Source organism: Tiliqua scincoides, chromosome 2 (genome assembly GCF_035046505.1).
Source record: "Tiliqua scincoides isolate rTilSci1 chromosome 2, rTilSci1.hap2, whole genome shotgun sequence".
In the NCBI taxonomy this organism is placed as follows: domain Eukaryota; kingdom Metazoa; phylum Chordata; class Lepidosauria; order Squamata; family Scincidae; genus Tiliqua; species Tiliqua scincoides.
In genome coordinates this window covers 194415782-194483757 of record NC_089822.1, presented here as the reverse complement: position 1 = coordinate 194483757, position 67976 = coordinate 194415782, and the positions used below count along the sequence as shown (strand labels likewise).

The 67976-nt window shown below is 45.2% G+C and overlaps 1 protein-coding gene across 1 annotated transcript; it reads left to right on the top strand.

Annotated features, from left to right (window-relative positions):
• Positions 1-25125: 25125 nt before the first annotated feature.
• On the top strand, positions 25126-55261 carry SPARC (secreted protein acidic and cysteine rich). Its single transcript, XM_066616622.1, has 10 exons — positions 25126-25301; positions 43145-43214; positions 45559-45609; positions 46223-46304; positions 47082-47203; positions 48511-48631; positions 51938-52071; positions 53236-53384; positions 53985-54133; positions 54504-55261. The coding sequence occupies exons 2-10, from the start codon at positions 43158-43160 to the stop codon at positions 54530-54532; spliced, it is 894 nt and encodes a 297-aa protein (XP_066472719.1). The 5' UTR covers positions 25126-25301; positions 43145-43157; the 3' UTR covers positions 54533-55261.
• The last annotated feature ends 12715 nt before the right edge of the window (positions 55262-67976 follow it).

Sequence of the window (67976 nt, the reverse complement as noted above, 5' to 3'; positions counted from 1 at the left end):
CCACACCTCTGGGGTGGCATCACCCCCACCACCATCCACGCCCACTGCTGCTGCATTCAGCTGCCCTCAGGAGGTCTTCTGAGAGCTGGAGTGGCTGCAAGTGGCCTTCAAAGGCCTTCAGAGGACCTTTAAAGGTCACTGTCAGAAAACTAGAAGTGACATTTAAAACTTCTGTGGCCAGAGGCCTCCAGAGGCCTCAGTGACGTTTTTGTCAGATGGTTTTGTCCATTTTGCCCAGTGAGGTTTTTGTCAGAAAACTGGAAGTAACAAGTAAAAGACCTCTGTAGGGCTGGAGGAGGCTGTGCAGAGCCACCCCAGACACCAAGGTAAGGTGGGCAACTGGGGAGGTGACATTCTGCTATTCTGGCCCTGGGTGGCAAAGGGGCCAGGATCGCAAGTGGTTCTGTGTTGCAACCTGGAGACTGAAACTTGTCCAATGTCAGAATCCTCCTCTGTCCTCATCAGCCAAATACCTAAAGAGTTTGATTGCTCTTTAGACAGTTTCAAACCTACATGGTGGGCTCCGGGTGACAGCAGCTCACTTGCACCTGGGATAGCATTTTAAATGACTCGGGCACATGGGCAGGGCTAGATTGCTTGGGCCTTTCCCACTGAACTAGCACCTGTTCACCTGGTGTGGGTGCAATTCCATGAGAATGTGTGTTTGGGTCAGTTAAGTGTTTTGCCAGCTGCAGCTTGCTGATAAGTAATTGCCACCTGGTTGAGAGCTGTGGACACCTCTGCCATTTATACAATTGTACCAAGCTTGGCTGCTTGGGTTTGCCAGAAGAGGTATGATTGATCTACCTACCACCTGATTGATCTACCTATCCTCACTCCCATGTTGGACTGAGCTGTAGTCCCATAGTCTTCTCTCCACCGAGATTAGGCCACACAGCAGTGAACGTATTTATGGCAGCCTTCACTCACCATGTCAAGGTGCCGTAGTGGGTTTATATAACAGAGCCTCCCAGCTTAACTTCATCACATGCATTTGTGAAGGTGGTTGTGGCTGCTCTTCCATTGAGCCTCATCTGATGTCAGTCATATTGAAAAAATATGACTGACATTAGAAACAGGACACCGAATCTGGAAAAGCAACAACATCCTTCTTCATACTGGAAGAACGACAACCCGACATGCCACAGTGTTGAAATGTACAACTACGTGAGGCTTGTACAACAGTGACTAGTTGGCTCTGAGAGCTTGGGAACTGGAAACCTTGCAGGTTAATATCTATTGGGGCAACTCCAGCCTGGCAAGTCTCAGTAGGCTGCTCACACATCAAGTGGGGTTTCCCATAGAGCTCAAGTATCTCACTGAGACTCCAAAGGAGCTGGAACCTTGACAAGGTGCCCTGGCTCTGGTTCCAAAGCTCAAATGCTATTAATCTGCCTTTGTCTCTCTTGAAAGGAACCCTGCACCCTTCTCCCCACCTTCATCCTCAAAGACACTTCCTGCTGCAGCTGCTCACCCTGACACGGAGATGCTAATCAACCTGCTTGAATCAAATAAATTACAACTCCCAAAGAGGGACCAAAGGATCACAGGGTTTTGCTTGGCGTTTTGCAAAAAATACTCAGCCACAAAAACTGCATATCTGCATCTCATTTTGGCTTGTTTTCTTCCTTGCCTGCTTTTAGGGGGGGGGGGGAGTTTTGAATGCCTTCTCTTTCTGCAGTGGGAACTTGAAGCGAAGCCTGGAGCCAACTCAGACCACTTGCTGAAGTAAAGGAAGCAGCACAAGAGATTTTCGTGGTGCTTCTGCATTCCACAGTAGCTGAGGATTGAGCATTCTGCCCTTTATTTTTAACTTTAACCTGACCAGTTTTCCTGAGCTTTTTTATAGTATTCCTCCAAAATTAAATTAAAAAAAATATTGGCATACTTGCTAATGTGTTTTTCAGTGTGTCCTCATCAATTAACTCTATTTAGTTGATGCCGTCTAGCTGATTTTAGCTTCTGTATAAGGGGTGTCCAATAAAAGCATGGCTTTGGGTTCATGTGTCCTCCTGACCATCTTGGGCTGGCATGGTTAGCCACAGAGATATACTGTGATCGCTTGAAAACAGTGCCTGTGTGTTTGGGCAGGAAAGGATTTGGAAGCCACAGTCTAATTAAAGGATTTGCCAGGCTGGAAGGTACAGGGAGCAGCAGCCATAGAGCTGGTGAAGGCATGAAGTTGTTTATGTGTTTAGTCTAAAAAGGTTTGCGATGATAAAATAAAAGTCATTCTGGGCTAAAAACCCATTAATGCATATTAGCTAGTCACAGTAAACAAACGAACAAACAAAACAACTCCCAGCATCCATATATCCAGCCAGGCCAGTTCAGAGCACAAAAATGAACCTGTGTATCTACCGTGGGTAATGCCAGCTTTACAATGCAGCCCCGAGTCCTTGAAAAGCTATCAAGCTGTACGCAGCCAGGGCATATTTATCTGATGCCAAATTAGCCCTGAATACAAACGAGCCCAGTTTGAAGCACTGCATAGCCGGCCAAATGTGAAATCATCTCACTGCCTTGGCTCATGTTCATCGTGTGCTGCAAACCGATCTGACTGAGGTACAGACCAATCAGACAGCTGCTTTGAAACACGTCTGCTGCACCACGCATGACATCTGCCACGTGCTAAGAGTCACTCTGAGGTCATGAGAAGCCGCTCTTAGCTTTCTTATCAAGAACACAAAGTTTGTGCCTTCCACAGTCCAGCTAAGAAAACAAAAGCAGCTGGGAATGATTTGGTTTTGAGGCTTGGGAATAGGCAGATCAAAGCAAGGATACACGACTCTCTATAGGAAAGGGTGGGGTGGGGGTGGGGAATCTGCAATAAACAAAGTGTTGCTATAATGATTCCCAGCAATGGCCATCCACAGAAAGGGCAGGGCACCCTCCTTTCTGCATTGCACCGATTGGAAGATAGCATTGGAAGATTGGATTGGAAGATAGCAAAAAAAGAGCGCACATCACCCCCTGCCAACCACCCCACCCTCCCTAGCATGGACAGCCTGACTGTTTGAGAACCAGTGGCTCTTGGCATAGTTCAGGAAACAATGAGGTAGCCCACGGAATTTTAGTTTGAATCGGTTGGTTGATCCTTCTCCACACACGTGTGCCCCACCATACATTACACTGGCTCTCCAAATTAAGGACATCCAAGTTACAGACATGTGAGTTATAGATGGCTGCGTCGGCACTTTCACACCGGCATAGTCCGTCTGTTGTGGAGCTTTTGCACAGGCACAGAAGTGCTGGGCCCGCCAAGAGCCAGCTGTTTTGATTTATGTACATTCCAACTTCCAGATGCAATGTACGTCCCATCGCGTACATCCCAAGCCTCCAGAATGGAACCAGCACATTTTGGGGGGACTTAGTGCATTTCACAGACTGGTAAGATGTGGTTAAGTGCAGATGGGGGGGAAGGGAAATGTGTACGGGGAGGTAAGCAGGATAATACAGGGGATAAGCAACCTCTGCCAGTGGTGGAAAGAGCACACACTCTTGCATTTATTTGTTTGTTTGTTTCCTGCTCTTCCCCTCCCAGTAAAGAGACACTCAAGACAGCTAAGACAGTAAAAATAAACTAAAAACAGCCACCAGCAATGGAGGATAGGCGTCGTCAACAAAACCACCACAAAGCAATGTCAGACCAATACAACTAAGACAAAATACGGCAGTGTAGCCAAACCTGCAACCAACCCAACAAGAAAACTGCCAGAGCTATTATGGATCTAGGTTAAAATACAAAGACAGATGCATACCAAAATCCCCTGATGGGTGGTGCCACTAGAAGCATGTATCTGGCCGAATTTATTAGAGACACCAAAAATGCTTAGATCTGAAAGTTTATTGAAGAAAGATGGGCAATTAAAGACAGAAGAAGAACTGTTAAGACAGGGTGTGGAGATGGATTGGTGGACTCACTTGCAACTTGATTCAAAATTTGGGAAAGATAAACAAGAAGGATTCTATTCAGAACATTTGATAGAATACTCTTAGAAACAAAAGAAAAATATATCAAAAGAATGTATATGCTCCTATTGGATTTTGAGATGCATGAAGAAACAATAAAAGAATGTATGATAAAATAAAGAATGTATGATGTATGGGTGCAAAATATAGGCCATAATATTACATTAGAACAATGGAAACAGATTTGGAAATATAACATTTACTAGAGCAACAAATTTTAAAGAAAATATACATAAAATGTTTTATAGATGGTACATGACACCAGTAAAACTGGTAAAAATGAATCAGAATATATCAAAAAATTGTTGGAAGTGTAAATGTGAACAGTACATGACATCCTTCAGTCTTGGAAGACTATGGTATCGCGCTCTGAATGGTGGTTCTGGAACAGAGTGTCCTCTCCAGTGCGCAAAGCCTGGGTAAAGTAGATATGGAGGATAGACTGTTTCCCATGCAGCAAATCCCCCCTCTCCACGTCACTGAAATGGTCCAATGGAAAGGCAGAGGCCAATACGGTTGGTTCCAGCGGCGTCGCAGGAGTTGCCAGAACGTGACTGTGTTCAGCCATGAACTGCCTCAGGGACTCCAGCTCCGGATTTTGCCTTGAGGTTGACTCCTGAAGCCTTTTCCATAACTGGATGTAGCCACAAGGCAGTGGAGGTTTGGGATCAGAGTTTTCCTTCTCTTAGATGAGCTGCCTTCCCAGGCTGACGAGCTCGTCAAATGTGAAGAAGGGACGTTTTATCATATGTGGTGGACATGTAAAAAAATGCAAGTATATTGGAAAATGGTAAGGAATCTATTAGGCTATATTAGAAGGGGAACAAGATTAGAAGATATGTATTGATTGATTAGATATATGGATATATGATTGCCTGCACCCTCCAATGGTGTGTTTTGTGTTGTATATTGAGTTTGTGTTTGTTATGTGTTTGTTTATATTTGTTGTTTGCTTTTATTTTGGAAAATAATTTTTTAAAAAAACAAACTGCCAGAGCTAAACAGAACAAAAAAACCCTTAGCCATCACTGAAGCAGTGGCAGGGATGGAACTATCACTTGCTCTCCTCATGGGACAAGGAATTACATAAACAGAGTGCCACTGTGTAAAAGGCCCTCTCACAGAGATAAGCAACCTCTGCCAGTGGTGGAAAAAGCAAAAAGGTCCTCTCAGTTGACCACAAGGGATGACATTTTCATATTATCATCTTGATCAGGGCTTCTCAAACTCTCTGATGTGCTGGACCCACAGATTTTTTTCCTCAGTGTATCATATCCATGCCATGTTATTTGTTTCTTTCCTGGAAATTCACCAGGGACCCGCAACCAATTGCTCACAGACTGGCACCTGTCCACAGACCACCACTTTGAGTAGATTATCTACTCAAATCAGGCAATTTCTTGAGGTTGTTTCCACACTAGGACCCAGGAGCATCCCTAAAGCTTTCTTCTGCAGTGGAATTAAAACAGTGATTTCAATGAACCCATTTGGTTCACTTAGATTTACTGTCTAAGACAGCAGCCTTCGGTAGGCAAATGTCCCCCCAACTAAAATGGCTTCTGCTACTGGGCTCATTAATTCATAAATTCATCTTTCTTGCAGGCAGGATTTAATCACCAATTCCCTTATGCTCATTCTTTCTTTAAAAATTTTTTATTTTTATTATCACAGTTTCACAATTGCAGTAATAAAAGACAAAATAAAAGAATAAGCAATTGCTCTGACTGCAAAGAAGAAAAAAAGTGCAGGAACTAAATTGCTCCCATACAAGGAATAGAATCTGTCTGCTTCATAGACAATTCAGTGCAACAGAGGCTGGGAGTGAACAGGAAGCAACCAATTAAAGACACAGTAGCCTTCATAGATATCATGAAGGCTTTCGACCTGATCAGCAGAGAAGGCCTCTTCAAGATTCTCCCCATGATTGGATGTCCACCCAGGCTCCTCAGCATCATCAGATCTTTCCACAAGGACATGAAGGGCACTGTTGTCTTCGATGGCTCCATATCAGACCCCTTTGACATCAGAAGCGGAGTGAAGCAGGGCTGTGTTCTTGCGCCAACCTTGTTTGGGATTTTCTTCGCTGTCCTGCTGAAGCAGGCCTTTGGAACTGCAACAGAAGGCATTTATCTCCGGACCAGATCAGATGAAAAGCTCTTCAACCTCTCCAGACTGAGAGCAAAGTCCAAAGTCCAGCTGAAATGTCTGCGTGACTTCCTCTTTGCCGACGATGCAGCTATCACTACCCACTCTGCCAAAGATCTCCAGCAGCTCATGGATCGTTTTAGCAAGGCCTGCCAAGATTTTGGACTGACAATCAGCCTGAAGAAAACACAGGTCATGGTTCAGGATGTGGACTCACCTCCCTGCATTACAATCTCTGCGCATGAACTGGAGGTTGTCCATGACTTTGTGTACCTTGGCTCAACGATCTCTGACACTCTTTCTCTCGATATCGAGCTAAACAAGCGCATCGGTAAAGCAGCTACCACGTTTTCCAGACTCACAAAGAGAGTCTGGTCCAACAAGAAGCTGATGGAACATACCAAGATCCAGGTCTACAGAGCTTGTGTCCTGAGTACACTTCTATATTGCAGCGAGTCATGGACTCTTCGCTCACAACAGGAGAGGAAACTGAACGCTTTCCACATGCGCTGCCTCCGACGCATTCTCGGCATCACCTGGCAGGACAAAGTTCCAAACAGCACAGTCCTGGAATGTGCAGGAATCCCTAGCATGTATGCACTGCTGAAACAGAGACGCCTGCATTGGCCCGGTCATGTTGTGAGAATGGATGATGGCCGGATCCCAAAGGATCTCCTCTATGGTGAACTCATGCAAGGAAAGCGCCCTACAGGTAGACCACAGCTGCGATACAAGGACATCTGCAAGAGGGATCTGAAGGCCTTAGGAGTGGACCTCAACAGGTGGGAAACCCTGGCCTCTGAGCGGCCCGCTTGGAGGCAGGCTGTGCAGCATGGCCTTTCCCAGTTTGAAGAGACACTTGGCCAACAGTCTGAGGCTAAGAGGCAAAGAAGGAAGGCCCATAGCCAGGGAGACAGACCAGGGACAGACTGCACTTGCTCCCAGTGTGGAAGGGACTTTCACTCCTGAATTGGCCTTTTCAGCCACACTAGACGCTGTTCCAGAACCACCATTCAGAGTGCGATACCATAGTCTTTCGAGACTGAAGGTTGCCAACAGCCTGGAGAAGTCTCAATAACACTTTGACAGCACATGTGAGATGCTAGTGCTGTAATTGAGCTCTACGTAATAAAATAATCATAAATCAGGTCTTTGAAAAAAAACAAAAAACAGAAAACTGGCTGGCAACTGTTTGGCAACAACATCATCTGAATTTTCAATAAACTTTGAATAAAATGTAAATTCTGGAAAAGAGATCTAGGCTGGAAACAACCAGGCAATGCCAATTTTATATGCTATTGACTAACCAGATCTTACCGAATAAGGGCTACCACAAATACCCAGCTAAGAATGTGTTGAGGATAGTGTGCTAGTCTTTTGGCAAGTCTTTCGGAGGTATCAGGATAATAATTAAACACAACCGTGATCTGCTTCTATTACACTGTGTTGTATTGTTTTCAACATGGCTGCAGTCCAAGCATACTTACCCGAGAGTAAGCCCCATTAAACACAGTGGAACTTACTTCTGAGCAAACATGTATAGGAGTGTGTTGTAAGAAGTATAAATAGGAGATTTTTACAGGACAGTATTGAAAATTAAATTGTTAACAGCTCAGTCCTACCTAACTCCCCTCGTGGCAATGCAGCAGCACCAACATGGCTTCTGGTATACCCCACAGGGGAATTTTGTCATGTTGAGTCCTTCTTGTGGTAAGGGAACATTTGTTCCCCAGCAGCTGTAAGCCCCAGCAGCTACCATTGGGTCAACTTGTACCTGCACCAGCAATATCGCTGAAGCAAGTCCACACTGATCTGGGCAGGAAAATCAGGTCCAAGAAGGGGATTAAGTTTCAGTGGGAGCTGTTGCTGCTGAACCCATTCTCTTTCTGGGTCTGACGCACCTTCTCCCAGCTTCATCTCCTCCCCATTCTGCTCACTCCATGCTCCCATTCCACCCCCTGAATAGCCTTACCTGCAATGGTCGATGTCCCTGGTCTGTCAGAGCACAAATCTGGCCATTTGCCCATTACGGCAGCAGCCAGGCCCTGCTCACTAGCACAGTTACATTTACAACTGTAAAGCGTGTTATGCAGCGGACCACACGTTCTACTGACATAAAGCACCAATAGAATTGGACTGCAAGGAAGTGTTTTGAACTTTGAAGAATCTCTGGCCTTTTGTCACCAAAAAGAGACATATTTGTGCCTAGTTTTGCTGTAGCAATATTTTATTTATTAAAAAATGATGACTTTTGTACCTAGCAGATCATCCCTGTACACATCAATAGCTTCCTTTCCAAAGAATCCTGGACTTCAAAAACTTGGAATGGAATGATTAACCAGGACCAGAGTCGACAGTGTGTTCAGCAACCTAAGAATAAAGAAAACAAAACATTAGTCTTTAATAATCAGAATTCCTTATGAAGGACACCTGTAACAGAATTTGACTTACCGTATTTTTCGCTCCATAAGACGCACTTTTCCCCCCCAAAAAAGTGGGGGGGGGGAAGTGTGTGCGAATACTGCAAAAAAAAACAAACTCCGCCCCCAGCCCCACCCCCTGCCCGCTCTGCTCTGCTCACCTTCCCAGGAAAGTGTGGGTGGGATGGCAGTCTTGCTGAGCAAGCCCTCCTGTCTACTCAGAAGTAAGTCTCAGAGTCACTGGGGCTCACTCCCAGGAAAGCGTGGGTGGGGTGGCAGTCTTGCTGAGCAAGCCCCTAGAGCAGGGGTGCTCATTATGTCGACTGAGAGCTACCAGTCGATCTCCAGGCGAAATGAGTCAATCGCAGGCTTCTCTCCCGTCCAAGCATCCCTAGGAGTGAGCCCCTGGCAGGCTTGTGAGCCCAGGGAGGGAGCCTAGGGAGTGAGTCCAGGGAGCCCAGGGAGTGAGCACCTGACAGTTCTGTGTGGTTCTGTGTGCAAGGGGTTTTGCACTGGTCTTGCTGTGATGTCTATACAGAGATCTTCCCTCCCCCACAACCTTTCCCCTGTTTTTGCACTGGTCTGTATAGAGATCTGCTTCCCCCCCCCCCTTGTATTGGAATCCAGGAAGATCTAGTGAGGAGGTAGATGTGGTGTCAGCAGTGGCCCCTTTAAGGGTAAGGGCTGGGCATCCAGCAGAGTGTGCTGCACAGCTGCAGCCACTGGAAGTCAATAGGGCCCTCAGGGATATAAGGATTACCAGAGGCAGAAAGGGTTTGTGGGTTTTGAAGGAGTGCAGGTTGGAGGGGAGACTGACTGGGTTTATTGAATTTGGAATCTGACTGTGGATTGTGACTGGACTTGGATACCCTGATGGATTTGACTGACCTACCTGGAACCTGACCTTGGACTGTAATTTGGCTTATTGGCTCTGGACTCTGATTTGGTAACTCTGATTGATGGGACTGATTTACTTGGCATCTGTGGACTGGAACTGGACTCACTTTTGCTTGCTGCACTGGTGAGTTGCACAAGGGGGACTGATTAGCCTTAAGCGGGCATGAGGCCCAGTGGTTTGGAATTTGGCAGAACATCATTGTAGCAGAAAGATAATGTGATCCCCTATTTGTGTGCACCTGCTTTTGTGAGCTTCATAAATTCTGACTCTAGCGATAATGAGTTCTTGGGGTTTCCAGAAAACTAGAGTACTCAAACCTTTAAGTCTCTCCATTTGTTAATGACAGTGATAATGGTTCTTAATGCCACTGTTGACTGCTATTCACTTTACATGGTTCAAATGTTATTCTGTTATAGTTTATTAAATATTTTATTACACTATTTGGTTCAGAATATTTTTTCCTTGTTTTCCTCCTCTAAAAACCAGGTGCGTCCTATGGTCAGGTGCGTCTTATGGAGCGAAAAATACGGTAGCTATCCAGTACCTGTATTTTCTTTTTTCAGATATGCTAATTTTGTCTTGCAATGCACAGCTAAACATGAAGTCCATCAATTAAATACACAACTAAGTGGAGATTTAACATTGCTTTATAAGGTCATCAAGCTGGCCGCTATGTGGAATGGTTCCAGATTTTATCTTAACAGAACTAGCCAACAGTGGGCTGTCTGGTTGGCTTTGGAAGCTGAGCTATTCTTGAACGTCTGGTATGGCAGTTATTATTCCATGGTTTCCTCTTGGTTTCATTTCTTAAATTCAGCAGCAATTCTGCCAGGAGCAGCAAGAAAAACAGGGATGTAGCACTGGCAAAACTTCTGGCCAAGGTCTTCCTGTGCTAGGTATAGAAGTGACATACCTCAGAAGAAGGTGCTTAGATTTACACTCCCCACTCCCCACATGTCAAGAAGTTATTTGGGGCAGGGCTATCTGGATTTGGCTTTCTTTGGAAATTTATGGTATTTCTGTAAATGCACTTTAGGTGCGGATATACAAGTAGAGCAAAAGTGAGCTTATAGCAGACAATAGCCCCACTGCCCCATAACAGATACCCCAAGGCAATGGTTCCAAACTGTGAGCCGTGGCTCCCCAGGGAGCCACAGAAACCAGCCAGGGGAGCTGCAGAACTGCCCTATACAATGTATAGGATGGGGAGCCCTGATCGGGAGCCACGGCCAATAGCCCAGTAGGTCAAGGGAACCACCAGTTGAAAATGTTTGGGAACCATTGTCACAAGGGAAACCCAGAAGGTTAACTCTCACTCTCCCCAAACTCTGATTGGGGGAAATTTCCTGGATCCAAAAATTCGAGAGAGACCACCAAATCAAGAAATACAAATAGCTCTCATTTATGGAATCACAGCACAATCCTCTACATGTTTATGCAGACGTAAGTAGCATTATATTCAGTGGGGCTTCTTAGGTACATCTGCATAGGATTAACGGTTTGGGCTATTAACAATGATCTGTTTGAGGACAGAAGGATGGCCTGCAGCCATATCAGTATGGTTACTAGATAGCAAGTCCCACTGACCAATAGAGCAGAACTGCAGATTAAAATATAGGAAGGAAAACACCGTTTGAGGTGGTGATTTGGAGCAAAGAGGTTGTGGACAGGGAAAGGGTTAAGCATCCCATATCACCAAAACTTTCCCTGACTAAATTTTACTTTAACAATGTTTTTCTATAACAAAAATTAGAACTGGGGTATTTGCATACAGCATGCTGTTAGTCCCTCAAGCTTAACTACGTAGGTGCCAGAGGGTAATTACAGAGTGGCACAATTAGATCTTGTGAAGCAGGGGAAAAGGCAGGAAATGGCCCAGCTAGGATTGCAGAGTGAGTCATACAAGGGTTAAGAACATGTGGTTTCCAGGGCCAGTCTGTTCATGAGGTTAACAGCCCACAGGTGTACACATTTGGTCCCTGTTGTGTATATGCAACGTTGGCCAAAATGGCTTAACTCACAGCACAATCCTGAGCTGCCTGGTGCACGGGGCTGCTGCACTGCAAAAAATGGCTGGTGTGGTATCCTGCGCATACTGGGCAGCCAGTGACGGCTCCTCAGGAGAAGGGAACATTCGTCCCCTTCCCCCAGTAAGGGTAGTAGCCCCGCAATGGGGCTACTTGACTCTGCGGTGGCTCTTCAGCCAGAGAAGCAATAAGCTTTGTGTTGAGCCACAAGGGCTCTGGATCTGGTGGAACTGAGCTCCTCTGGTCCCACCCTGCTCCCTCCCCACTCCTTCTCCCAACCACACCTTCTCCCCACCCTCCCCTGAATGCCTTCTCCATGCCTTCCCCTATGCCCAGACTTACTTCTCTGCTGCCAGGCGCCTTGCATGGAGCAAGCCTCCAGCCTCTGACCGGCGCTGTCCCAGCATGGGCTCACGCTGGGCCAGCTCCAGTGCTGGGCCAATGCTATGCCTGCAAATGTGTCTTACAGTACATTTGTGACTGGGTCCTCAGGTAGCAGATTGGCAGGGGAGGGAGGCACCTGCCTCCATTTGCCCATCCATTCCTCCTCTCCCTATATTTGAAACTGAATGAAACAGTGCATGAGGAAGTGTGAAGGAGAATAGAGTAGTGGGCTAGAGTGTCATAGTGCAGCAGAGGTGGAACTGGTGCAAGGAGGGCATTTGGCACACTATCTCAGATGCTGGGAAGTCTGGGGCAAGCCTGAGAGATGGGTTCAGACGTCACCCTTGGTGCTCATGTGATGAAAGTAGTACTCATGTGTAAATATGTCAGTGTTTCTTACACAACATCACAGGAAAACCTTTAAAAAAAAAAAGCAACTGTAATTGAGAAGCCCAAGATTGCAAGACTACTGGATTGCTACAAAATGAATAGATTCCAAAGCACCTTGGTGTTAAAAAAAAAAAAATATGTTTAGCTTGATGGTATCACACCACAAATAAACAAATGATTCAGAACCCAAAAAGCATCCAAACACCCAGAACCTTCTCCAAAAACAGCATTGCCACTCAACCTCACTTTTGAACAGAAGTTTTGACAAATCAAGACTACTCTCTGGAACCTTGAAGAGGCCCAGCTATCAGCCAACCCCCTGACACGTCAGCTCATGAAGAAAGTGACCTGATTTCCATTCCAAATGCATGATATTACTTGGAAAAGGCTGTTGGAGGATGGCTGACATCTCTTCCCCTCTTCCCAGCAAGAGACTCAGCATCTCATTTGTGTGCCTCTTTTTTACTGAGTGCATTACTGTATAGAGAAATTGCATTTCTTTATTTGATCTCATTCCTGGCATGTACTGTTCTGTCTGCCGAAGCTGGAAGTGCAATTTCCAGATCTGCTCAATCCACTGAATTTTCAGCAATGGAATGACAATAAAATATACTTCCCACTCCCTTCAGGTTGCCAATGTTTGGACTGTCCCCTGCTCTTGTGTTTTTGGTAATGTTTATCTCCATGCCAGGGAAACGCATCACCTGCTAAATTCCCTCAGATCATACAGCATAAGAGCAGGCCAGGTCTAGTCAATTGGCAACCCCCTTTTCCCCAGTCCTCTATCTCAATTACTTCCTATCCAGCAACAGAACAGATTTTCACACATCTTGGGTCAGTCAATAACACTTTCTATTTTTACTCATTGGAGAGTGGCAGGCTGGAACGGTGAACCCGTTGAGTGGGCGAGAGCAAAAGCAAACACAGACATGCTTCAGGAAATTTGACAGAACCCTCTGCTTTGTACAAGTTACTTGGAAGATTGCAAACTGAAGAGCCTGATTTATGCAGGGCAGAAGCACAATTATCACCTCTTTTATGTTTGAAAAAGGGAAAAAACATTCAGGATCCTATTGCAAAAGAGGAGCCTTGGAAGAACTCCATGACTTCGACAGCAGGCCATAGAACAAAAAGAGAAGACCATAAAGCTCAGGGAAGCATATTAGTTGAAAACCAGGGAGCTGGTCATGTATGGTGGCTATTCAGTGAGAGTTGCCAGCCGAGATTCAGCTATATTTCTATACAAGAGCAGCAGGCATGTAGCCTGAGACAATGGTTGAAGATACACATTCTCACCTATATCACAATGCAGACGGAAATGTACATGCTTAACTACACTGTGAATGTGTGCATCACAGATGCAAATTCATGAATGGGGCCATGAACGTAAGAAGTTAAGAAATAGTGACTTACTTTGAACCACAATAACAGTACATGTGTGCACCACTTAATGACAGGGATATGTTCTCCAATCCCTGGTGTTATGCGATTAGGTAATTAAGCGAACTTTTAGTCCAATCAATAGATTGTGCCTTTTTTGTGTTACACAGACACTCCCTGCCAGATAGTAGGTGGCTGCACAGGCTACTGGAGATAGATTGCTTCTTCTTTGCATTAAGAGCCTCTCTGTTGTGTAAAAAGACACTCTGCTGCAGGCTATGGGAGACAAAATTGCCTCATTAAGAGCATCTTTATTGTGCTTTGACCACTGTCATATGTGCTACCTGTTGTTAAGCGAATGGTTGTTAAGTGGCGCACACCTGTACTGTATTGTGAAAGTTAAGTTACAAGCTCAAAATGTGCAAAAGAAAAAAAGCTTATACAAGGCATGGTTAATCTGTCGATTTCATTGTTGTGGGAAATTGTTAAGGGAAAATAAATATAACTATCTTCATAAAATGACCATCAGTAGTTACTAGTATCAGCCAAGGAATGCATCTTCTTTCAAATGTGTCCTTTCATCATGCCAAGACTGACGGTGGGTGAATGCAGGTAGGAGTTCTTTTAGCAGCCTGGTTTGCGAACTCTACGCAACAAATTATCAATACAAGCAACACACATGCAAGGGAAATGCTTACATACAATAATCTGGCCACAGTCCCAACACAGAGGAATAAGGTTAGCTCTAGTGAGACTAATACACTTGAGCGCACTTAACTCTGTATTGGATTGTGGCCTATATAGTATATATTCTGAGTACCCATTTGTCTGGGGATGAGTCACCATGAGCCTTCTAAACTTGAACTGGCTGCAGTTTCTGGCAAACAATAATGCTGTCTCTGTAAGAACTCCAGGCTGGGACGGGAGGGGACGTGGCCTTCCTTCCTGAGTAGATCTTCAGATTTGCAGAACCCTATCCACAACACCACACCCATTCTAAACCATGCGCACGGCCCCTGTTCTGTACAGCTGGCAGATGCAGAAGAAAGCGAGCTTGCTGTCTCTCTCTCTCTCTCTCTCTCTCTCCTCTCTCTCTCTCTCTCACACACACACACACACACACACACACACACACACACACACACCAGGCACTGAAATTTCAGTGCTGCAGTCACTAACTAATTACAAAACAAAAGAGGTGGAGATGGATACAGCCAGGGTTTTGAATGGATTCTTGTCATACCAAGCATTAATTAAAAGGCAGATAAAAGCTTGGTTGCTCAGCATCCTCAGGGGCATTGTAAACTTTTCTAGGCTTCTAGAAATTCCCTTGTTGAATTATCTTCCTTTGATCATCATAGACTATGCACACGTGCCCATTTAACAGTAAGACATACTACTGAGTAACCATGTATTATGTGGGATTGTGCTATTATCGCTCCTCAAAATGGTTGTGTATTCATCTGCAGTTTCAGTCACCACACACCTAAAACCAACAGTTTTGTTCCCTTTCATTTAAAGCACAGAATGATTTTGTTGCCACATTACTAAATCTAAAGTTGTGAGCCAGGTCACAAGGGATGAGTGAGAAAAAAAATGGCTTTGAGATATCACGTGAGTTTGGGGATTTCACAAAATATATTTTACAAGAGTCCAAATTGAAAAGAAAAACCTGAGCTTCCACACTCTGCAAAACAGGCCCCATTAACCTGTTCTTCTCTGGGTAGTGATGCAGTAGTTTTTCTTATACGGACTTTGCCCACATGGAACACTACTAGAATTATTAATAAGGCTGGTGCCTTATTGTTTGTTTGAAAACAAAATTAAGACATTTGAAGGTCAGGTAACAGAACTGATTAAGGGCGCAATCTAAACCTGCGCTGGAGCAGGCAAGCCGGGAGGCTTGCGCTGCTTCCAACGCAGGTTCGTTGGCTGCAGCGGCTCAGGCAGGGGCAAGGGGAAACTCTTCCCCTTCCTCTGGGTAAGGGCTGCATGCCCCAATGGGTCTCCTCGGATCTGTGCCACCTCTGGAGGTGGCGCAGTTCAGAGGAGAGCAGAGCAGCTGGAAGCTGCTCCGTTCTCTCCAGGGACGGGGGTTGGGATCCAGCATAACCGCAGGGTCCCAGCCCTGCCCTGGTTCCCTGTGTGCCTGCCCCGGGGCCGCCCATCACCCGCCCTCTCCCCGCCCAGAAATGTCCCCGCCCTCTCCCCGCCCCCCACACCTACCTTTGCCACTTGTGCTGGCACAAGTGTGCTGACACAAGTGGCAGCATGGGAGCCACCGCGGAGGCTTCTGCCTGCCTCTGTGCGTCAGCGCATCTGAATGCGCTGACGCAGCTCCTGCCCACAGAGGTGCAAACATGCCTTATGGCACGTTTGCGACACTCCAGGGCCTCCTATGTCGGCATAATTGCCGGTCAGGATTGCACCCTTAGGCTCCCATCTCTATCTGCCCACACTGCCACAGCCACTCCTCCTTCCACTTCCTGGATTAGGAGGGGAAGAAGACAGGAATGGAGTGGAAGAGGAAGTGTGAAGGCGCTCTATCCCACCAGGCTCATCCCCTCAACACTTTTCCAATACAAGGAGTAGGAGGAGCACAGAGGCCATAACAGCCTCTGTGATGGCTCCGCATGTTGGTGTTTCCAGTGTTTCATGAAGTCTGCCTCCTGCATCCCATAATTGGCACAGGTCTGCTCAAAGTTGGCCAAGAACATCTCAATGATGTCCCTGGAGCACATCCATTAGGACTGGGGCAGGAACAGACTAGAAGAGGGTACTAGCCTACGTTTAATCTGAACCCGGTCTGCCATGTATATGCGTCATGCAGGCTTTCTCTTCTTCCAGTATAAGTCTTCTTTCCTCCACTCCCTTTTGGCCACTAGCCTTTACCCCTCCAATTCCATATGCCTCATTTTGAGCTGATATTTCATTCTCTCAGCAGTCATGGATAAGGTTTGTCATGTACATATAAAATAATGGTCCCTTGGCATATATATATTGGTTGGATGGCCATGGAAAAAAATTGTGAGCTATCACAGCAGAGCCTGAGCTGTGTCTGCGGTTTTCTCCGGAGAGATCATGATTCACTGCAATGCGTTTCTGGATTCCTCTCTCCAGTCTCACAAACCCCTGACAGGTCAGTGCAAACTTCAGCAGTTACATCTGTTTACTTGTTTCGTCCTGCATCCAGAATGATGTGACAGGCCCATGTTTGTGTATAAAGCATAATAATGCACTGAAGGAATGTCAGCAAACTTTGCTTCTTTATTGCACAGCTTCTGTGATTTCACAGTTTAATGCACAATGTGGCATATCCTCCAAGTGCCTATTTTATAGTTAACATAGTAGCTCTATTTTCCCCCCTAACATGTACTGATTGTTGATATCTACTGCATTTGTACTACACATGGCAACATACCTTCCATCCATATTTACTTTTGGCTCAATATCACTGCCTTGCCAGTGTGTGCCAAATTTGGACATTCTGACCATTTTTATATCTGGAGAATGCAGAGATGAGACCATTAAAACATGCAGATTTTGTAACATTTCACAGAGCATAATGTGAGAACATGCAGCATCATGCACCCTAGTCTCATCAGGGTTTAGCAACAGAACCCACATCTGGTGCTGCAGCTGGAATAAATGATGTACTAACAGATTGTCATTAGGCATGTATAGAATGTCTATTGAGCAATGACACCCAGGTCCCTATAAGATTTCGGGGCAACATCCAAGCAAGATTCTGCTCCCCAGCACTTCTCTTTGAGAAACTGAGCACTGCATGAATCGCATTGTGATTTGGCCCACTTGTACAAGCTGATCACCATTACTGAAAACGAAAGCACCAGCTAGGAGCTTTCCATGTTAGGAAAAACAGTTATTACCTTCTGTCTGGTACAAGCAGCTCCATTATAATGCATTTTTGGGAAGGAGATTACTAACCTGTCATATCAGAAACACTCAAGTCATTTATAAGGTTTCATCATTAGTTCTGAGCCATGCAGAGTTTTCCAGTCTGTTAAAAGCCATGATGTTAGCCATAAGTATCTTACATTTGCGAGCAACGCAGTTCTTCCCAATGAAATACAGCCAACTTTGTGCCTAACAAGCATTATACTAAGTGGAATGGAAGGGTTGGAATCTAGACTTTGGAGCCACATTCTCTTAGAAGGCAGTATGGCCTCTTTTCTACAGTGGCTAATGATCGTCTGATGGGATGACAGATGTGAGTTTGAACCAGCAAATGACAGAATGGAATTGGGAGTCCATTTCTCATTTTCTGATGCAACTGTGGAGTCTGATATGTTGCCTTTTGCTTTTGTCAGTGATCTGTATTCAGCTGCCACGTATGTGAAGAAGTCCCTGCTATAATTATCTCACTAGCTCTGTCATTTGCTGCTCTTTACAGGAAGATATTACTGCAGGGCCGAATAGGGAAAGCTACCCAGTTGCCACGTTGCAAGTTTAAAGAGAGGTGGTTCCACTCTTTAAACTTTTCCAGATGTTTTTGTCTTCACAAGACAAGTCCCGGCAGCTGCATCATTCCAATGCCTTGACACACAAGGCATAACAAATCTACTGCAGAGAGCATTCAGCCCAGCTGGGGCAAAGCAACTGAAAAATGCAGCACAGGGACTATGAATACATCTACTTTGGTTGCCACATTTTTAAACCAATCCTGCTCCTCTACCTTTTAACAGCAGTCTAGGCCTTGAATAGCTTTTCAATCAGCCTGCATGCATTTGTTAATGCTTAGACCCTAGTTCTTTCAATGGTCTGTTCAGGACGGCTAGATTTAAAACACATTTTTATTCTATATAACTGGAGAAGACATTAAAAGATTTGTTGTGACTTTGGTCATTTGTTGTCAAGTCATTTGTTGATGACATTTGTTTATCTCTATAAGGGTTTGTATTTACTGTTGATCTTGTCTCAGGGCACAATCCTGAACTGCCCTTGGGCCCGCGCAAGTCCCTTGCAGCAGCCCTGAGGTGCTGTACGGGGTGAGGGTTGGGGCTGGTGCAAGGATGAAAGCCAGCCTTAGGAGGCCAAATCCAGTGCTGTTGCATTGGGAGAGCAGTGAGTTTGTGCTGGCTGACTTAGCTGTGCCGGCTGACTGGCAGGGGGTCTGGGGATGGCTGGGGGAGCAGAATAGGGGCGTTCTGAGATGGGGGAGGGGTGGTGGCAGACAGGTGCTGGGCGGCCCAGGGCCAGGCTGGGAATGGGGCCAGGTTCCGGCACTTAGTCTGAATCCTAACACCACTTCCAGGCAGCCCAGTATAGCACCGGGCTACTCAGATCTGCAAAACTTTCATATCTTATGCTTTCCAGAGATTTCTGCCTCTGCGTTCTGTAACTGCTGCAGTTACTGAATACCATCAACTAATCCACACCAAGCCAGGATGGTGTTGTGGTTTGGGAGTTGAGCTTAGACCCGGAGGATCCAGATTCAAATCCTTGCTCAGCCATGAAGCTTCCTGGGTGACTTCAGGCCAGTCACAATCTCTCTGCCTCACCTACCTCACAGGGTTGTTGTAAGGACAAAAGGAGGGGAGGAATTATGTACACCGCCCTGAGTTCCTTGGAGGAAGGGCAGTAAAATGTGAACAATAAATAAATAATGTATGTTGACCCAGTAGTTGGCGTCAGCTCAGTTACAGCAATATTATACATGATTAGTATCTGGTGTCATAGTTTTCCTACTTAGCTTTTCTTTCTTTGGCCTGGTAAAGTAACATGGTAAATACTGAGGAAAAGGCGCATTGGTTTGTTAGTGGGGGAAAACCCAGTGAACTCCCCACTCCATGTATTGCATCACTTAATATTTCTGAATTTATGGATGCTCAAAAGAGGTGAATCAGTAATAACAATCAGGAATTATCACTAGATAGAGTGGAGAGGTTTTGTCTATGACTTTGTTACATTCTACTAATATAGCATATGGAATCTAGTTTATACTGGAGCAGATGCTCAGTTAGTTATAGCAATCCAACAGAGAATAAGTGTGTCACTGAACGTAGTTAACTTAAGCCATAGTGGATTGTAAAGGCCAAGTTTGCAGGCATTTTTCCTAACACAACTATGCTAGATTACACTGCAGTCATCCCTTTGGTGCCAATAATTTCATTTCTGTTTCATATATTGGCACGTTCCCAGTCCAGTGCAGACACCTCCAGTTTTTATGCATGACCCTCCTTAAACTTCATCAAAACCTGTGCTCCACTCCTCCCTCTCTCTCTCTCTCTCTCTCTCTCACACACACACACACACACACACACACACACACACACACACACACACACACACACACATTTCCACGTATGTTTTCGCTCCTTTTACTTAAGATTCTTTGCCTATAGGTGGATGCTCAGGGGAAGGTATCTCCCAACCTGATGTCAGCTAGTGTGAAACAGTGATAGAAAACCAACCTGTGAAAAGACATGTATGGAGTTGCCTTCATCTGAATCACACATTAAGAGTGCAGTCCTAACCCAACTTTCCAGCACTGACATAAGGGCAATGCAGCTCCTAGGTAAGGGAACAAACATTGCGCTACCTTGAGGAGGCCTCCATGACTGCCCCCCAACTGCAGGATGCAGCACATGCCCCACTGCCACAGCTATATCAGTGCTGGAATGTTGGTTAGGATTGTGCCCTAAATTCAGTAAAGTCAGCAACATTGTCTCCGGGGTTTCAGAGCTGGGTTTCTCAAAGAAGATCCAGTAAAATGCCCTGTTTTAATCACTTCTAGGGAATGACAGGAAAGAAGACCTCAAAATATGTCCAGATGACAGTTTATTGCCCAATAAATACAACTTAAATGAAATACTGTAGTGTAAAAGACAGGACTCTCCTGGCTTCTCTTTGCCAGAAATGAAGCAGAGTCATCCCTGAGGAAGAGTTTTAATATTTGAAATGCATGGGTGATAAATTCTCTTCTGAGCTCTCCTCTCTCCTATTATTCCTGCATTTATTGCTTTCCCTTCTTTCCTCTGACAAATCTGAACAGAATGGGAAAAGCAATACTGTACAGGAGTGACTACTGCAATAATGATTGTAAAGCTTTCTTACGTCTCAGATGCAACAGAAATGTGACCTATTGCTACCTGTAATATGTATGGCTAACTAATAATACGTAGCAAATAATTCACAAAGAATATAGAACTCAGGTGAAAATAGAAGAACCATTGTCAAGATGACCTTGTGATGGGAGGACCTTGCAATGTTTTTGCTTCTGATTTCACAAGTCCTTTTATTTTGCACAGCAGTTTCACACCAACGATGACATGCATCTGAATTTAACGGATCTTCTGACAACAATATGTAACCTGTCCTTTAAACTGACCTTCTTTCCAAAGGACTAGACCTGAGGTATTCAATCTGTGAGTCCCGCCTCCCTAGTGAGGCGTAGCTGGCCTGCAGGGCCATCACCAGGCATCTCAGGGAGAGAGGTGGCTGCAGCTGCTCTGCTCTGCTCAGCTCAGCTGAGGGTGCTGCCTCCTGACTTGCTGCTTTTCTGAGGTGGGTGGGGCAGCATGGGGTGGGGGGGTTGGAGAGAAGGCTGGCTGGGCAGCTCAGAGGTGCTGCATCTCATCAGCACAGGGCGAACTCCTGGCAGGCTTCAAACTGGGAGGAAAGAATTAAGTGCAGGCAGCACAGCACTTTCCTCCACTTGGGAAAGAGGGAGCCCAGCTTGCTCTTGGGGGGGGGGGTGTCCAAATGCCCAGCCTGCATCCCTCTGTCTTGCCTGGGGGGAATAGGGGTGGCATCTGCATCTGCTGGGGTGTATGTGTGTGAGCAGCCCCCATCTACTTTGGGGGTGAGTTTTAAACTTGCTCTGTGTGGCTGCAATCCTTTCCACACTTTCCTGGGAGTAAGCCCCATTGACTCAAATGGGACTTACTTCTGAGTAGACCTACAAAGGCTTGGGGGTCTGTGTCAGCTTAACCAAGGATCCTCACCTTTCTCTTTTCCCTCCCCCTTCAAAAAAGACAAAAAAAGCCACTCTTGATGATTTTGTCTCCAAAAATTGATTAAAAAAAATAAAAATACCCATTCCTTTTCAGCCGCCACCCTTTTTCCTCCTGCCTTCTTTTGTGGGGGGCAGGGGGCGGGGCGGCGGTGTTACTTCCCATGTTAGCTGCTATTGTAAGACAAAAAACACAATCCTAGCTAGGTCTACTCAGAAGTAAGTTCTATTGTGTTCAATGGGACTTACTCCCAGGAAAGTGAGGTTAGGATTGCAGCCAAACAGTCTCTGGGTCTCAGTTTGCAATTAGCAGATACACACAAAACAAAGTCTTCCCCTCCCCCAGCAAATTCATCACTTCTTCCCCCCTCCCTCCAGCTGTGCTGCTAACAAACTCAGGGCACAATCCTAACCAGGTCTACTCAGAAGTAAATCCTATTTTGTTCAATGGGGCTTACTCTCAGGTAAGTGTGGTTAGGATTGCAGCCTCAGAGTGCTGGCAGCTGTTTTTTGGTTTCTAGTGTATAATTATAACACCTTCATCCCCATTTTGGGGGTAACTGAGGTGAGGTGATGTAATGGGGAGCCGTGGCCAATGGCCACAAGGATCAGGGGAGCTGCAGGCTGGAAAAGTTGGAGAACCACTGGACTAGACCAATAAAACACTGATATTTAAAGAAGGATCCAAGGAGGACCTGTAAAATTACAGGCCAGTCAGCTTAATATCTGTTCCAGGTAATTGGTGAAAAGCATAATTAAAGATAACAAATGAACCTTCCTGAAGGAGCAGCATAGTTTTTGCCAAGGTAAGTCCTGCCTCACTAAACTTTGGGAGTGTCAATAGGCATATTATCAATAGGCACATGGATAGAGGTGACCAGCTGAGATTGCATACTTGGACATCCAGAAAGCTTTCTGCAAAGACCACAAAAGGCTCTTGAGTAATTAGCAGTCATCGAATAAGAGGGCAGATCCTTTTATCCATTAGCAACTGGTCAAAGAACAGGAAATAGAGCATAGGAATAAATAGGCAATTTTCATACAGAGGGAAATAAAAAGTAGGTTCCTAAAGCAGCGATTCTCAAACTTTGCAGTCTCTGGAGTTCTTTACACTCCTAAACAGAGCCTTGGGGAGCATCACTGGTGCACGCACAAAGTCTTGGGGAGCTCCAGAGTGCTAGCGCATGCACAGAGTGGCACAGCTCTGAGCAGATGGCAGGCACTAATTGTGTGTTCATGGAGCCTCTGAAGGAGAGAGCCCCAGGGCCCTGAGGAGCACATTTTGGGAAACACTGCCCTTAAGGATCTGTCTCAGCACTGGTATTTTTTAACTTGTCCACAAATGATCTGGAGTTAGAGGTAAACAGTGAGGTGATCAAGTTTGCAGATGACATCAGGGTGGTAACCAAAACAGATTGTGGAGTGCTCCGAAAGGATCTCTTCAGATTGGGTGAATGGGCAACCAAATGGCTAATGTGGTTCAATGTCAACAAGTATACACACTGGAATAAAAACCAACTTCACATATACATACATTGGTTGGGTCAGTGACAAGCCAGGAAAGAGATCTTGGGGTCATGGTGCTCCAGCAGTGTGATACCCTTGATGTGCTTTATGTCTATTTTGCAGCAGCCAGTGCTAGCAGAACACATGTTCCACTGGTGGGGCCGCCCAATAGGAGTGCTCCCTGCGGCATTTGGTGGGCCACTGTGAGATACAGGAAGCTGGACTAAATGGGCCTTTGGCCTGATCCAGTGGGGCTCTTCATATGTTCTTACTGTAATATATGTAGTTAATTAAGCACATAATTAATCTCTGAAATGCTTAGCCCCAAGCTGTGGAGATGGTTACTTGCTTGAAAGGCTTTAAAGTGGTACTAGACAGATTCATGGAGGACACGTTTATTAATGGCTATTAGTCAGGATGGCTATGGGCCATCCAGGGCCAGTTGAAGCTATTGGGCTACCTGAGGCAGCACATAGCTCTCTCACCCCCTGCCAGCTCCACTGCCAACTCCACTGCCCCCCTCTTCTGCGCCCTTCTTCTATGGAGACTCCTGAATCAAGGTAGAAAATGTGAAGCATGCTAGGTTTGCCCCCCAGAGCACTCTACGTTTCCTCCTCAATCGTCCTACGTTTCCTCCTGACCTTGCTTCTTCCCCCACCAGACACTTTTAATGCACCCTGTGGAGGAAGGTTAGAGGGCCAGACCTCTGTAGTCTGAGGACTGCAATGCAGCAATTTCACTGCATCCTCACATAGGCTCTTTACGCAAAGCAGGCAAGGCATACTGGGTATGAATCCTTCGTTTCCTGCTTTAAGAGCTGAATGGAGGAAGGGGCTGGTAGGAGGCCCAGCCTAAACTTGTGGAGGAGGAGTTGGGGGAATATGGTGGGCATCAGTTCACTGCTCCTCCACTCAGGCCCCTAACTGCTGCCCAGTGTGAACAGATTCATTCATATAATGGATGGGTCAGTCCTGGTACCCCCCCCCCCCCCAGTTCCACTGGCAGTCTGCCTCTGAATGCCAGTTGCAGGGTAGCATTGGCAGGAGAGAAGTGAGCCTTTCTCTGCTGCTTGGGGGGCTTCCTAGTGAGCCACTGTGGGAAATAGTGACTGTTGCTCTAGATCAGGGGTGCCCAAACCCCGGCCTGGGGGCCACTTGCGGCCCTCGGGAGCTCCCAGTCAGGCCCTCGGGGAGCCCCCGGTCTCCATTGAGCCTCTGGCCCAATGCAGCTGCTCTCAGCATGAGGACAACTGTTTGATCTCTCACCAGAGCTGTGGGACAAAGGCTCCCTCCACTATTTGCTGTTTCATGTCTGTGATGCAGCAGTGGCAGCGAAGGAAAGGCTGGCCTTGTTTTGTGCAAGGCCTTTTATAGGCCTTGAGCTACTGCAAGACCTTCATTCATTCATATAAGTTCCATCTCTAATAAATTTATGTATGTAAATTTATTCAAATTTTTAATGTAAATTGATTCCTTTTTTTCCCCGGCCCCTGACACAGTGTCAAAGAGATGATATGGCCCTCCTGCCAAAAAGTTTGGACACCCCTGGTCTAGATGCTGCTGGGCTTGACAGCTGGAGGGTCATAAGAAAAACCCAACTGGATCAGGCCAAAAGCTAGAATGTCTCCTGTCCTCAATGGCAGTGGGCAGCCTTTGCAATAACTGAGGCCTGATCCAGCAGGGCTTTTCTTATGTTCTTATGATCCTCCAGTTCCCTTCTACATCAAAATACAAACTGCCTCCATACCTGCAAGAAAACTCTTAATCTGTATAAGAGAAGAGCAGCACAAAGCTGGTCAACCTTGTGGGGAAACCCAACAGCCTCACTGAGAAACGGAACCCACCACAACTATGGCAAGCCATTCCATTCTGTAGAGATAGTCTAAAAAGGCTCAGGAGTTTTTTTCCTTTGCCATGACTTGATTGCTCTGGCCTATCATTTCGCTTTTGGCAGTGGCTTCAGAATAAATTTTAGGAGAAAGGAGGACAGTGCAGGGAGGGGGCACAGAAGGGAAAGCCAGCCCACTTTAGTCAGAGAGGGAAAAAAAATTGGAAAATAGAGGAGGAGAAAGAAAGTCAGCCAAAGAGAAATACAGCCCAGCACCCCCTGAACGGTTTCCTGTTGCCTTCTCTGAAGACATTTAGATTCCTTCAGACCCTTGAGAGAGGCTGAAGTTTTCTCAGCTCTGCTGCCCTGTCCCTGAGGTATGGCATTAAATCCTTCTTTTCCATTCTTGCCTTTCAGTGATTTCTCATTCCTCAGATTCCTCCTTTTACTGCTAAAGCAACAAGGCATCTTTTGCAAAAGATCTTAGAAGAGGCACCCGAATGATAAAACTAGCAGAATCAAAGGGCAGCGCTGTTGATATGTGGGAATATTCTGGATGCTGTCCCTTTGCACTGTCCTGCAAATGTCGCTTGCTCTGTCCGATGGTGTTGCTGCAGGCTCATTGCCCTAAAGCTACTTTTCTGAAATAGCTGGCGCATGTTCACTGCCTTGGTATTAGGACATTCAGATGGTGCTGCTTATTTTCAGGTCCTCTGCTCACTGTGTATGTGCATTTGTTTGTCTGGAAGAGGCTGTTGCTCTTTTCAAGCACGTTGTTACTCTGAAGATGACAATTAATTCTTTCTAATTAATTAGGTTTGGCACATGGCGTACACCCTGACATTGGGCACCTCAGGGCACAGTATTCCTCAGGAACCAACACTTGCCAGCAGCACTTTGGTCTCAGCATAGTCGACCAATGATATTTTTCTTTCTAATAGAAATATTAATTTGAAAAAGTAACTGCTCTACTCTCTTCCTTTGTCCTGTCCTTATTTTGCAAACTGTTTTACTCTGAAAGTTTGACAACATGGCAGAGAATCTATTTCCACTAGACTATATTGTTCACTTATTACAAATTAAGAGTAGATGTTCATATTACCGATCCCTGTTGAAAACAACAACCTTGGCTGCGATCCCAGGCGCAATTACTAGGGAGTAAGGTCCATGGAAATCAGTGGGATTTCCATGCACAAAATTGCCATGTTTATTGCCTTTAAACATAGCAGTTTCCCCCCCCCCCACTCCTAACGTAGGGCGCTGTTCAATTGCCCCCTCCCCAATCTCGGAAGAATATTATATTTTCAAAAGCCTTGCCAAGGAGAAGACAGTGAATTTCAAAATTCAGGGTGAACATTGAGTGCCAGAACTTTAATCTGGCACTAGGAAGAAAAAAGGAAAAAAGTTTCATTGCTCTTTGACTTCTCTGTTCTCCTCAAATGACAAATCCAAAATGCAATCAATTGTTAGTGGTGGTGAAACTGAAGGGTCATATTTTATCTGTTGTTTTTTTAGGAATTTCAGTGACTGCACAGTTCCTGTGAAAGGGTTCAAACAAAGCCATTGTTTGCCACATAGGCAGAGGCAGGAGGTGGGGGGGGGGAGAGTGGAGAGATAGCAACTTTTCTAACTTTTGCCAAGCTCCGCCTCCTGGGAGAAACAAACCCACCTCTTCTTTTGTATGACTCTGCCACAATGGAATGTCGGCTCCCATGGAAACCCTTTCAGTGTCTTTGAGATCTAGGGCCTTTATGGCCTAAGCTGTGGCAAGGAAAGGATGTGTCCCATTGGAGAGTTTCATTTTTTTTGGGGGGGGGGGGAGCAGGAGGGGGACAAATGTAGATGTGAAAAAGTTCAAAGGTTTATTCTGAAAGACTTTTGGCTTGGTTCTGAATTGCCCCACAATGCTGCACTATGCATAAAAGGAATGAGAGAGAGAGAGAGAGAGAGAGAGAGTCTCTTGAGTTATCCCCCCCCCCATTCTATTCTTACTGACATCTCCCATTGTTGACCTTAGATACATTCTACACATTCTGCATTGCGAGGGTGATTTAATACCACGCGCAACTTTTTTTTAACATCAGTGTAAGATTCAGTTTTGCTCAATATCACTAAGTCTAGAGCTTAATTTGTTTCAGGGGTGACCAGGGCTCAGCCCCAGAAACTGTGTTCATACCCCAGGTTCAATCCTGAAATAGTAGTGAATTTAAAGATAAGCATCTCTGAGCATATACAAAGTGCCTTTGCCACAAACTACAGCCTGTCCCCTGCCACTCTGAATTAAGGACCCTGGCTTCTGGGCTTGCTTCCGACAGTTTCCTTTTCCTTTAGCTATCTGGATTAGAGCAACAGATCAGTCTCTTCCAAGCAGCTGTGGTTGAAATTGCATACTGAAAGAACTGCAATTAAGTACACAAAGATATTTATATTGGAGCTATTTATGTCTTGAACAAAGAACGATGATTACACAAACTTGCCTTTAATTATCCTTGACTGTGAAACAGGTATTTTAGTCCTTCTGCATAACTAAGAACATAACTGATATCTGTTTTGCAATCTGTGTGTGTGTGTGTGTGTGTGTGTGTGTGTGAGAGAGAGAGAGAGAGAGAGAGAGAGAGAGAGAGAGTTTCACAGGTGTGACCCATCTGGGCTTCCATCCAATCCAAATTTCCGGCCACTTTCCTCTTAGGACACAGTCCTGGGAGTTGACAAAATTACTGTTGAACAGCTGGGCTTGCTTATGTGGTGCCCCTGAATCCATAAAATGACATGACCAAAACGAGCTGGAAAAGTACAGTCAAAACAAGCATGACTTTCTATTTCTGGATAGATCAGGCCTTGTTCTCACTGAGCGGTAACTCTGTGTCTTGAGTTGTCTGCAGGTGGGGAGGCCCACAAATGTTCCTCCATGTGAACAAAAATCCTGCACGGAGGATGCTAGCATGTCAAGAGACATATTCTAGCCTAGTCTTTGCTCGGCATGCCACTTTTCTATGAGCAGGAAATGTTTTGTATGGAGGGGTGTTCGATTCCGTGAGTCTCAGGCTTAGCACTTGTAGACAGTCAAGGCAAGAGGACCTTGCTGACCAGAGAAACGAGGGGAAAGAGTCAGCCTGCTGCCTCTCCCACAAAAACCTGGCCAGCCTCACATAACCCACAAATCATAAGCAGACCCAACTACACTGGGCAGCGGGTCACCCCTCCCATTGGGATATGTGAGTCATCTCCCCAGAGGCTCCTAGGATGACACAGAGACCACTGGGCTAGTCTTTCATTTTCCAGTGGGGGCTTTCAGATGGAATCTTGTGCTCTTTTGGCCTTGCTTGTATGGACAAGAAGGCTGAGGCTGGCTGGATCAAAGTGCGAGACATGTCCCTTGCTGCTGCCAGTTACTCCTCCTGTTTGGAAATGGGAGATGGCTTCCCCAACCCAGCCTACAGATCAGGGTGGAACGGGGGGGGGGGCAGAAGGCATGACAGAGGCAGGAGGGCGTATCACCCAGCGTGGGCAACTTGCGTCAGATGCTATCCCTTCCAATAGCAGCCAGTATACCTCCTTCGTGGCCTTGTACTTACACCAGCTAAACAGCTGGCACAGGTCCAAGGAGATCCATAGGAGACCACGGTGTGGCAGAGTAGGGTAAGTAGGACTTTGCCCTACTTCCCTCTCCCATCGCATCATGGCAACCCCTCCCCCCCTGCAGGATACAGCACAAGCCTCCTTGGCAAGGCTTTATCAGTGGGGGATGGAAAAAGGATAGGATTGGGCTGGAAGATACTAAGTACAGACAAGTAGTTTTCTATTGACCTGGTTTATTCCCAGTCAGGGTTTAGTGTCCGGATACGTAAGCTCTGGTTACCAGTCTTCCATAGAACAGTCTGTTGTGTACACACATTTTTAATAATAATATCAGTAATCATGATGATTCCTGTGATCTGATTTGGTTTGAGAAGCTATTTTCTCAACGAGTTTGGAAAGAGTTTTGTTTGGGTAGCCAAGGAGTAGCAATAAACAGTGAGAGGAAATAATCTTGCTATGTTGCTACGATATCATACTGTCTCCTTTTCCTTCTCTGTCACTTGGAACTTGCTTGCTGCCTTTCTCTACCCTCACACAATGGCTATTTGGACAGACAGCATCCCACAGCATCATTCCTTCTTATAAAACCGTTGATGCAATGCTGAGGAATCAAAATTTGGGGTAGATTCTGAACAAGCTCTTCCTGAGGTAAAAGCAGGACTAAAACAAGGACAGTGCTCCAAAGCAGATCGCATGGGCCGGGTAGGCAGATCCAACTTTAGAGAGGTGAAACGGATCAGGAAAGGGAGCGCTTAACACACCTCGTTGCCTAAGATCACACAGCCCAGTGAGAACCTCAGTCACAGCATTTCCCAAGCTCTGCTCTGCACAATGCTGATGCAGCTGTGCAAATGGGGCATATGCTGTATCCTGCTGAGGAGGAGGGCAGTCGTGGAGGCCTCGGGGCTGCATCAGCTCTGGAAATTTGACTAGGATTGGGCTATAATGCAGCTACCCCTTCAGAAGTTGTTAGCACAGTGCTTATCCATGCACAACAACTGTGGCACAGTTGTTTCCAGAGAGAACATAAGAACAGCCCCACTGGATCAGGCCATAGGCCCATTTAGTCCAGCTTCCTGTATCTCACAGCGGCCCACCAAATGCCCCAGGGAGCACTCCTATTGGGCGGCCCCACCAGTGGAACATGTGTTCTGCTAGCACTGGCTGCTGCAAAATAGACATAAAGCACATCAAGGGCATCACACTGCTGGAGCACCATGACCCCAAGATCTCTTTCCTGGCTTGTCCAGCAAACCAAACAACAAGAGACCTCATCCTGGTGCATCTGGCATTCTGATATAGCCCATTTCTAAAATCAGGAGGTTGCACATACACATCACGGGAGCACACCAGATAACAAGAGACCTCATCCTGGAGAGAAAAGGGCCTGTAGCTCAGCAAGAACTCACCTGCTTCAAATTCAAATGGTCCTAGGTTTTGTCCCTGGCATCTTCCGGTAGGACTAGGAGAGAACCCTGAGAAGCTGCAGTCAGTCAATGTGAGCAGTACAGCCTTGGGTGGACCAATGGTCTGACTCTCCGTATAAATCAGCTTCATATGTTTAAAAAGCCTATAAGTGAGCATATCATGTGTGATTTGGTATGTAAGTGCATTTATATAGCATATAAGTGATGCAGTGAAATCAGTAGTCAGCAGCTGCCACCTCCAGGTCACTTTCCCCTCCTGCCATGCCAACCCAGAGATGATGGATTGTTGTGGAGGCTGCAAAAACAGAGGTGTAGGCAGGGGCTTTGGTCCACAATCCAATGCCTGCTTCTCCGGTGCTCTCTAGGTAAACTTGCTGAAGGTCTGGGCATTAAAGCCAAAGGCTTTAGGAAGGAGAAGCAACTTAACCAAAACTGCCCTGCCAGTCTCTTGCAGGGCACCAAGCTGAAACTTATTCAGGCTTCCTTGAAGCCTCTTTCATATATCAAGACATGGTCCTCCTCCTCCTCCTGCAAATATGCCAGCGCTAAAACCAGAAAGGGATGACAGAGGAGGGTACTGAACATTCAACTGTAAGGGAAAGAAATAAATTGAAGGGATGGAGTATAAACAAAAGTGGAACCATGCTATCATTTTAAGGCCAAGAAATGGATAGTAGTCTTCCCCGGGGGAAGGGAGAGAATGTGGGTTATACAATACAGAGGCAGCAAACAGTGGCAACCTCAGTGAAAATAGAATAGGGACTCTGTTAAGCAGAACGCAGGTACTGCAGGGAGAGGGACATGAAATATGCTGCCCAAGGAAAGGTAGCTGTTCCTGACACCTGCACCAAATGTTGCCCTAGGAATACACCAAAAGTAACACAAAAAGAGGATAAGATCCTTCTAGTTACTAGAAAGTCACTCCCTATTTTTAAAAAGGGTGCATATTATTATTAAGCCATTTCTGCCAAATGTTATATATGCACAAACGGGATCAAATGTATACATCTCTGGGCTGGGCAAAAATGGGTTAGTTTGCTGCTTTAAGGACTAGTGTATGCAAAAAAAAAAAAAAACGTTATGCTGTATGTGTGCTGGTATTACATGCATGCATGCATGCATGCATACATACTCTGAGCTGCCCTGGGACCTCCTGATGGGAAAGGAAAATGTGGGATATAAATATTTTGATTGATTGATTGATTACAGAGCAGCAAAGTATAGTTGGAGTCTGTTAAGAGAAAAGGTGATAGTCATGAAGGGCAAAAGTGCTGGGCAGGGATTTATTGGAAATGGCAGAAAAAATAGAGCATGAAGAGCTGTTGATGAGATTAGAGTAAGAGAATTTGGGTGTTGGAAGTGCACACCAGGGCTACTGCCGCTTACTGGGGAGAAGGAAAGCCTCTTAGAGCAGACTTGAAAATAATTCAGGGGTGGGCAGCCCAATCCTATCTAAATGCCCATGCAGTGATGCAGCAGGGCCGGTTCAGTCCATGCTGTATCCCTCAGAGGATTTTTGGCTTCTGGACATCTCCTTGGGTTAAGGGGAATTTAGTTAACTTGGACTTGTGCCAGCCTAATCACTGGTGCAAGTCTGTGTTGACTCGGGAATGCGGGCCATGTCTGAGGAAGAGGGTCAAGATTCGGCATGTGCTGTAGTCACTAATCTGTTCCTCACCTGGGCCTGATCTGCCCTCCTCCCTGCTCCATCACCGCCCCACTCCTCCCACATCTCCTCCATTGCATCTACCCTGCCCCGTCAGCCCCTTCTCCACCTCTCTCCAGCCTCCTGCATGGTGTTACCTACTCTTCTGTGGGTTTGCCAGTGTGTGAGAGGCCGCTCTGGCCTCTAGCACACATCGGCAGAGGCTGCTTTGCAGCTGCTGTTAAGCAGACACCACCAGCACAATGCTAGTTACGTCAGCAGGGGAGGGGGGGTACAACTGGGCCATTGAGGTCAGTGGCATCATTAGCTGGGTGTGGGGATGCGGACTGCACCAGGTAATGAACTTGGCGGGGAAGGTGACACCATTACTGGCAAAAATGGTAATATCTTGGTATTTTCCAATAATATCATGTTATATATCATTTGAAGTGCAATTTGATGCAGAATGCAATGAAACAAACCACATTGAAATCTCTTTAATCTATCAAACGTTATAGCCAAAAAACCAGAAGAGGAAATAACAACTGCCTCATGTAATAAAAAGTAGATTTTCCCAACTCAAAATTGAACAATGAGACTGATTGTTCCAAGAGCCAATGAGATGTTGTTATGACACAGCAGGGAACTAGAAAGGTGTTAGTATAAGTCAGCTCTCATTTCCATGGACCAGAGCTAATGGTGACTATTCATGGTAGCAAAGCCTTAAGTATAAGCCATATAATATGTTTAAAGTTATTGGATTTATAACAACATCTAATTTTAATTCAAAATATATGCCAAGTAGTCACCACTTTGGAGCAGGTACGTTTGTTACTGAGCCAATGGGTAGAAGACTGCCTGTACATTTTTCCTTATATGTTCATAGTTAAAAAGGATAGATATTTTTTTTTTCTTCAAATGAAAATGGAATATTCTTGAATGGGGTAAACCTGGGGTTATAGCCCTGGCCTTTTTCTTGCAAACCACTTTCATTTTATAAAGACCTCAGCATTGTGGAGAGACATTTTATAATCTGAAAAGTTCTTGATAGAGGATGAAAATGGTAAAAATCACAGTGATGTTGAAAAGTTAGCTCTTGGGCATGGCTACCACTGGTCTTTGGATGGAAGTCTGTTGAGACAGCACCTCAGCTCATGACAGCATATTGGGCCTGCTCCAAAAGGGTAAGGACCAGTGTCTGAAGACACACGAAGGCCGCACCTCATAAACCAAATGTATGCTTCTTCCTGTGAAGAAAAGGTTGTTGGAATGTACGTGGTCACAAGACATTGAGTGTCTGCACTTTTGCGGTGTGGCTGCAGCAGAATAATGATCATTCATTCATTGGAAGGGAATGGGAATGGACGCAGGATCACCAGGGCAGTGAATGCAGTAGCTTCAGGTACTTATACTTTATTTATTTATTTACATACTCAATTTCTACCCCATGTTATCTCCCCTGAGGGCATTCAAAGCAGCTTAAGCTTTGTTACAGTGGGCAATAGAAAACCCTTTCGCCAAAGAATGGACGTAGGCTGTTGAAACAGATGCAGACAGTATACAAATCATTGTAACAAAATGTGCAATTAGCAGTGGTGCTTGCAGCTCCTGATCTTAGACACTGGCAGCTTGGTCTTCTAATGAACGATCAGATCACTGCCAGTCTCGCAGGAACATGTACATCCATTGTGTGGCACGCAGGACCTGGTTAGAGATGTAAATGTTACTGAGCCATTGGGGAACAGTGATCATGCTGCAATCCATTTTGACATGCACGTTGGGGGAAGAATACCAGGCAAATCTCTAACAAAAACCCTTGACTTCCGACGGGTGGACTTCCCTCAAATGAGGAGGCTGGTTAGAAGGAGGTTGAAAGGGAGGATAAAAAGAGTCCAATCTCTCCAGAGTGCATGGAGGCTGCTTAAAACAACAGTAATAGAGGCCCAGCAGAGGTGTATACCGCAAAGAAAGAAGGGTTCCACTAAATCCAGGAGGGTGCCCGCATGGCTAACCAGCCAAGTTAGAGAGGCTGTCAAGGGCAAGGAAGCTTCCTTCCGTAAATGGAAGTCTTGCCCTAATGAGGAGAATAAAAAGGAACATAAACTTTGGCAAAAGAAATGTAAGAAGGTGATACAGGAGGCCAAGCGAGACTATGAGGAACGCATGGCCAGCAACATTAAGGGGAATAATAAAAGCTTCTTCAAATATGTTAGAAGCAGGAAACCCACCAGAAAAGCGGTTGGCCCTCTGGATGGTGAGGGAGGGAAAGGGGAGATAAAAGGAGACTTAGAGATGGCAGAGAAATTAAATGAGTTCTTTGCATCTGTCTTCACGGCAGAAGACCTCGGGCAGATACCCCTGCCCAAACGGCCCCTCCTAACTGAGGAGTTAAGTCAGATAGAGGTTAAAAGAGAAGATGTTTCAGACCTCATTGATAAATTAAAGATCAATAAGTCACCGGGCCCTGATGGCATCCACCTAAGAGTTATTAAGGAATTGAAGAATGAAGTTGCAGACCTCTTGACTAAGGTATGCAACTTGTCCCTCAAAACGGCCACGGTGCCAGAAGATTGGAGGATAGCAAATGCCACACCTATCTTTAAAAAGGGAAAGAGGGGGGACCCGGGAAACTATAGGCCGGTCAGCCTAACATCCATACCGGGTAAGATGGTGGAATGCCTCATCAAAGATAGGATCTCAAAACATATAGACGAACAGGCCTTGCTGAGGAAGAGTCAGCATGGCTTCTGTAAGGGTAAGTCTTGCCTCACGAACCTTATAGAATTCTTTGAAAAGGTCAACAGGCGTGTGGATGTGGGAGAACCCGTGGACATTATCTATCTGGACTTTCAGAAGGCGTTCGACACGGTCCCTCACCAAAGGCTACTGAAAAAACTCCACAGTCAGGGAATTAGAGGACAGGTCCTCTCGTGGATTGAGAACTGGTTGGAGGCCAGGAAGCAGAGAGTGGGTGTCAATGGGCAATTTTCACAATGGAGAGAGGTGAAAAGCAGTGTGCCCCAAGGATCTGTCCTGGGACCGGTGCTTTTCAACCTCTTCATAAATGACCTGGTGACAGGATTGAGCAGTGAAGTGGCCAAGTTTGCAGATGACACCAAACTTTTCCGAGTGGTGAAGACCAGAAGTGATTGTGAGGAGCTCCAGAAAGATCTCTCCAGACTGGCAGAATGGGCAGCAAAATGGCAGATGCGCTTCAATGTCAGTAATTGTAAAGTCATGCACATTGGGGCAAAAAATCAAAACTTTAGATATAGGCTGATGGGTTCTGAGCTGTCTGTGACAGATCAGGAGAGAGATCTTGGGGTGGTGGCGGACAGGTCGATGAAAGTGTCGACCCAATGTGCGGTGGCAGTGAAGAAGGCCAATTCTATGCTTGGGATCATTAGGAAGGGTATTGAGAACAAAACGGCTAATATTATAATGCCGTTGTACAAATCTATGGTAAGGCCACACCTGGAGTATTGTGTCCAGTTCTGGTCGCCACATCTCAAAAAAGACATAGTGGAAATGGAAAAGGTGCAAAAGAGAGCGACTAAGATGATTACGGGGCTGGGGCACTTTCCTTATGAGGAAAGGCTATGGCGTTTGGGCCTCTTCAGCCTAGAAAAGAGACGCCTAAGGGGGGACATGATTGAGACATACAAAATTATGCAGGGGATGGACAGAATGGATAGGGAGATGCTCTTTACACTCTCACATAATACCAGAACCAGGGGACATCCACTAAAATTGAGTGTTGGGCGGGTTAGGACAGACAAAAGAAAATATTTCTTTACTCAGCGTGTGGTTGGTCTGTGGAACTCCTTGCCACAGGATGTGGTGCTGGTGTCTAGCCTAGATGCCTTTAAAAGGGAATTGGACAAGTTTCTGGAGAAAAAATCCATTACGGGGTACAAGCCATGATGTGTATGCGCAACCTCCTGATTTTAGAAATGGGTTATGTCAGAATGCCAGATGCAAGGGAGGGCACCAGGATGAGGTCTCTTGTTATCTGGTGTGCTCCCTGGGGCATTTGGTGGGCCACTGTGAGATACAGGAAGCTGGACTAGATGGGCCTATGGCCTGATCCAGTGGGGCTGTTCTTGTGTTCTTATGTTCATTCACAACCTCACCAGTCTACTGGATACCGTATTGGATACGCTATCACACAAAATTCCCAGATTTGGGGGGAGGGGTAGCAAATTTGTTCTTGACTCCAAGGAAGTGTGAAGTGCTTTTCTTTCTCAAGAATAAACAGCCTTTTCCTCTACACAATGCAGAGAAAAATCATCCTAATTAAAACAACAGATAGGATCCTTATCAGTGATCTCCACCATTTTCTGGACCAGACACTTCAGCATACCTGATAAGCCCTACCTGAAGCTGAGCACTGAAGCTGGTTCTTCCATTGTTCAGATTGGGAAAGTATTGGTCTTGCCACCGAAAGATTGTTGGAAGTTATTCCTTTAGGGAACTAACCTATAGACAAGCAGAGTCTATGCTGTGCTCCATTCTATCCAAGTGAAACTGAAGAAGCTGTGACTAGAAAAGTGGGTTAGATTAGGATATGTACTATTTCAAATACACGGATCCACTTTGCAGGTTCCAGGTCTGAGCCTTGGCAGAGAAAAACACACTGAGCCCATGTCAGCCCTGGCTCAGCTGAAGGCCCAGACAGTATGTCTCCCAGGTACCTGTGACATGGCTGTGAAGCCAAGTGCTCACTCAAAGAGAGTCACACCATAGATTTGACAACTGTTTCATTGCACAGTACCCAGGGCCCTCCTGGAAGGCATCAGAGCAACTCCTCTTGAAAACAAGCTTGTTATAATGAGACTTTTCTTTGCATTTTATTTTGAAAATAAGACTCATTTCCTGACTCCTGCAACAGACCTTTCTGTCAAGCTTGTTTGCTCAGAAAGTTTCTCCAGGTCCCTTCTACCTCCAAGCACAACAGTGACAGTTCTGAGAGTTTGCTGGCTTGTTGTCAAGATGGACAAAAACCGCAGTGCCGACTTCAGCTTTGAAACCTGGATGGGCCAAGGGATACTGCTGAGATCTTGGTCCAGCATGGAGCAAGGGGGTGTTGTTTTCAGAATGCACTCCCTGACACCCCTCTTGCAGCTGCTGAACCTCAGTGGCATTATCATATCTTGGACGCAAACGGAGCACGGAAGCAAGGCAAATAAGCCCTGAGAGGAAAAGCACAAGAAAAGTCCTTATAAATCAGGAATGAGGGAAACAGCCAGATTCAGCTGTACTTTTCCACCCCCAAAATGCCCTTTGAAAGGGGAAGAGCTGCTGACCTCAGCTTCAGGTCTTGGCAGCAATGGGGGATGCTTTCAGCAGCCTCCAGAGCAAATAAAGGAAAGAGGAAGGGACTTGGTGTACTGAACAGGAGGAGAAGAGGTGGGGGCAGGGGAAAGCGCTGTGGGTGCTAGACAGCAGCCAAGTCAATGGGAAATGGAGTCCCCATTCGATACCTGCCCACTGCTTCTCACCAGAAAGAGGCCATAGCACTGAACTGTCAGTCATGTCTATCATTGCCCTGGGGACCATGCTGCACAGTTTCCATGCAATCCTGATTCCCATCCATATGAGCGGCTATATTGCTTTGACCGTGCTACAGCTGTTCACACAAAAGCCTACCAAGCAAAAGCAAGGAGAAAATAGCACCATCCTGAGAAGTGTAGGAGCTGTGCCACAACCGTTTTCAGTATGTTTCGTATCAATGTGGGTACGGGGGTACAGCCTGCTATAAATTGAGTCTGAACTGGAAACTTCCCAAGCACCGACATTCATGCTGACAATTTCATTTCGTACTGCAACCTGCCATAGAAGTGCATTCCTACTAGATAGGAAATATATTGGAAGATGCCAAAATTTGGTATTTACGTGTTAATTTTATGGCAGTTGTTCAAGTTCAGCTGCAGATTTCAGCTTTAGATGAGTGACAGTGCAAGCCTATGCATATCTACTCAGAAGTAAGGTCCACTGCGTTTAATGGGGCTCACTCCCAGGAAGGTGTTGTAGGATTGCAGCCTGCAATTGCAATCCTATATACACTTTCCTTGGAGAAAACTGGATTGGACACAATGGAACCTACTTCTGAGTAGACGTGAATAGGCTTGTGCGGTAAGTGTAACAATTTTTTTTTTCTTTTTGATTTTCAACTTAAAATGTTTTGTCTTGAAAAAATCAAATTTGTTTTCTCTCAAACATCAGTTATTCCTTCCTTCCCCAAGATCGAGCTTGGAAACCTTGTGTGCAAGTTTGTGGCAGAAGCTGGTTGTGCAAAGCGCTTTGGTCAGTAACTGTTAAACTTTCTCCATTCCAAAAGCTGTTTTCCACTTCAGAGAAGCCATTTCCTTTCTCTTGAGTGCTAAGGAGTCAATTGTAGACTGCAGATCAGCAGTTCCCAAACTGTGTGTCTCAACATCCTGGGGTGTTGCGGGGCACTTGCTGGGGCATCATGGGCCAACGGTTGTCCCAGCAGGAATACTGCACACACAGTTCCAAACAGCTTGTGAAGGCTCAGCAAGGCTCCAGCATGTGAAAATCATGTACAGGGAAAAGCCGTCCCACCTACCCTGGGCTTCTTACCATTGTTTGCGGAGGCTTTTCAGGCCTTTGAACCTGAAAGTAACTGGCAATGACATTACCACCAGTCACTTCCAAGAGCCGTGTGCTGTGATTGCAGCACAGCTGCCTTGCAGGGCCCAACAGTTTGGGAACGGCTGCACAGGTGAACTTTCATTTGATGCTTTCAAACGAAAAAGCAAATGCACCTGAAGCCTGGAGAGGAGAGCCCAGCCTAACAGCTGAAAGAGCATTTGATTCACCAGGATGCACATCTGTCATTCCAGTTACAAAGCCAGGAAAAAGCTAGTCTTGCACTGCAGCTGAAGAATTTGATATCCACTTTGCTTTTATATGACATCTGTCTTCACCCTCAGGGCCCAATCTTATCCAACTTTCCAGTGACGGTGCAGTTGCAATGCAGCCTCGAGGTAAGGAAACAAATCAGTGGCGGATCTCCCCAGCCCTGCACCCTTGGATAAAGGTCTACAATTGCGCCCCTCCCGCGGCATGCCACCACCCTCCCCGCATGCTAATCTCACCTGGAGCAAAATGGAGCTTAGTGTGACTCCAGAATGCACTGGGGAAGCCCCTGGAGGCTTTCCTGCACTCTTAAACTGTGCTTCTGGCAAACCAGAAGCTGAGTTTCCAACTGTGTCAGGAGCCTCAGTTAGGCTTCCGCACGATCCTAGTGATGTGCAAGGCTTCACACCCGGGGCATTTGCCCCTTTCACTTAATGGCAGGTCCGCCACTGGAGCAAACATTCCCTTACCTTGAGCAAGCCTCTGTGACTGCTTCCCTGCTGCAGGATGCAGCACACTCCCCGTAGGTATGGCTGCATCAGTGCTGAAAGGTCGGATAGGATTGGTCCCTCATGGCACAATTCTAACCAGGTCTACTCAGAAGTAAGTCCTATTTTGTTCAATGGGGCTTATTCTCAAGAAAGTGTGGTTAGGATTGCAGCCTTAGGGCGCAATCCTAACCCCTTATGTCAGAGCTTTCCAGCACAGACATAAGGGCAATGCAGCTCTGAGGTAAGGGAACAAACATTCCCTTACTTTGAGGAGGCCTCCATGAGTGACACCCAACTGCAGGATGCACCACAAGTCCCATTGGCACCGCTATGCCAGTGCTGGAAAGCACTGGCATAAGGGGTTAGGATTGCACCCTTAGTTATATAAACCTGCTGCCGCCAGCAGGGAGGGTTGTTTCTGAATGCTCATCTAGTTCTTCCCTACACACGTTTTGCAGTCTTATGAATATTATATCTCTTTTTTCATGAATTTCCCTTTCTTTGTTAAAAGGAGGAAATAATTAATGAGCAATAGATGCTATCAGAACAATTGCAGATGGATTTGACTATTATCTTGGACAAAAGCAATTCCTTGGCATTGGGTTTATCCTATCAGTAAGTGGGTTTTCAGATCGCAAAGGCAGACTCAAATGTGCCATTTCACAAGCCACACACACAGTTTCTTGCCCATACTAGACATAACAGACATTCCTTCTTCCTCCCAGCTCATACCGTCTTACAGAGGAATTCAAGTTTTACAGGATGTGATGGGGAGGAGACAGGCCTTAGTCTTGCTTTGGGTTCACATAAAAGCATAGTCAGGAACATTAATTATTTCACCATCTCTGCAGTCTTCCCAGTGGTGAACAGGTCAAGAGGTGAAGTTTCACTGTACTTGAGATTAGAGGACTGTAGAGGGCTGCACATTTGCAGCTGCTGCTAGATACCAGACTGTAGATAAGCAAAGAATTTCAATCACGCAGGACTTCCTTAGTTTGTTTTCCAAGGCTTGTTGGCAAGTGCTTCATTGGGTAAGGATAGGTAAGCCTGAATACTATCACAGTTCTATCATAGCAGCTAAGAGATGTTGGACATTAACATCATGTGGGTAACAGGAAAGACAAATAACTCACCCTTCCTCTTCTTAGCACTTGTTCATAATGCCTGAACTTTTTCATCTTCTAAGATGGTCTGTTGCACATGTTTCTGAGGTGAGGACAGTTGTTATATCTGATCACAGGAAATATGCAAAACTACACTCTACCCTGGAGAAAATGGGGGATGGCCAAGAATCGAAAATCAATAATCCCCCCCAACATTATATAACTCTTAGATATAATAAGACTGCTCTAGTGGGATCAGGTCAAGATTCATCAATTTGCCTTCATGTTTTTATGTCTGCCATTAGGTCTCTGACAATACAAGCCCATGCATATCTACTTGGAAGTAAGTTCCATTGTGTCCAATGGCGCTTACTTCCAGGAAAGTATGTATAGGATTGCAGCCTGAATTATGTATTTGTGAGCTGTAAAATGGCAAACTCACGGAAACCATAACAAGAGCAGAACCTTTAAGGTGCTGTATCAGTTTTGCTCTTCCAAATGTAACGTATATGGGTAAATGTTTACCCATATGTGACTTCCTGCTGGTTTGCCTACGAATTGGTTCTTATTTGTTAATCCCCTTATTAATCAACGACCAGAAATCAAGGACAGGTATTGCGTTGCAGAGAAGAAGATAAGGTAATATGTTTCCATCTCCACACATTTTACACCAGAGATTCATGGTGGGAAGACAAAGTATGAAATACAAAATAACCATACCTCCTTCATAGACACAACTTTCTTATACTTGTAACCCATACCTTCTTCGTTGCCAGCAGTTAATGCACTATCCAATGCAAATGCATCTGGACACCTGGGTCCCTCATTCCCGTGCACCCTTCTTGTTCAGCTTTTGGAATATCTTGCAAGCACAAACAGCACTGTTCTTTTTATACTCTCCTGGCAGCTCTTCCTACCACTGAAAATGTTATAACTAATACTTTCTGCCTTGTCCAATCCAGAGCTCTTACCGTCAGTCCTCTGCCGATGCTGAGTGCTGCAAACGCGACGTTAGGCCTGTCTGCAGCCCTCAGCGCCGGTCCAGCACTGGCGCTAGCTGCTGCTGCTCCGCCACTCCATGGCCGCCAAACTGCCAGGTGGTGGAGAGGTAGGTGGGGGTGTTCAGGGAGGCGGGGAGGAGGCGTTCTTGGGTGTGGGAGGCAGGGGGAGGGCAGGGAGAGGGTGGGGAGGAGATGTGCCGGGGAGGGAGCAGGATGGGAGAGAGGCGGGACTGGAGGAGCTCTGCTGCTCCGCATCCAGAGCTTCCACGTCCATGAGCCTCCCAACATGGGGGCTCTTGATTCTACAGCAGCCCAAGGATTGCCACAGAATTGAGTCGCCCCATTGTGGGGCTACTTGCCTTACCTGGAGGAAGAGAACGAATGTTTGCTTCTCTCAAGGAGCCGGCGGCGGCAGCCCTGTTGCGCACAGGATGCCACAGCAGCCGTTTCATTGCCACGGCAGTCCCGGCACAGCGGGCAGGTCAGGATTAGGCTGTAAGTCAGTAGATACTGAGTTGAAGGATTTCTCAAAGGAGAGTGCGGACATTCTCAATTTCACCAAAGTGAAAGACTCTGGAGGCAAGGATGCTTCTCTTTAATCTTGTGGAAACATTTTTTTTTCCTTCCAAGATAGTGTGGCTATCTGTAAAACTCTCTGAGGACTTTACAGGTCTTTCTGAAACCCCAAAGTGATAGAAATTGATATCAGCAAAGAGACTTGTGACAATGTGATGGACAAATATGGCATACGCGTTTGTGTACTCAAGTCCACTTTATCAAATGCACAAAGTGCTCTTTTCATGTGTTATATTTATGGGTTTATTTTCTTTGCTATGGAGAAACATGGGGACGGGGAAATTAAAAACATAATGTAAACTGTGGGATCAAAGGATCTACTGAATGAAAGGGGTAAAGTGTTACCAGTTGTATGTACAGTGATAATTCACAATAGCTGAACAAGGTAAAGTCAGCCATACAAAAATATTTGCATTAGCTGATATTACGTACATGGTTATTGATTGTATTGATATTGTTATTTCTATAAGGCAGGGGTCTCCAAACCTGGGCCTGGGGGCCAAATGTGGCCCGCAGTAAGCCTCTATCTGGCCCGTGGCCAGGCTCTAGTCCCCTGAGAGCCTCTGGCACAGTTGATCAAACACAACTGGGGCTGTGCTTGTGGGTTGGGCGAATGGGGGTCCATTTAAGTGTGTGTTTTATTTGTGTAGTGTGTGTTGGTGCTTGGAGAAATCCTGGAAATTTGAGCCCACTCATTCATTTATCCATTCATCTAAGTTCCATCTCCAATGTATTTATTTAAATACACCGTGCCAGATACTTGATGTGGCCCTTTGGGTGAAAAGTTTAGAGACCCCTCTTAAGGTACAGTTTGGGCTGCAAGGTCTTATCCTGGAGATGGTGCCTATGCCATCACATGCACAAAGCTACTGAGCGCCTACAGCTGCTTCTTCTTTGTCTGCTTGCTATGAGTCAACACTAAGGTCTTGCTGGCCACGGCAGGCCAATGGAAAAGGACTGGTGAAGGAACAGGATAGACATAGACGGGATAGACAGTCTGCAGCATGATCCAAAAGGCTACTGAAGTCACAGAGACTTTAGGGTCAAAGCACATGTTAGTAAGGTAAAAAGTCATGCTTTCAGCCAGAAGCTTTTTTTTTTTTTTTTGTAAAAAACTGCTGACTGGGGCAGGAGGGAGGGATCAGGACCATGGTACACAGGGAGAGGAGGTTAACCCCCATATGCCATTTTCCTGCCCCAAATCACCCCCTGCAAATAGCTGCTTTGGCTGCAAATTACTACTTCAGGAAGGATATTCGGTAGGAATAGATCTCCCCCCCCCCCCATATGATCCCCTAAACAATCAGTGGCAGTTCTTAAAGGACAGGAGGTGCTTCCAGTTGGAAGAAAGTCCTTGACCATGAGTTCCATCTAACATGTGGTTTGACCCTCGCTTGCTGACTCTCAGGCAATCACATCCATCAGATTGTCCATAAGACTATAGAATACCATACATTGCAAAACAGAATTTCTTAATATGTAACTCAAACTCTTGATCTTTTTTCTTTACATGCAGGCTTTGTAGAAAGATGCGGGCTTGGATTTTCTTCCTCCTCTGCCTGGCAGGCAAGACCCTGGCAGCACCGGTGAGTTATTACTTAATCCTCAACATTTATCTTCCTTAGAGCAGATCTCTCCTGCCCCCAGGGTTTCACTGGCTAGCTCATGAGAGGGTAGTAGTTTCAGGCCCAAATGCACCATAAGGTTGCCAGATTTTGACTCACAGCAGTGCTCCTGAACCTTTCCCCCTCTCCATCTTTGTGTCAGGAAAAGAGTCATCTCTTGAATTTGTACCTATCATGCAGTTGTTCACAGCAGTCCAGCCGGGAACTGAAGGCAGACGTGTGTCGCCAGTCTAACTTCCCTGTCTGCAGCTAGTTTGGTCTCACTATGCCTTGCCCTCAGCTTCCTGCATCCTCCATCTGCCCTTCCAGTGGCCTCCACCTCTCCAGGCTGGGCTGGGAAAGACCCTGATCTGAAACTCTGGAGAGCCCATTACTAGTCAGTGAGGACACTACTGAGTAGATGGACCAACGGTCTGACTCAGCACTTTGCACTCAATTAGTAGCAACACTTTTTGTACAGTGTTGAAATACTGAAAGAGTGGCAGTAATCAGGGATCCATTTTACAAACAAAAACCATACAGGAAGGTTACAAGAAAGCCTCTTTCTTACACACACACACACACACACACACACACACACACACACCACTCCCTGCATGCTGTTTTGAAGCCTCTGCACAAATCATGCCTCAGGGATAGGAGTGCTGTAACAGCTTTTGAAAGTGCTGGTTGGGTGGTGCCCAAGTTAGCACACAGCAGGAATTCATGAATCTTAACTCTTTGCATTCTGAAGCAAGTCACTTTAAAGATGGACAATCCAATCCTCTGCATGGTTTCTTGGAAGTGAGTCCCACTGTGTTCAGTGGGGCTTCTTCCCACATAGGTGTGCATAAGGTTGCAACTTGAGGATCAATTCACACGTGCAAAAAAGGTTTTTGCATGATATTTGGTCATATCATATCTGGCAGTTATGTTTCGGAAACATATGTTCCGGCAGCGTAACATGCTTTCCAGTTGTTGCAAATGCAACAACACTGGAGAGCGCAGCCCGACTGCCACCAGAAGCATCAAGTTGCTGGGTCCATACAATGACAGACCAGGGATGACTGCCGCTGTGGGTAAGGACATGTAGAGATTCAGAGGGAGATGGGGAGGGGTGGAATGGGGTTGGGTAGGCGGAATGGGGAGGAACTGGGGTGTGAAGGAGGGCAGATTGAGCCCAGGATTTGGGTGGGTTCTGTGGCAGTGGTAACTGCCAAATCTGAATCCCCCTCCCAAGCCTGATCCACCTTCATGGGTCAATGCCAACTTGTGTCAGCAGTATCACTGGCACAGGTCTGAGTTGACCCACTGGGCCAAGTAGGGGTTTACCCCTGAGGAAGGGAGCAAATGTTCCCTTACCCCGATAAGGCCTTCCAAGGCTGAAACTTCCCTGCAAGCTTCAGTGGACAGCGCTACATCGCCACATGGGGAGTTGGGTAGGATTGGGTTGGCCGACACACACCGCTGCAGAATGAACCCGTGTGGCCCCACTTGTTCCTCTACGCCTGCTCTGAAAGAATATCATATGCGAAGTGGCCCTTATCTATGCCATTCCAGGCAGGTCATACTAGAAATGAACCAATGCAGCAGTAGGATGTAAACATTGAGGAGCTTGCAATAGGCCTCCAACAGTACAATCCTGCACATATCTACTTAAGAGTAAGTCCCATTGAGTTCAATGGCATTGGATTGCAGTCCAAGCCTGGTAATTGTTTTTTTTATAGCATCTGAGTTTCCACTTGGTTTCTTATAGCAGCTCCAAGCCTTCAGTAGCCCAAAAATCAACAGATGCAGCAGCTCTATAGTTGTTCACTTTTGTTACCTAGTAGAGGCTCTATCCCTTTAGCCACAGAAAGAAATTCAGCACAGTTATGATTGTTTTTCAACTTCTCAGTCTTGTCTTAATGTTAATTGCGTAGCCCTTGAAGCGTTTTATGGAAAAGCAGTTGATACATTTAATAAACAGGTGCAGGCTTCTTCATTACCATGTAAGGAAAAAAAGTCATTGTTGAATTTCTGCCTGTCAAGCCAGTTTTGTACAGCACAGGGCCACCCAGGTGTGCTACATGCAAAAACTGTTGTCACAAGGTACTGAGTGACGTGCTTTGGGGCAAGTTCATGGCCCATCATTTCCATCCAGAAGGGAGGGAAGCTCCAAGTGGTTACATTTCTGTTGTCCTAGCAGAAATAAGCTTTATGTCTGCATGTATGTAATAGCAATAGTAATATAGTTTGTGGTTTACACATGAACATCAAGAGAGAATGGAGAGAGCAGAGAGTGCTAGAAGCATCCACACCTGACTTCCTTATTTTTTCCTTGTAGCAAGATGCGCTGCCAGATGAGATGGAAGTCATAGAGGATCCTACACCAGAGGTATGAAGTCACACAACCTGAGTATTCCTTTTCCTTTCTGTTTATGCTTTGTGAGGTTGCTTCACTTTCTGGGCATGCAATACAGCTGGTCCAGAAGCCAGATCTCCACTTCCTAAGATCTATCCTTTCAGCAGCCTGATTACAAGTTCAGAATCTGTGCACAACTGGCTCATGTACACTTGGAACAATCAGGATCTGGGACACCTGTGTCCACATTGTCGACCCATTTTCCTGGCTGTAGCCTTTTCACCTCAACACCATACACTTGCAAGGAGCCCAGGCAGCAACTGAGAACACCCTTGTGGAAGCAATGACATGGCTTCCCATAGAACAAGAGGGAGTGGCAAAGGTAATCTTAGCCCAGAGCAGCAAGTACCAGTAGCCTAAGCTGGCTCTGCTTTTATGACAAGAAATGAGATCAAGTAATTAGTCACCGTTGCCACTGAATTTAGCATTGCCATGTAGAAAACTACAATGTTTTCCTGATGCTCAGCTTCATAGACATAGCAAGGTTGTGTTTCTTTCAATGGTTGTTTTTAATCTGTATGGGACTCAAGGAGTCTAAGTCAGAGCACAGCTCATTCCAGATTCCTCATTCCATCTGTCTTCCCAGGAGCCCGTGGGAATCAACCCAGTTCAGGTGGAGATTGGAGAGTTTGAAGAGCCTGTTGCAGATGTGGAGGTTGTTGCTGAAAGTAAGTTACTTTGAAATAAACATACATTAAACTGCTGCTCAGCACTTCATATGCATGTTTATATGAACACATATAAAATTTTTGTTTTGCACACTTGTAAAAAGGATAGGATAGTTTTAACAGCAAGGGGAAATGTCACTTGTTTAATGGACTAAGGGGGCAGTGAGGACATGCTTCCTCTGAGGCCAGTTTGCTTCACGCACTTCCCCCGTGAATTTTTGATATCAAGTTTGGTAATCAGGTTTGCCAACTGAAGGAAAAGATTAAGGGCGCAATCCTAACCCACTTTCCATTACTGACATAAGGTCAATGCAGGTTCTAGGTAAGAAAACAAACATTCCCTTACTTTGAGGAGGCCTCCGTGAGTGTCTCCCAACTGCAGGATGCGGCACACGTCCCATTGGCACAGCTGTGCCAGTACCGGAAAGTGGGTTAGGATTTGGGCCTTAGTAGACAATTCTATGACATTACCACATAGCAATAAGTCACTGCTGTAGAAGAAGGGGATTCAGCCACTTACAACATGAATAGTCAAATATTAGTTAAGGAGTTCTGCCCCAGCCAATGACGAAGGTAAGCTATTAGAATTCACTTACTCCATAAACATTCTGGTTAGCCTACATTTGATGAGCCAAGCAAACATTGAGCTGGACAGCTCAGACACAGCTGTTGATGCAAAGGCTGAGTCCACCTCTCCATGACTGATGCTCCAGGCTTTTATGAAGCATCTCTAACACTTCTTTGGCTTCTAATGTTTTCTTTTCTGATCTTGCCCAGACCCCTGCCAGAACCATCACTGCAAGCATGGCAAAGTGTGTGAAGTGGATGACAACAACACCCCTATGTGCGTGTGCCAGGATCCCTCCAGCTGCCCTGCCAGCACCGCAGTGTTTGAGAAGGTGAGCAGCAACTGAAAGGATGAAGATGACTGAAGTCAGCTGAAATGATGATTCCTTATAGACCCATTTATGTGTTAGAGGGTGATGTAATCTGGAGCTTGCTCACAGTAATGGCTGCAACTTGTGACCCCCTGGTTAGAGTGGATCCTGTGGTTATGGACCAGACTGACAATGCCTGCATTAGGAGGGGAGTGTTGCATGTTCTGTATGTAACCACATGATCCACCTGTCTGGGTGAAGGGAACCGCAGATGTTACTGGGAAAGACATGGAACAACTGTGGGATACTTCTGGAAGTTTGGCACTTCTGGAAAAATACAAACCTGGCCTCAGTCGTAGGTTTAAAGATCGTTCAGCTTGAAAATGTCCAAGAAGCAAGGCTTTGGTGTGGGAAGTTGTTGTTTTGTTGCCCAAGGAAGAAGACAAGGTTCTTAGATGTCTGAGCCCAGCACTTGTTCCCTTGAAATCTGCCCAGCCTGCATTCCCTATGTTTTTGAGAGCTGTGATAAACAGATCACTGGAGGAGAATGCTGAAGGAGACAGGGCTTCATCTGCTTCTAAAAAGGACCCCTGTAGATTAGCTGATTTAATAACTATGGGCTGATGCCTTTCCTGGGTCAGGTGATCAAAGAGGCAGCGGTAATGCAGCTCTAGAACCTCTTAGTTCAGGTAGATCTGCCCTAGTCAATGATCTGCTAGAGATGGACAGGGAAAGAATAACTCTGCTTATTCTACTGGATAGAAGCTTTTGATTCAATTGACCTTAAAATTTTCTTCTGCGTGAGATAGGTGAAATTGGTGAATATAATATATGTATATTCTGGGAGAAATCTAAGAGAATGGGAGAAATCATTTATCTGTTTGGAGTGCATCATCATCAATGTATTGATGACACCCAGCTCTATTTTTCATTTGATGGAAATGAAAAATAGAGCTGGGTGTCATCAATACATTGATGATCTGGGAGCAGAAGTTTAATCCCTGAATAAATGCCCAAAGCCAGTGGTTCCCAAACTTTTTGATTGGCAGCTCCCTTGACCTACTAGACCATTGGTTGTAGCTCCTCTGGCTGGCTTCCATGGTTCCCCAGGGAGCCACAAGTCACAATTTGGGAATCACTGCCACTGTGATTAGGGCTATCAAGTCAAGCTTCATTCAGATAAGATAGAACTTTTGAGAGTCAACCAGCCTTAGTCTGGAGGGTTGTTGTCCTGAACTGGGACAGAGAGAAGGATAGATCCTTCTCTCCTGCAGAAGTATAGAGTTGAGCACTTCCTCCATTCTAACACAACCACACTTTGCACAAAGGTATGTGGTACTGACAACAAGACCTATGACACCTCCTGCCACTTCTTTGCCACCAAATGCACTTTGGAGGGAACCAAGAAGGGACACAAACTCCACCTGGACTACATTGGACCTTGCAAATGTAAGTTTTAATCTCTAGACTAAGTATAAAGTAATTCAATTGGGAAGTACCCCATCAAGAATAGTCTGTATTAAGCCATTGTTTTTAGAATCTATAGCTTTGACATCTATATGATCTCTAAAGAGTAGTCATAATACTAGCAGATACTGTCATGCTGGCATCGAGCTACATAGTGATGTACATTTAAAATGTGTGTCACAGGGAATTTGATAATTGAGACTTAAATAATGGGCTTCCTGCAGACTCAACAGGGCCCTGAAATAAAGATTTCTAATTTGTAGAGTCACATTCATACTAGGTACCCCTCATCAGAATTCCTGTTTGAAGAGTCATTCATTCTGTGACAATGGACAATTGTCAGTCTTGTTGTCCAAATTTGATCTACTTTTCAACCACTGCTGCCTTTTTTTTCCGCTGCTCCTGCAATAGAAACAGGACCTAATGTCCAAGAATTTTTTTGTGTGCCTACCATTCATCTCAGACTGCCAGCAAGACTTTTCCTCCAATCTCTGAATTGCCCTAGAGACCATCCCAAAGGCATGAAATCTAGCATCTCCTTAATCTCAGCTACTGTACGAGTAATGCTGGCTTTAGGTGTCAGCAAGTCATACATCAATTGCAGAACTGAAATTATGAGCTACTCAGTCACTGCACATGCCTGAAGATCCAGTGTTAAGTGTGTCTAGCCCAGCTCTTCATCACCACCCACCTCTCTTCCATAGCTTAACTCTGGCACAGTGCTGGTGTCAGGGTGCTAGGGGCCCTGGAGCAATGACCCATATTGGGCCTTACATGGCACCCTGTGACAATGCTTTGGGTACTACCACTGTTTAAAAATATTCCATGCACAGAACTAAACAGTCCCCTTTGGATTTTGTGGTGTTTCTTATGTGAGAGTCTTGACCAGGGGACATCCACTAAAATTGAGTGTTGGGAGAGTTAGAACAGACAAAAGAAAATATTTCTTTACACAGCATGTGGTTGGTCTGTGGAACTCCTTGCCACAGGATGTGGTGATGGCGTCTAGCCTAGACGCCTTTAAAAGGGAATTGGACAAGTTTCTGGAGGAAAAATCCATTACGGGGTACAAGCCATGATGTGTATGCGCAACCTCCTGATTTTAGAAATGGGTTATGTCAGAAGGCCAGATGCAAGGAAGGGCACCAGGATGAGGTCTCTTGTTATCTGGTGTGCTCCCTGGGCCGCTGTGAGATACAGGAAGCTGGACTAGATGGGCCTATGGCCTGATCCAGTGGGGCTGTTCTTATGTTCTTATGTAAATAAGTGACAAAAGAGCAAATGCTCTTTTATGTTTAAGAACCTAGATCGTCCACCTGTTGCCAGCAGTCTGAAACGAAACTGCTTCTAATGACAAGTATTTTCCTTGCTGGACCTTGCCCAGGATATCCACAATTGCTCCATATATTTAAGGAGCTCGTGGTGGCTATGATGATTTCTTGTTTCCTGCTGTTCCACTGCAGCTATCCTGTGTGACTTACAAGCTCCCTACATTTGAGTATGGCAGAAAAACATGCTAAATAAATCATAAACATGGTTCCCAGCCAAAAATCCTGAGTGGGTGAGGTGGAGTTAGATCAGGTCAGAATGTACAATCCAGATAGCATTACTGTGTTAAGTGTCAGCAAAATATTTTTGGCTTCAGGAGGCCCCTAAATCATAAAGAAATTCATTGACCCCCAGACTGTAGAACAGGGATGGCCAAATTAAATATACATCAACTTTTTTCAGAGCAGCAGTTCAAGCACTGACTGACCTTGTCACTGAATTAGAAATACATCCTTCACACTACCAAAGTGGGGATAAGTGCATGTTTAGCATCCATGAAATGTTTGTTCAAATTAATGGAATTCCACGGCTTTCTCATAGCTCACAAAGGGCTCTATGGTGTTTCTGCTCTGCCTCACAATATCAGAGTCTGCTGCTTGTGGAAGAAATTAATCCTGGATCAGTTAAGCAAACTGTCATTGGTTAAAGTAGAAGAATAGCCAGAGGGGGAAGCAGCACAGTAAACACCACAGGCACCACAACATGCTGTGTAAGTGGCCCCTCCCACTCACTGTCGCAGCCATTCCAGGCAGTGACAGCAATGCTCAGGAGATGCTGCTTGGTTTGGCAAGCACCTGCGCATTGCTGTTGCTGCCTGGAATGGCTGTTATGGTGAGTGGGAAGGGATACTTACACTGTGCGTTGCGGCACCTGTAGTACTGACCATACTGCCTTCCTTTGGCTATGCTGCTGGACTAAAACTAATCACAGGGTATCTTCTAATTGCTAAGGCTGATGTTTGCAGGATGTCCCTTGAATAATGTTGCTGCACGATACAAAAAAAAAAAAAAATCCCAGGAGCTCATGATAGCTATGATGAAGGGTAGGCATGTCTTAGGAAGGTAAATAGCTGTTAGGAAGTAAGCAGTTCTCTCTGCTGGAGAGAGGGCCATTTCTGTGATGGTCCCCTAACATTCCTGTGATGATTCCCTAGCTTTGAGGTGACAGGTCAAGTACATCCTGTCCCCAAGTGACCTCTTGCGAGCCAGTGTGATGTAGTGGATAATGTGATAGGCTTCGGACACAATCCTAAGCAGTTCTACTCAGAAGTAAGTCCTATTGTGTTTAATGGGACTTACTCCCAGGAAAGTGAGGTTAGGATTGCAGGATTACCACTTAGACCAGGGTTCAAATGAAGCCATGAAGCTTACTTGGTGACCTTGATCTTACAGCCTAACCTACCTGAAAGTGTTGCTGTGAGGATAAGAGAAGGGGGAGGAGCCAAATACACTGAAACCATTACCCTGCGAATGCCCGATCTTGTCTGATCTCGGAAGCTAAGCAGGGTCAGGCCTGGTTAGTACTTGGATGGGAGACTGCCTGGGAATACCGGGTGCTGTAGGCTTATACCATAGTCTTTCGAGACTGAAGGTTACTCCTTGGGGGAAGGGTGGGATTATCACTATGAAAAATATGTTGTATTTAATATTCTTTTTATTTGGCTTTAAGTGACTGCTTTTACCTTACTGTTAGCTGTTGACTTTGCTCTTATTGCTTTTTACTGATTTTATTTTGATGTAGTGTTTTATTGTGTTCTTATATGAATTTATTTTGAAAGCAGATGTAAGAGTTTTTAAACCACAGGTAAAAATATCCTACATAAAATAAATAAAAATTTTGTTGCCACACTATCGAAGGAGGATTTAGAAATGGGGTCCAGATGGGAGTGTTGGTCGTAGTAGAAGCTGAGGAGATTTCTATAGGGATGACGGGACTCACTGGCCTCTGGTTGGATTTCAGTCATTCCTGCTTGCCTTGATGCTGAGCTGAGTGAATTCCCTCTTCGTATGCGTGACTGGCTGAAGAATGTGCTGGTCACTCTGTATGAGCGTGATGAAGACAACAACCTGCTGACCGAGAAACAGAAACTCAGGGTGAGCAAGAGCATTACACAAATACACGTGTGTTGCTTACCCTGCCCACAGAATTGAGCATGGGGATCAGTCTCAATTCTGATCATTTAAAATCATGATCTCCCATCAAGACCAGCCCTGCACATGTCATGTCCTCTTGTGAGCTCATCAGACCACGGAACACATCATGTTTCTTTTTAAAGTATTTCAAGTATTCAATTTTTTTTGTAAGTGTATGCCTAGAAATATGAAGTAGGAATGAAACAAACATGTTTGAAAACACCTGTTGTAAACATAGGCACACTCATTAGACCCATGTCTGGCTGCAGATCCCTGCGTTTGCTGCCGTGTAATATGCGACAAGCCTTTTAATGATTCAAGTGGGCACAACATGCAAAGACTTTCCTCAGTAAACACTTACAGTACAGTATACACAATTATGTTCCAAATGGAACCTTCATTTCAGACAGCAAGGCATGTGCTAAATCTCTTGTCATCTTCTTTAATATACATTTCTGATTATCATTCATATCACATAGTCTCCTTTCGACAGCCCTTCCTAACCAATCCCATGATGCAAAACAGGTATTGGTTTTCCAAGAGAAAGGATCCAACTACAGTCCTAGACGGGCAGCCCAATCGTACCTAACTCCCTAAGTGCTGATGGCCCCAGATGCCAATCGAGTGTTGCACTACATCCCATGGGGGAGTTTCAAGCAACATAGACCTCCTCAATGTAAAGGACTTTTGTTCCCTTGCCCCAAGGTGACCCCTCACTGCCCTATTTAGTCTACTCAGAACTATACAGCTGGTGCAATTCTGGGTGGACCTGGGAAGGTAGATCAAGGCTAGGAAGGGGGATAGGATATGGGTGGCGGTGCAGTCAATGATACCGCTCCCTTTCCAGCCTCAATCTAACACTTCCCCTCCCCACTCTGCCAACCTCTGTTTCCTTCCTGCCCGCAACCACTGGCGTACCTGTGCTGGGGCTTGTTGGGAGGTCACAGGCATGCAGACCTGGCCATTTGCTGCTTGCAGTGATAACCAGGCCATGCTGCATGACATGTCACCTTTTGCAACAGCTATAAGGCACACTACACCACCAGAATGCAAGTTCTGGTGGCAAAGTGTCCATTAGGATTGAGCCATAATTAAAGAAATATGGAAATATGTCTTGCTGGACAGGTCAAGAAAATCCATGAGAATGAAAAGCGCTTGGAAGCTGGTGACCACACCGTGGAGCTGCTGGCCCGTGACTTTGAAAAGAACTACAACATGTACATCTTCCCTGTGCATTGGCAATTTGGCCAGCTGGATCAGCATCCCGTTGATGGGTAGGTACCTGCATGCTCATGTTTCTTTTACCTATAATAAACTCTGACATAGACAGGACGCATTCATGTACCTTGCACAAGAAAGCAAAATCCTCCATTTGAGTTCATTTGTTAGCTCTCAGCAAGCCAGGATGAGCCAGCAAAATCCAAAATCTGATCCATCTTGGATATGATATATGAAGTTGTTCCAATTACATGGTAACGCAGCTTCATAAAAAGCAGGTATTGCAACTTGATTGGGATAAGGATAGCAGCAAGTTTCTTATATGGCTGTTAGGTTGCAATCCTAACCCCTTATGTCAGTGCTTTCCAGCACTGACATAAGGGCAATGCAGATCTGAGATAAGGAAACAAACATTCCCTTACTTTGAGGAGGCCTCCGTGAGTGACACCCAACTGCAGGAAGCTGCACATGTCCCATTGGCACCGCTATGCCAGTGCTGGAAAGCACTGACATAAAGGGTTAGGAATGCACCCTTAGTATAATAAATACTACCTCCCTGGATTTCATTTTTCATACCATTCATGCTTTCTGATCTAGCAAAAGGCACAGTCTATGGTATATTTTGAGTGTTGTGATCACCTTTACCTACCATTCAGGTACCTGTCCCATACTGAGTTGGCCCCACTGAGAGCTCCTCTCATCCCCATGGAGCACTGCACCACTCGCTTCTTTGAGACATGTGATCTAGACAACGACAAGTACATTGCCCTGGAGGAATGGGCCAGCTGCTTTGGTATCAAGGAGAGTAAGTACTGCATATATCTGCTACCCCACAGGTAGGAAGAAGCTAGAGGAAAGGACAGACCTAAATTCCAAATATGTCAGGATGATTCTAGCTGATCTAATACTAAACAAATACTGATCTAATACTAAGGACATGGGCCATAATAAACCAACCAGCAATATGCAAGTCAACCTACTGATCAAGCACTCTATGCTTCCTCTTTCCTCAGTGTAGCTGAGGAGGAATTGGGCCTGAATCCTGAACTTATTAGCCATTGGCAGTAACCAAACAAAAAGCTAGAAAAAGTCAAGGAGCCATGCTGAAACTGATTGAATTAATGCATAAATTAGCAGCTACATTCTTATATGATGTTTGTCTTCTTCTTTTGCAGAGGATATTGACAAGGATCTTGTGATTTAAATTCATCAGCCTCCTCATCTGTCACCTACAACGCCATGTTTTCTTTCATTTTTTTAAACAGTTTGGATTTTTTGTTTGTTTTATCGGGGACAAGGTGCTAATATAGAACTAAACTTATATATTAACGGTGCTAAAACAAAAAGAGACAGAAAGTTGTTGTTAGTAGCCTAATCTATACCACTAGATTACCCTGCTCACTCACTCTTCTCTGTGTTTCTGTTGGCCTTTTGATTTGAAAATGTCCGGACAGTGACAATTATGCTTCTGTTCTAAGTATCTACCCCTTCTTCTGGCCCACTTTTTTTCTATTTTTGAAAAACAAAATCCTTAATATTTTTGGCTATTTAAAACTCTCAGGCTAAAATACTCCAGACTATTAATGCCATAATTTCTAGAAGGCAAGTGAAGGAAGGTGTACCAAAAAAGGATGTTGAGGGGCTGGGCTTTCCAAAGTCAAGTAATGCAATTGCTTGTGAACGTTTAGGCAACCTAGGATTTATCCATTAGGAGGAATGAAAGAGAGGATAGTGGGAGAGGCCTGCAAAATCAAGCAAGGCGACTTTGCAAATTCCACAGTTTTTGAATGTAACAATAATTATTGGGCCTACATTCGGACAACAGGATTGGTTAAAGTGGAGGGCAATGCGAATGTATGAAAAACAGTCAATCTCTCTTGTAAACTCCCCCTTCTGAAAATAAAAAGTTAAAAATGCTGCGTGCTTCATTATACTCAGTGTCTGGATTTGTTGCAGTGTTTACCAAGCTTCTAAAGTTGGGTCTGATGCTTATCGCTGACTGGTGGGGTGGATGACTTTTACTTGGTCTTTTACTTGGTCTGCTGTGATGGTTTGTAACCAAGACACATGCTGAGGAATAAAAAAAACATTTCTCCACATTATATCTTTCCTGCCACCCTGCTTTTGGGGACTAACTTTAGAAGTGATCCTTCTTTGCAGAAAGCCATTTGTAAGGTCAATGAATGAGTGTTTGCATTTTGATTGGAGGAGTTGTGTGGGGCTTTTTAGCTGGGGAAGAGTCTCTTCATTATAAGGGTCTCTTTGGCAATGAGAAGGGGATAGGTAGACTGGGGATTTTCTTTCACTTCTGAATGGTCCTTTGCCTGTGATCTAAAGACTTGTAATGTCGTCACAGTGGCAAGCAACCCAGTATGCTTCTCAGTAATAAAAGATAACTAAACCCTGACCAATGACATTTAAGTTATGCGGTGCCAGGATTATTCAGGCAGAATTTTCTGCCCTTGCCATTCACCTTCCCCAGTCATCATTTGGTGTCACTTTCCAGATGCTGCCTTCGGGGCAGCAGCTGTTGCTCAGCTGAGCTGCTGGACCTTGCTCAGCCCCTTAATAGCAGATATGAAAATGTGGATGATGGGTAGGAGAAAATAATGGGACGCTTCTGCTGCATGTTGCAGATGAGGGACTACACCTGCATGTACAGTAGACCTTGCATACATTCCCCTGCAAGAAAATTTGTCTGCAAGAAATACATTTCCCTGCAGGAAAAGAAGTGTGGTCTAGGTATAAGTATACCTCATTCATCGGTTCATCCAAAAAGAAGAAATATGACATGGCTGTAATTGTGGCATTGCCACTTCTTGAGATGTGCAAACTGGCTCTGAGAGGATGGGCAAGGACTGTAATTAGCACAGGATTTCTGATCACATTCTTAAACCTCTCCTTTTAATGCGTACTAAATGTCACTGGAAAGGAAAACAAGTTCAAAGTTATAAAAACAGGGAAGGTTGGTTATTTTGGTCAATGCAAAGTCCCAGAGTGTATGCTTGGAGCTCCCAGGGCCATGGCAAACCATTATGCCACCACTAGTTAGTCAAGGCTATAAAACTGTCAGGGCTCATTTCCCCCTGTGACAACATCTCCAATTTTCACGGATGCTGGCATTCTGAACACCAGTGCCTTGCTCAGTTCAGCAAAGAGGTCATTCACCAGGTCGGCAAAGCTATACACACTTACTTGAGAATAAGTCCCATTGAAGGCAAGGGGGCTTACTTCTGAATAGACATGCCTTGGCTACACAGTGTAGGTAATTTTGAAGTTCACAGATCAATGGGCTGACTTGATATAAAGCAGCTTCCTAAGCTGATATGTACACATGTTTAGAACTTCAGAAATCCAACAATAAGGAAGCATGACCAAACCAGCCAACTAAAAATGCTTTTGTATCATCGGCAGCTTGATTCTATCAATTAATGCCCCAGAACCTAAACATTTCAGATGAAGTAACACACCATATCCACACTTTGACATAATGATCATCATACCAGCAAAGCATCCTGGGTTGGCAGTGCTAGAATGTCTGCAGCCGTCATCTCTAGTTACAGGACAATAGAACAATACACAAAATACAGAACTGAGTGGAGTGGAAGCAAAACATGCCCAGTGTGGGGGTAAGATACCACTGATCAGGACTGACTACTGTAAACTGCAATATGTTTAAAAAGTTTTCAAGGTCTCTAGAAATCTTCATTCATCTAAGTGTTAAGCAAAATAAAGTGGAGATGGAGGGGATAGGTCATGATGGAAAAGCACTGAGGTCTGTAGTTCATAACAGCCTTATGTTGGAGTGCAACAGGTTTTATGTAGGTCTCATTTGGGTAGCCTGAGCTAGGTGCAAGAAAGATTTCAGATTGTGACAATGGCTCCTGGAACAGCAGCTGGAAACAGATCAGCTATTGCTTACACTTTTAAAAAAATGAGGGGATGGCCATTTTTGTTTCTTTGTCCCATTACTCAGAGTGTTTGTAATCTTCCTAGAGCCTGCAGGGATAAGATGGGATTTATACTTTTTCATGATTGACTGTGGCCGCAATCCTAACCCCTTATGTTAGTGCTTTCGAGCACTGGCACAGCAGTGCCAATGGGACATGTGCAGCTTCCTGCAGTTGGATGGTACTCACGGAGGCCTCCTCAAAGTAAGGGAATGTTTGTTCCCTTACCTCAGAGCTGCATTGCCCTTTGTCAGTGCTGGAAAGCACTGACATAAGGGGTTAGGATTGCACCCTGTGTTAATCATGAAAGAGAATCACCAAAACATCCCCTGGTGCAGCAATTTTCAACCTTTTCCTCTCACAGCACATTGACAAGGCACTAAAATTGTCAAGGCACACCATCAGTTTTTGGACAACTGTCAAGGCACACTGCTCTGCTGCTGCTGCTGGGGGCTCACATTGCCCAATGGCCCTACTAATAAATGACCCTTCCCCAAATCCCCACAGTACTCCTGCAGACCATTCATGGCACACCAACGTACTGCAACACACTGGTTGAAAATCACTGCTCCGGTGCATAATGCTGAGCCACACAATCATATCAGCACAGTCCATGGGTCTTGAAATCTGTGGAGTTTGAAATCAATGAGTAGCAGCAGAGGAGGAGGAGGTACCACTGATGCCCAGGGAGGGACTGGCTCCCCGCTCCAGTTTTCTTGTTCCTCAGATACAGGACCACTCCTCACTTCACATTTTAGGAACCTAGTTCCTGAGCTCTCTCGAAGAAGTGAGCACACCTCAAGCCAAAATGTTGTGCCAGCCTGGGTCTCCACGAGTCTGAGCAATCATGTGACTCTTGACCGACTAGAAAGTTCTAGAGAAAGTAAAGTAGGATATGTCTTCCATGGAGGCAGCCCCTCCCCAAAGTTCCACACCAATAACTGCAACTGTATTTCAGGAGGAAGGAAAGATGGGCAACACTAGGGAGGAATCCCAGAACCTGCTCACCAGTTGCTCCTGCACAGCCTAGGGCTCCCTCCCTATCTACATCAGCTGTCCAAACAAGGGAGGCATTCCAGCCATTGGAGCACAGTGTGCAGTACTCCCTCCACGCTAATCAGTCTACCAGACAAGTTCTCTCCCTCCCCCCACAATATGCTGCTTTCCCCCCTCCCGCTTCCATTCAAGGAAGCCTTTCCAGGCCCCTCTTCCCTGCCTCCTCCCAATGCATCTCTCAGATACTGGAATAAGCAGCTCCAGCACCCTCTAGTGGACCATCAGCTCAAGGATCTACAGCTAGCCACTTCTGAGCCCAGAAATTCTTACTTGGACTGCACAGTACAAATGCCTCCTTGGAGGGTCATCAACCGAACACGTAGGCATATTGACTTCTATGGGATGAAGGCACCATGTGCAGTGATTTTGCTCCCTTCTTTGTGGTCTCGGATGTTATCCAATGCAAGGCTACATGCTCACAATTCTGCTTGCTCCAGAAATGTTACACTTTAGCAGTTGCACACATGAAACCTGAATAAGTTCATACAATATTGGGGGGGGGGGGACGACGACACATCCTCTGCTTTTTCTGCTCTGTATTTATTACATTTTTTCTAGTTAGAAGACCGATTTTCAGGCAGACAATTGTATCAAAAATGTAAAATTGATGAACATCATTTGAAATATAAAAGAACATCAAATGCTGCAACAAGGACCCCAGAGCACACAGTCGGCAAGAAAGTCATACAAATGGATTCAGGCAGTACATATTTCACTATGTTAAAGGCCCATCTAAACAGGAAAGCCTCGTGGAGCTACTGTATTGAAAGATGAAAGGGAGGGGACTTCCGAGTCTGAGAAGTCAGGGCTAACAATGTCCCCACCAACCACGCTACAAACATGAGCTACATGCTACAAACACCAAACGTGCTGCAAACTTTGACAGCCAGCATCTTGCTTGGGCTGAGAAACACAGTGGGCTCCAGTGTAGGTTAAAAGGTGAGGGAATCAAAAGCTCCAGAGGTCGAGCCTCTATTCTGTACCAGCTACATTTTCAAAAACACATTTCAAAGGCAGTCTCATTTGCTGCATCTTGCAACATTGTCACTGGCAAGTGACCAGGTCGTGTGTGACAATGGCCAGCTCTGTCTTCCCCAGGAATGGCTGCAGCTTGCAGACTAGCCACAGTGCAATGGTGCCCCCTGCCTCAACCACCAGAGTCCAGAAGAACACACAAGTCCCAAGGGGATCATCAACAGAAGGACAGGTTAGACCAGGAGTGTCAAACATAAGGCCCGGGGGGGCCAGATGCAGCCCCTGGAAGCTTTTTATTCATCCCTCAGGCTCTCAGCTGCTGACGTGTTACCGCTGAAACGGCAACCAACATGAAAATTGGGCTTTCCCAAATCCTGAAATATCAAGATCAAGATTTGCGTATTTTCTCTTTTGTCATTTGCAGTTAATGAGTTTCTATATGAGAACAAGGTCTGATTTCTGGCCATTAGTTGCTTAATGATGTCACTTTCTGCTTAATGACATCACTTCCAGCCCTCAGCAGGAGCCCTGAATGCTAACTTCGGCCCTCTGTATGAAAGGAGTTTGACACCACTGGGTTAGACTGTACCTGATGGCCCCTTCTCTAATGGCAATATATTGACTGAGGCTTCTGCAAAGAGCCTACATGTGCACAAACTGTAGACCCATAGGCACCATCTAAGCTAGCTGCACCTTCTTTTTTGCATTATAGAGAGCATGTGTGTGTATACAGCTTGTGTGTGACTTATGTGCATGAAGGCCCCATGCAGAAGAGGCAAGCAACACATGGACGTGCATGTGTGACCAGCATGAATGATCCTGCTCCCCCCCCCCCAATATGTTGATTATCCCTGCCTTTTATCACCTAAACAGGGATAATCTCATGCATTCTACTTTGTGGTGGAAGCCATGTGAATGATACCCATAGGCCCTTTCCATCTGTTCTCTCACTGGCTCTCTTAGAATCTACATAAGAACATAAGAACAGCCCGGCTGGATCTAGTCCAGCTTCCTGTATCTCACAGTGGCCCACCAAATATCTCAAAGAGCACACAAGACAACAAGAGACCTGCATCCTGGTGCCCTCCCTTGCATCTGGCATTCTGACATAGCCCATTTCTAAGATCAGGAGGTTGAACATACCCATATGGCTTGTAACCTGCAATGGATTTTTCCTCCAGAAACTTGTCCAATCCCCTTTTAAAGGCATCTAGGGTAGATTCCATCACCACATACTGTGGCAAGGAGTTCCACAGACTGACTACACACTGAGTAAAAAAAAATTTCTTTTGTCTGTCCTAACTCTCCCAACACTCAATTTTAGTGGATGTTCCCTGGTTCTGGTGTTGTGTGAGAGGGTAAAGAGCATTTCTCTATCCACTCTATCCTTCCCATGCATAATTTTGTATGTCTCATCATGTACCCCCTCAGGCGCCTCTTTTCTATGCTGAAGAGGCCCAAATGCTGTAGCCTTTCCTCATAAGGAAGGTGCCCCAGCCCATCTATTCAATGTGCCTTGCACCTTATGTTCACCTGATATGCTGTACATAAATTTGTGCAGAAACTGGCAGATCTCTCTCTCTCACACTCTCTGCCCCCCCTTTTTTTTGTTGTCCAAAATGGTGACAGGAGATGTCAGCAAAAAGCAAAGTACTGTACACACATCACTACATAGGATGCAGTGCTGTAACACTTTCCGGAGAGTGAGCTCCCTAGAACACAGTGGGACTTACTTCTTAGTAGACAGGCAGATTGTGTCATGCAGCACTTGTCCAGGGAGTGGATTCTGAGAGCACTTGAACAGGCTCTGCCAAGTGAGAGCACGTTGTCTACAACACAAGATGTACAAAGATACATCTTGAAAACAGTTTCCACAGATAAACATATCACCTTATGGATGAGAGCAACCAAAGTCAATGCACAGGTGCAAGAATAGCATCTTTGAACAGTGTAGCAAATCCATGCAGCTAGGAAATCACAGACTTTTCTAGACATGGATCTAGGAAAGGTCATGTATACATTCATAATTTGAGCTTTGAGTACTGTGATATACCTACTGTACCACAAATCCCTTCCACAGGGGCTTGCTAGCCAAAATGTGCTTTTAATGTTCAAATGCTACTATTGCAATCATATAAATTTCAATATTAAATATAATTCAACATTCAAATATTCAATATTAAACCGTCATTATACGCAGCTCTTGGATCTGCACATACATCACCTAAAGCAGCATTTGTTAATGAAAGGTAGCAGCAGATGAAAGGTTAATTGTAAGTTAGAGACAGAGGGAAAAACAAAGACATGAAGAAAGGGAACAGAATGAAAGGAGGAGTGAGAAAGGGAGTTCAAATACATGTCTCACCTCTGGGAAAGCACCCTAAAGCACATTTCTAGAGCTGAATTGAAATGACAAATTTGTGAGTCCCAGGTGGTGAAGGTCTATATTCCCCCCCCCCCCCCAAAAAAAATCTATATTTCCCAGGTGGTGAAGGTGTCTCTAGCATGGTGAATCATCTTGCCCTGCAGAGGGCACTAATACACTGGAAACCCAGCATGAAAAGTGGCTCTTCTGTTTGTCAGGCAAGTCTGGGAAGCAACCAGGTGGGACTCCAAGAGTGTCTCCCTGCTTTGGCCTTTTAGTACTACTCAGACAATGCTGGTTTTACCATAAATAGTGAGCGATTTTGCCTGAACAGGGGAACAGCTTGTATATAAGGTGCAAAAGATGCAGTTTGCTTGCTTAGGACCAGTTCACACATGCATGCATATCATACAATATCTTCTCACACAAGCACTTCCAGCAAATGATGTGAAAGCTTCCTCAATGGCATTTGCTCTACGATAGGTGTTTCTATGCAAATGATCCATTTTTGTTGCAGTCATCCGAGTGCGATGTGCTTTAGTGGATACTTAAACCAAGCCCTGACTCTGAGAGAGTATGGGTGGCATTAAAGTAATGATTTTCTTCTGGGAAAATCTGGGCAGGGCCTCTAGATTGCAATAATGCAGAATTAAGGATCCTGGTGATTCGACACTGCTGGTGGCCTGTGAAAGGTTGTGCAAAGTATACAACAGTTGAAAAAATCCTTGATGGCATGCCCCTAATTTTTCTGTCAGGAGACTGCATCTCTCTCTGAAGGGGAAATGTAAAAAAGGAAAGAGCATTGTGTGTCAAAAGTAAGATGATAAATCATTACATCTGTGCTTAATATCCCTGCTTTTCTTTCTTAGACCTCCCACCTTCCCAACAGATCATTTGATCAAGTCGAAAACATGAGGAGAAACATGTTGCCATTCCTGTGAAACTGGAGGATATGCTTGCCCAGAAGCATAGAGCCCTAGACAAGGTACCCCTTTCTTTAGTGGCTTGATGCCCCTTGATGACTCATCCCTGACTCTGGGTGGGGCAGGGATGTTTGCATGTTACTGAGGGTGCTACAATGAATTCTTGACTTGCTCTGAAGGCCAGTGTCACAATTACCATACACTCCTTGATTGAGAGAAGCCATGGAGTTGGTGAGGGCAACTAGGGTTGGAGACCCATCTTCTGTGTCCCTGACAATTTTGTTTACTTCAAAACAAGAAGCTCCAGGATGTGGCTTTTGCTGACAGGTTCCAATGTGCTGTGTAAGAAGGTGCAGCCAGCCATGGAATTTCCCAAGAAATGAAACCAAGGGGGGGCTTTTTCTCAATTTCCCTGCCAGCAACAGAGAGAGTGGGGGATGATTGCTCTAACACAGGGGGATGATTTTCAAACCTTTAGCACCAGGCCCCACTTTTTAGAATGACAATCTGTCCAGGATCCACTGGAAGTGGTGTCATGGCCAGAAGTGACATCATCAACCAAATTAAAATAAATAGTTATAAATAATTAAAGTACAACAAATAATTAAATAAAAGGAAGCCAGCCCTGTTCCACCAAGCGAATTTTCTCTGTAGCCTGCCTGCAATAACACCCCCCCCCCCACACACACACACACAAAGTCAGTAAGATTTTCAACCCTACCCAGTACCCAGTTCAATTTAAGTTCTTAGATTTTAAGCATATCACTATCAGGACCCACCTAGCTTTACAACTCTAAAAAAACCAAAAAACATGTACCAGCTCAAGCCTCTGCTTTATTCTTTGGGGAGGGGGGGATCTGCCTTTTGGAGTATTTGTTGAGCTCCACTTCCATCAAATCAGGACCATTCTGGTGACCTTGCATGCCTCTTTGCCTGACCTGTCCATGAGCCAAGGCATGTTCGCTTACTCATGAGCAAACACAACCATGGTTCGCTTTCCGTAGGGCTCAGTACATTCATCAGCTTGAAGGGAGGGACTTGCTTCTCATGTGTTTTTGGGGGGCTGTGTTCATCGGAGTGGGACCATTCTGGTATTGTTGGATTCCTCTCAGCCTGCTCTTTCCAATGGACTAAGGCATGTTTGCCTACTCATGAGTAAACACATGATATGGCTCACTTTGCATAGGGCTCCATGCATTTGCCTTCTCAGCTATCAGCTAAAGCTAAAGCCCTCAAACAATCAGGTTGTGACCTGCCAAGTGGGCCACAACCCAGTTGGAGAAACCCTGCTCTAACAGACCAAAATGTGGCCTCCCTTGAGGCCTGGGGAATCTAGGGCTTCTTGCCATCACTCCACATTAAAGGTCATGACGCTGGCCTGGATCATACCCTCATGGCAGGTGCCCAACACCACGTATACATGTAATCAAACATAAAGTATGTCACATATCCAAACAAAAGCATGTCAGCCAACAATTTGTGTGAGCAGAACTAGAATGGATGTACTAAGTGAACACCATGTGGCATGGTGAACTTTCTTGCTCATACACTACAAGAAGGTCTATGAGGGGAAGTAACTGCTGCCCCAGGGATATGTCACAGCACTACTGAAGTCTCAGCTGTTGTTAAAAATACAAAAGATCCTTTTCTGTTTGTGCAGGGCAAGTTAGAACTGTGGCTGGCTTTCTCTGCATTTCGCCTCTGGCTGCAGCTTCAACATGTGTGGGCACAACCCAAAAGAATCTGCAGCACACCACAGAGCTCCATGCTGAAAGAGAGGCCGCACTCTGTGGAGGAGGAGGGCAGCTCTCCCCCCAGTGGCTCAAACGGCTATCCCCCTCTTCCTTGGGAGTAAGCCACATCACCACATCATCACTGTTAAGTGGTACTTACATCTGAGTAATCGCACACACAGCTTCATGCCTATTGCCTGATTCATTCCTACAATGACTATGGAAAGAGGTAATGATGGTTCACTCTTTCCCTAAAGGGACCTATGGAGGGAGAAGGTGGAGGAGGAAGAGACAGGAGAAAGAGAAACTGGTATTGGCCCAAGGGAAAAGAACATTAATATCCCAGCAATTATTTGCTAACAATAAATAAGCATCAAATCTCATAAATGACTAACTGCATTTTTAAAGTGTTTACTCTTTTCCTTTATTTGAAATGATACAGCAAACATTTATTTTCACTTCATATTTACTCACATCACAGGTGCATGCATCACACACCGGTTTTCGTTCTTCCTCGTTCGCTAACAAGTTCCCACTGGTTTATTTCTTTCAAAAGCCATCTGAAAATGTTCTATGTTCACACACACTCCAGTTTGTCAACTATGGTTACATCTTTCTCAATGGTATATTTGCCTCTCCCACACTAGAGCTACACCACTGAGTCTCAGTGGTCACTGGACATTGGAGATGACTACAGAGGCAAAAACTTGCTAAAGCTCTAGAGTAGTGGTTCCCAAACTCCCCAAGGAGCCACGGAAACCAGCCAGGGGAGCTGTGGAATCCTCACAAAAAACTCAGTGCCCTATACAATGTATAGGATTGTAGCCCTAATGGGGACCCACAGCCAATGGCCCAGAATCAAGGGAACCACTAGTCAAAAAGTTTGGGAACCACTGCTCTAGAGGCTCATAAGATTAGAGATTGGCTCATGCCTTCTCTGCAAATTGAACAAAATCTTGGCACTTAGAAGGTTACAATAATATCCATCTTCTTTTCTGCTTTGCAGCAGGAGGGGAATACCAAGAGACCTCACAATGACCAAAGAAAAGCCAACACTGGTCAGAGGTAACTGGAACAACTTTTTTTTTTTTTAAGAAAACAAGTGGTTTAGCAATACTAATCATAACATGTGACATGCTGTGTAAACACCTCTAGGCGGAGCTCTTCACAAACAGAGCCAATCTAGTAACAGCCTTTCAGACACATATCTGTTCATTTTCAGTCTTATGTCTGCAACCATTAGGATTAAAAAAAGAAGTGGGGGTCGAGATATCAAATCGATATTCTTTAGATACACTTACACCTCAGCCCTTAAGCATCCTTACTGGAACGAGAGCCAGGAAGGGGCTTGGTTTGACATATGTAAGAAGGTCTTCTCCTTGTTGTCCCAAAGACATGTTTCAGGAATGGTGAGAGTGGAAAGTTGACCACACAAATTAGATAGTGGTTGGGAATTGTTCTCAGAAATTCAGCCATGCTACCATTTCCCCCACACTCTTACATCCCCCCCCCCATATTTTCTTTGAAAGAAAAGTCCTGTAGTGGTGATTTGTTTGAATTTCTTTAAAAACATTTACATCCTACTTTTCCAGTCCTGATGGAAAGCTCAAGGTGGCTTACAAGGTTGAAAAAATAATAATACAATGCTATTATTGTTTTTGTTATTATTGTTATTGCTGTTATGGTCATTATATTCTCAAGGGCACATTTATGTTTTTCCACCACTTACACTTCTTTAAGGGGGCAACATGAGTACTTACAAGACACTCGATCAATCTTGCACACTTTACCACACCACCGTTCAGAAGGCTGCCATGCAATCACAAGGACATAACAATTCTTGTTTTTTCACTTGCATTTTGAGCTAAACAGTATGACAAACAAACTTGAACATGTCATATGAGACCAGAAAGTCAAAATATCAGAACTAAGGGCCCAATCCAGACCCACACTTAGGCCAATGCCAGGAGTGTCGCAAAAGTGCCGTAAAGGTGGCGCAGATCTAAGTAGACCCATTAGGGCCTTTACCTTGGACTGTGCTGCTTTTGGCCCCAAACTTGCGCTGGATGCAACACAGACCCGCTGCCCTGCCTGTTTCCAGCTCAAGTTAGGATTGCGTCCTAAGTAATACTATCAACAATTGCCCTGTATGGTGTAGCTATTACTGAGAGACTGTATCACTTTAACCTGCAGATGAATAAGAAAGCACTTCTCCCACTTAAAAAAAATAAAGCAAAACTATCTATGTGACAAATTTTAGCAGGTCAAGGAGAAGGTTTAAGTCCGTTCTCCTTCCTGACATACTAGTTTTAAGCAAGCAGGGATGGTTTAAAAACAGAACAAAACATTGAAGCATTCAACCTCCCACCTAACACCTGACTTTTAAAGTCCAGCAGTACATGCATCACATGAGGCTGTCGGCTGTGTGCTTTGTCTTCTAATTAAAAATTTAAACCTTTAAAAAATGTTCTCTTGGAATTCTGCCATTTTCATGGCTGATATTTTTCAGCAGAAATGACTGTGTACAAAAGTGAACACTGTCCTATGCTAAAAGTGCCATGGGTACTATTTTGCTTGGAAAGGCAGGCTATAAATCCCCCTTTAAAAAAACACAAAAAAAAAACAGGTGTACAAGTGTCTGTTTGGCTGTGATTACACATTTGAACACCATGGGTTGCATCCTAACCTTGTGCTCTGTGAACAAAAGTTTTCCATTCACAGCAGGATGGAGAGTACTACTCAGGCAAGGTACATTTCTGTGAATGGAAAAATTTATCTTCAGGGAGGTACATTAGGAAAAAGCCCATGAGATGGTGGTGGTATACATCACCTGTACTTGCCTTTTTCCTACACGGAGGTGGGAAAAATATCTATATTAAAGCAACCCTGAGTGCAGAGGTATAAGAATGACTGCCTCCCCTACAACACACTCCCAGTCTAGTTTTTGGGTGCGGAATGTACATTCGAGAGAGCAAATGCAGTTCTGTGTGTTTACATTGCTCTGGATTAAGTCTAGGCATACTAAGTCAATGCCTGTATGTCAGGTTAAGGATTAGTGGCAGGATTTGAGCTCTCATTCAGGTAGATTAATTCTGATCCTGACTTGCTGGTCTCAGCTTTTATTTTAAAAGTTAAATTTTATATATGAAGTTAAACTCTATTTGTCTTCTAGATTTTTTTTCTTGGCTTTAAAAACTATTTTGGCTAGAGAACATGAATAAAGCATTTGATTCCTCATCTGTTGTAAGAGCCTGGCCTGTACTTCTTTGGCTTCCACGGACACCAACATGGTCCTGTATCAAGACCCGGTTTTGAAGGTTTTTCTAGCCTGAATACAGTACACCTGGAAGGGCTTTCAGCTTTTAACAGGTTCTGCTTCTATTTTTCAGCACATGCAGACATTTAGCTGGTGCTTCATGCTTTCTTTTGGCATGAAGATGTTAGGTTCTGTTTACCAAACTGCTGTTAACGGCCCAGGAGCACAACCAGAAAAAGCAAGCTAACAACTCCTCATATAAGCCTCACCTTTTGTTTGGATCCATTGTGGCCAGCATTTAGAGAAGCACAATCTCCTTCCTCCTTCTGAAGTGTCCTTGCACTCATTTGTGGTGGCATGCAAATCCTCCATTTGCTGAAAGATCTGTGA

Coding starts and splice junctions, on each gene's coding strand:
- SPARC (XM_066616622.1), top strand. CDS start 43,158: ATGCGGGCTTGGATTTTCTTCCTCCTCTGCCTGGCAGGCAAGACCCTG. Junction 46,305..47,081: donor TGTGGAGGTTGTTGCTGAAA/GTAAGTTACTTT, acceptor GATCTTGCCCAG/ACCCCTGCCAGAACCATCAC. Junction 48,632..51,937: donor CTACATTGGACCTTGCAAAT/GTAAGTTTTAAT, acceptor GTTGGATTTCAG/TCATTCCTGCTTGCCTTGAT.